Consider the following 71,729-nt stretch of genomic DNA (forward strand, 5'->3'; position numbering starts at 1 on the left):
GAAAGGCTACGGCGTTTGGGCCTCTTCAGCCTAGAAAAGAGACGCTTGAGGGGGGACATGATTGAGACATACAAAATTATGCAGGGGATGGACAGAGTGGATAGGGAGATGCTCTTTACACTCTCACATAATACCAGAACCAGGGGACATCCACTAAAATTGAGTGTTGGGCGGGTTAGGACAGACAAAAGAAAATATTTCTTTACTCAGCGCGTGGTCGGTCTGTGGAACTCCTTGCCACAGGATGTGGTGCTGGCGTCTAGCCTAGACGCCTTTAAAAGGGGATTGGACGAGTTTCTGGAGGAAAAATCCATTATGGGGTACAAGCCATGATGTGTATGCGCAACCTCCTGATTTTAGGAATGGGTTAAGTCAGAATGCCAGATGTAGGGGAGAGCACCAGGATGAGGTCTCTTGTTATCTGGTGTGCTCCCTGGGGCATTTGGTGGGCCGCTGTGAGATACAGGAAGCTGGACTAGATGGGCCTATGGCCTGATCCAGTGGGGCTGTTCTTATGTTCTTATGTTCTTATGTTCTTAAACACAAACTTGTTCTCAGGTCTAATGACTTGCTGTGTGGTTGGCCACTTAACATAGAGTAGATAAGAGAGCTGGAGGTTGAAGCAAAATCAGTTCATCTTTATCAGTATGAGAGCATAATCATTATTTATTTTTCATTTTTATATACTGTCTTTTCTCCAAGAAACTCAAGGCAGTGTTTATAGCCCCTCCTCCTTCTTTTATCCTCACAACAACCCTGTAAGGTAGGTTAGGTTGAGACATAGTGATAAGACCACCCAAACTGCTTCATGTCTGAGTGGGGATTTGATTCTGGGATTTTCTGGTCTAACTCCGATAACCGCTCTACCACACTGGAGAATGTAAATGGAAAACAATATAAATAGTAATTATGAGCTGCTCATTAGAAAGTTTTAGAGAGAAATACCTCACAGAAGAATGAGTAATCTTGAAACTGTGCATTGGAAGCCCTACTTATTTTTCTTCCTTTTTCCTATATAATTCTGTGCCAGATTTGTTCAGTAAGGTTCAACAGAGAAAAATATTTTGACCAAACACAGGGAACAAGGCTATTCCCATGACTTCATACATCCATAGAGTCCAAACAATCTTTCCTACTTTCCTGTGCACGTGTTTTTGAGACTGTACTGGTTCTTCACAAATTGCTTCCATCTGCCTTCAAGTCAGGCAATACAAACAATACCAATAGTTTGGATTGTGTGCTGATAGGACCATGGAAAGGTTCAGTCCCTCAAATCCCAACCCAAAATTCTCAGGATTCAAAACTAGAGGGAATTTACTTTTGAGTAGGCATACATAGTCTTGTGCTTCCAGCCGTGATTAATCTTCTTTTTTAGGAAACAACACACCTTCGATCTACAAGTCTAATAAAAAGAATCCATAAAATTCTGCAGCTATTTCAGGCAGATACCTTCATAACCCATGGAATTGGGCAGAAACTCCTGCAAATTGTTTTAGAACAAAGAGGTAAGTGATTTCAGTAAGGAATAGGAAAGGAAAGAAAGTAAGGAAGAAGGAAAAAGCAAACTGTATTCTACAGAAAGACATTCCAGACAGTGAAACAAGCCAGTTTTACATTGCAAGATGTTTAGATCGTAATGATTGCTGCTGCATAAGTGAGCCATGCCCATAGAGGACACCAAGTTTTCAAGACAAATTATCTGAATAATGCCTTTTTCAAAGTAAGTGCTTGCTTAGAGGTTGATCTCCTTTCAAAAAACATTCAGGAGGGCCTCCATCAGTCTGATAACCTATTGAGACCAATAAATTATGCAAGAAAAAGCAAGCCACTTGCTGTAGTAGAAATGGTAATGCTATCTTGCAGGCCCAGTAAAAATAGATCAAAGAATTTAGCACTTGTACAGACAAACGTTAAGCTGGCAAAAAATGAAACATCAGAAGGGCACTGTAAAAATGTGTAAGAAAACCAGTGACGGGGGATCAGAGGAGCACAGCAGATGTTTCTTTGATCTCCCCATAAGGAGATTTTGGAGCATCATCTGCAATGGGTCTAAAAAAACCTACCCTAAAAAAGGTACAAATAAACTCAAGCTAACTAAGGTACCTGATTTTATATAAATTCTATAAATTTATATAGAATTCACATATATTATCTTAGTAATACCAATAATTAACTTATGGACATAAGAAAAGCCTTGATGGATCAGGATAAGGGCCCATGTTAATCCAGCTTCCTGCATCTCACATTCGCCCACCAGGGACACAATACAACAAGATACCCGTATCGTGTTGCCACTCCCTTGCATCTGTCATTCAGAGACTGGCTACAGCTAAAATCCAAAGGTTGTAGATAGTCATAATGGCTTGTAACCTGTGATGGTCTTTTCCACCGTAAATCTATCCAATCCCTTTTTAAAGATATCTAGGCCAGATGCATTACAATATCCTGTGGCAAGGGGTTCCACAGATTAATTACACCCTGGGTAAAGAAATATTTCCTTTTGTCTGTCCTAACTCTCCCGCCAGTCAATTTTAGTGGATCTTCCCTGTTTCTGGTGTTGTGAAAGAGGGAAAAGAATTTCCCTCTATCTACTCTATCCTGTGAATAATTTTGTATGCCTCAATCATGTCCCTCCTCAGGCACCTTCTTTCTAGACGGAAGAGCCCCAATCATTGTGGCCTTTGCCATTTATTCCATCAGTTTGGAGAGGTCCTTCTGGAGCTCTTCACAATCCATTCTAGATTTCACCACCTGGAAAAGTTTAGTGTCCACTGCAAACCTGGCCACTTGCTGCTTATCCTCAATTCCGAGTTGTTTATGAAAAAAAACATTGAAAAGTTCTGGTCCCAAGACCAATCCTTGGCACACTCTGCTTTTCACTTCGCTCCCCATTACTCATTTACATCTGTTCTCTGTTCCTTGCTCTTCAGCCATTTCCTAATCTGTAAAAGGACCTGGGCTTTTATTCCCTGACTTTTGAGTTTTCTCAGGAGCCTGAGGGTCTGTATAAAACACCTTTTGAAAGTCCATATATATAAAATCAATGGATTTCCCCTCATCCATATGTCTGTTCATCTTTTCAAAGATTTGTGAGGCAAGACTTACCTTACAGAAGCCATGCTGATTCTTCCTCAGCAAATCTTGTTCTTCTATATGTTTGAAGATTTTGTTCTGGATTAGGCTTTCCATCATCTTACATGGAATAGATGATAAGGTGACTGACCTATAGTATTCCAGGTCCCCACTCCCTCCTTTTTAAAGATTGGCATTACTTTAGCTATCCTCTAGTCTTCTGGCAGATTGGCCATCACAACACATACCCAGGTGCCAGATGTAGTGAACATGCCATGAAGGATTCCATCTGGAAGAGAAGGGTCCTACAACCTACATTTGTACGCTACTGTGGAGCTTTGTAAGCCACCTTTGGCATGGGAAAGGTGGGATATAAATAAATAAATGAAAAATTTTTAAGGGACAAGCTGTGAATTTTACAGCCCAATAGCTAAAGGTGGCAGTGCTGCCAGGTACAGCGGTGGTTTCTGCTGCATCCTACAGCACTGGCAGAGGTCTCCTCGGTGGAAGCCCCAAGCCTTCTCAAGTCTGCACTGGCATGGACTTGTGAGGCTTCGCGTTGGGCAGGAAGGCCCAACAAGAAGTTTAGGATCCTGCTGAGCAGAGCTCTGCCAGTTCTGCCCCAGTTCCTCCCCTGCCCCCTCTCCCCACCATGAAATGCCTCCCCCCGCCCCTGAATCCTCACCACCTCCTGGCACTCTTACCAAGCTCCAGGCGGTGTTTGGCTGGTGCTGGGTCAGCACCAACTGGCACTGGGCCAGCGCCAGCACTGTCTCTGCTCAGGGTGTCGCGGGTGTGCCTTACACCCAGTGCTGGCGCTGGAGGTCAGCGCTGGTGCTGGCCCAGTTCAGGATTGGACCCTTAGTCAGAAGGTGAGTAATTTCACATTTCAGTTCCTTAAGAATTCTTTTGGTTGGGGTGGGCAGGAGGTCTGGTCTAGAGGGTAGAGCCTCCATTTGCCTGAAGATTAACATCCACAAGGTCGCCAGTTCGAGGCCACCGGCACCGTGCGACCTTGAAGCAGCTGGCAAGCTGCAGCTGAGCTGTTCCATCTGCTCGGAGCGTGGGAGGATGGAGGCCAGAATGTTAAACCAGATCGGAGCGTAACACCTTGAATGTGGTGGTTCTTGAAAGAGAGAACCTTCTTTCAATTTGTAAAAATCCCTGCGTGGATTTAATAAGCCTGTCTGTGTAAACCGTCTTGAATAAAGACCAAGAAAGGCGGTATATAAATACTGTATATTATTATTATTATTTGGCAACTGTACCTGCCTGAGTTTTGTGCAGTGAATTTAAAGCCCCCAGCCTTTGTTTTTGAGCCCAATCCTAGAGAACAGTTGCTCTAATTTCATGTTTAAATTTAATCAGTTTCTGCATTGGATGTGGTAAAGTACATACAAAGTACTCTTCCGACACTAACAGCTGAAAACTCATGATGAGTGACACCCAGTCTCCTCCTAAAAGCATCATGAACGTTTTCATCCCTGGTTCCAACTTTCTGTTCTCACTCAGGAGAACAACTAGAAGTAATTGCTTTCTAACTGCAATTAGGTACAGTCCTTCCATGCTGAGCTGTTTGTTCCCTTGCTGTTAAATCTTGGGAAGTAACCAGAAATAGCTAATTGGAAGTAATGTACTGTACAACACGTACAGGAAATTCATGAGACTCATAATGAGAACTGGATGTAAAAATAGGAAGTAGTGAGTTGTTGTCAAGCTGAGTAACAGATAAGCTTTCTTGTGAATGTTTGCATTTAAAAAATAAAGTCATCTTCACCTTTCTAGTATCACTAAAACCAATTATCACCCTGCCTTTCATCCTGTCATAGCAGAGTCTAATGGAACACTCTTCATTTTCAGTCAGCTGTAATCATAACTAATTGATTAAGGACTCAATCCTATCCTCCCTCCCGGCCCCCGCCAACACAGCAATGCCAAAATAGATACTACAGCATGCTGCAGGGGGAGGCAGTCGTGGATGCCTCCTCTGAATAAGGGAACATTCATTCCCTTACCGAAGGCTAAGTCTTCATTGTGTGGAGGGGTCTACTTGGACCTGTGCTAGTGGAATCACTGGCCGAAGGATCAGGTCCAGGAAGGGAGTTACGATTCGGCTGTTCCACTCCGTTCCCCCTCTCCCCACATTCTGCCTCTCCCACCTTGCCCCACCTCCCCTGCTGCATAATCTGCAGTGGCAGATCTGCAGTCATCGTCCCCATTGCCCCTGTCCATGAGGACAACTGAAGAAGTCACCTTAGGCAGCTGATTGGTGGAACTGCCCAACTCTGCCAATTTGCCTCCACTGTTCCCCCTTCTCCTTCCACTCCCTGGATTGGAAAAGGAAGGGGGCAGATAGGAAGAGGAAATGTAGAGGAGAGGAGAGTGCTAGAGTGCATGGGAAAGTGGGATGAGCAAAGGCTGGCACGTAAGTGGGTGGATACTTCTGAATAGTGAGGAAGCTGTGTATAGACTCACATCTGCTAACTCTGTTGACTCAATTTTTCACATACCTCTGGGTAATCCTTCTGGCTGCCTATGTCCCTCTTTGGAACCATGCCAGCTATAGTTGGCACTTGTCATATACATATAGCTGGCGTAAGTCCAAGGAGAGGAAGCAGGTGGGGTGACCTCAGAAAGAGGGGGCAAGGACCTGGTGAAAGTTGCTGCCCCCAGGATCCACCCCTTCCCGGGAATGACTCCAAAATCCCCCTTTCTGCTCCTGCTGCCAACTTGCCATCACCAGCAGGGCCTCCTAGAGCTGCTGGCGCATGTGCTGCCCCTCTGCCCATTTGTTCTGGCAACACAAGGCCCAGATAGGATTGGGCCATAAATCACCATAACAGACACCATTGCATCCTTTTACAGTCTAGAACAGTGATTTTCAACCTTTTTTGTCTCACGGCATACTGACAAGGTACTGAAATTGTCAAGGCACACCATCAGTTTTTTTACAATTGACAAGGCACACCAGGCTGCTGATGGGGAGCTCACATCCCCATTGGCCCTGTTAACAAATGACCCTCCCCCCAACTCTCACAGCACACTTGCAGACCATTCATGGCACACCAGTGTGCCACGGCACAGTGGTTGAAAATGGCTGGTCTAGAAAAAGGCACCTGATTGAGACGTAAAAAATCATGCAGGGGATGGATAGAGTGGATAGGAAGATGTTCTTTTCCCTCTCACACAACACCAGAACCACTAAAATTGAATGTTGGGAGAGTTAGAATAGAGAAAAGGAAATATTTCTTTACCCAACATATAATTAGTCTGTGGACTCCTTGCCACAGGATGTATTGATGGCACCTGGCCTAGAAGCCTTTAAAAGCGGATTGGACAGATTTATGGAGGAAAGGTAAATCACAGGTTACAAGTCATGATGGGTATGTGCAGCCTCCTGATTTTAGAAGTAGGCTACCTCAGAATGCCAGATGCAAGAGAGTGGCATCAGGATGGAGGTCTCTTGTTGTCTTGTGTGCCTCCTGAGGCATTGGTGTGCCACTGTGAGATACAGAAAGCTGAACTGAATGGGTCTTTGGCCTGATCCAGCAGGGCTCTTCTTATGTTCTTATCCTTGACACCGCAACTATGGAACTGGGGAGTCATGATTTTTGTAATCATGCATCTTTTACACCATGTGTGAACCCCCTTTTTCTTTTTTACCTAAGAACAGATTTACCATGAGTCACTACTCGACAGTAGACTGTATCCATTTTAAGCATCATTGCTACTGACAACTGTAGAAACAGGGAAAGGCTGCTGTGAGAGAGAATGAGAATGGCAGCAAACTGATTAGCATTCTCATTTGAAATTGCTTGTTTCCTATGAGCACAGAGCAGGAAATAGCAACTGGAAAGGAAGCTAAAGGACAATGGTATTTTTAGAGCTGACCTCTCCCAACAGTCACCTGCAAACAACTGCTTTAAAAAAATGGCACAGCTAACCCAGTTATGAAATGAAATATTAAAAATTATTCAGTGATGCTAAAAGTGTGACCCATCTTCATTTTAAAACCAGGATGCACCTGCCCTGTTATTTTGAGTAGAAATGATACCAGTGGCTTTCAGAGCAAGTTCAAGCTCCAGGTGATGGATTGGAGTGCTCAAACCCTTGTGTGGTTCCCATTCATTTCAATGACACTTGTGCTGGGAATAGCTGCGATACAAGGACATCTGCAAGAGGGATCTGAAGGCCTTAGGAGTGGACCTCAACAAGTGGGAAACCCTGGCCTCTGAGCGGCCCGCCTGGAGGCAGGCTGTGCAGCATGGCCTTTCCCAGTTTGAAGAGACACTTGGCCAACGGTCTGAGGCAAAGAGGCAAAGAAGGAAGGCCCATAGCCAGGGAGACAGGCCAGGGACAGACTGCACTTGCTCCCAGTGTGGAAGGGATTGTCACTCCCGAATTGGCCCTTTCAGCCACACTAGACGCTGTTCCAGAACCACCATTCAGAACATGATACCATAGTCTTTCGGGACTGAAGGTTGCCAATGGTATGTGCTGGGAAACTTCTTGGTAAAGTCCACCTATTTTTACTACTGCATTTTAGCATTTATTTAGAATGAAGAGGGTGCTAAAAGCTATCATATTGACTCATATAGTTGTCATTTGCTATATCTAATTTATTCCAGTGATATGTAATGTGCGTGCAGTGTGTTTCGAATACCTGTGAAAGGATGCTGTGAAAGGATGTATGGAAAAGTCTAAATCTGACCAAAAGCGATAATTTGCAGAAGTGAATTTCTTATTTGCTTAGCCTTTGAATACTGCACAATCCTTTTCACATTTGTAGAAAATATCTTGACATTTGATAACATTTTGTAAGTCTGCTTACAAATTATTACTAATTAATAGTAATTAATTATTATTGTGTTAATTATCTAATTAACTGCTTACTAATTAATACTGTGTTCAGAGAAAACAGGCTTAGTTCTTGGGACTGCAGAGAGGGTGTGATTGAATGCCCTATGTCTTGTGACTGATTTGGTCATCTTGCATGGCTCCAAAAGTTAATTTAGGTGACTGATATTTTTAGTTTTATGAGTCTGTATTTCCTTTTGTGGAAGAAAAGGAGTCAGGAAGTACAATGTATTTTTATCCTGGAACTTTTATGTCTTCTTTGTCCTATTTAGTGAATATGAGAGGCTTAAGAGGCTCTCTCTGTTTTTCAACATTCTCAAGTCCAGAAGGCCTCAGATCTGAGCCAGCTTTCACCATCGGTCAAGCGGAGTTCTCACACTTCATATAACTGCATTTAACACTGGTACAGTCTCCTGTAAGTGTTTGTTATGAATTTCTTCCAGATCTAGACATAGTCCACATGACTGGTCAAAGAATTCAACTGATAAGGCATGCTTAGGCAGCCTTCAAGGAATGCCAGCCAGTAGTGGGAAGATATCATTTCTCAGATGATGATGCGATCATGCCACAATGAAGTGACATATACCGCACTAAAGTTTTGCAAAGAATTGCCTTTGGAAAGATGGGCCTGTTTTTTGGACTAACTGAAAGGTTTCCTATAGTAATTTCAACTAGTGAGAACTTGCAATAAATTAATTCACAGTGGGTGGAGACTGCAGGGCTTTCCAGGCATCTCGTTGCCCTCACCCCACATGACGGCTCCCTGCCAGCAGTCCTGTCTGGAAACTCAATCGAAACAGCAACCAGCACTCACTGCAGGAGCAACAAGCTTGCTCAAGCCAGGAAATCTGTCCAGTGAAATCTTATAAACCACTTTATTGTAGTTTACACCGCCGGCGATAATGTACACTGCTTACATGGGGTTCATAATAATGCCCCTCCTCTTAGGAAAGCTGATTGACAGCCCAGTCCTAACCTGTCCTGAAGCAGGCCGGCCAGTAGGGCCAGTTGCTGCTCAGCCCGAGACAAGGGGAATTCCTTCCCTTAACCCAGGTTAAGCCACAGCAGCCCCAATGGGGCTACTCGGATCTGCGCCACCTCAGGAGCTGGCATAGATCCAAGTAGGCCTATTGGGGATAAGAAAGTGGCAGAGTAAGTAAGTAAAAGCTTTTTTACTTACTTCTCCATTGCTGCCTGGTCTTTAGCCCGCCCATAGCATGCATTGGAGGCTGCACCAGAGTCACTGCATGCTGGCCGGCCCAGGATAGGATTGGGCTGTTAGTCATGACTATCTTTGTTAGGATACAGCGAAGTGGCAGGAATGGGTGAGCTGTCATATCCCACCCCAGTAAGCCCAAAAAAGAGATCAAAAATGTCATGACCATTATATGAGGAAATAGATAGCTGAGGAAAGGCTTTCTGAATTCTGGGTGACATACAGCACAATCCTAACTTGTGCTGGAAACAGGCAGGCCAGGAGGACTGCGCTGTATCCAGAACAAGATTGGGGCCAGTATGGCTCAGCCGGAGGCAAGGGGAAACTCTTCCCCTTACCCCTGGTTAAGCCACCACAGCCCCAGTGGGTCTCCTCAAACCTGTGCCACCTCAGGAGGTGATGCAAGTCCGACGAGAATGGAATGGTTTGGAACCACTCCACACTGCTCGGGAAAAGGGGTTGGGATCTGGTATAACTGCTGGGTCCCAGCCCCGCCTCCTGCTCCGCCCCCGCCTGCCCCCAGGACACCTGCTGCCTGCCCACTTCCCCTTGAAACACCTCCTTCCCACCTCCACCCTTCCCAGACCCCTGTGCTGGCCAAGGTTGGCAGGTGCAAACTCACTGCCCCGGGGCCCGCGATGGCACAGTTAGGCCAGCACAAGTCCCTTGAACCTGCCTAACTACCTCCAGGGTGGTGCAAAAGTGCTTTATGGTACTTTTGTGGTACCTCTGGACTGGCCTAACTCCTACTTAGGATTGCGCCCATAGATGAATAGAGAATAACACTCGAGAATAGCTCTGTTCTAGATGTTTGCCTGCTCCCCACGCTCAATGTATATTCTTGTAAATAGATACCATGAAAACACCACAACTTCTCCATGCTATGTCCTCACAAAGAAAATGACTGTGTGAAAGGGTTCCCCTTGAGCTCCTCACCATTTAAGGAAAGCTGATAGGCTTCAATACTGGTATCACATTTCTTTTCAATATGACTGCTCTCATCGTTTATCAATCCTGTGTGATAAGAAAAAAAAAAATCTGGCTAATCCTTAAGTTCCTTGTCATTCTGAATTACATTCTAGGAAGAAAACCTTATTTGACTCACAGACATCACAGAGCCAAGGAGATTCAGGAATGGTAATCCAATTCATGCTTATGAATGCAAGTGTATTTTTCATAAGACAGAGCACAGAAGAATGTTGGTACCCTGTGGAAAATAACAGCTGCCTTCATGTTGTCACACTTCAAGCCCTGTTTTCACTCTGAAATGCAGGCAGCTGTTCGATATAAAGGGGAACTGAAATTTTGCTTGCAAGCAAGGTTTATCTTCAGGAATGTCTACAATGTGGGCTTTACTATAGATTTTCCTGCAGACAGAAAATCCCATTTTTTCCAGAAAATCCCAAATAAAAAAATACGTTTTATTTGTTCATACATCAGAATTGCAATGGAACAAGGGGAAGACCCAATGGATAACTTATTTAGTTTGTTTCACTGACAATTTTCAACCATTCAAGATAACATTTTAAATCTCAAATTATTCTTATTTCTCATGTTCCTGTTGAGATCTCTGGTGCTGCAATACCACCTAAAGAACCATTTATAAGATACAATTATACCAGGATACAATTAGAGCACAGAAAGCTCTGATCACCACGTTTTCAGAAAAAATAGAAAGCACTGTACATACCATTAATGCCATCCTCTGACTTCTAGGTAGAATCAGATAGCAGGATTCAGTTTCATTCTTGGCTTTGGGGTTTATTTATTTATTTCCCAGGCTTTTTTCCCACCCTTCTTCCCAGGACCTTAGGCAGGTGGTATACATAGTCTTCTCTTGTTTTGTCCTTACAACAACCCTGTGAGGTGGGTTAGGTCGAGAGATAGTGAATGTATTTCCAAGTGACTGTATTACCCAGAAGCACCTTATTCTTTGTTAAAATGTTGCCACTATCCTAAAACGAAAATGCAGACAGGTAAAATCTCTTAAGCACCCTCTCTTAAACACCCTCACACACACATACACATACTTCTACCACCAAAAATGCTCTCTAGGAAGAAAGGAAGTATTAGATCCTATATGTGATTGTTGGGGAATAGACAGCCTAGACAAGAGGAAACTGGTTTGTTGATGAAATCTGTTGACAGGTGCTGATGGCCTGGAAGGGAGCTGCACTTCAGCCAATTCGTTGGCACATCCAGAGCACACCCAACATCTCAGTCACTATGGGGATGCTTCATCTGAGCACCAGAGGGAGCAAGGGTTGGGACCATAGAGAAGACCTCATGCATCATGATGAGGCATAAGAGGCCCATCACTGGCCAGGAATGAGTTGACTTGCAGTGGGTGTTGAGAGCAGAGGGTGAACACCAGGAATTTGCCAAAGCCACAGTGCTGAGACTCGAGTTGAGTTCTGAAACTTTGCCTCCCTTGACTCGAGTCACTCATGAGTCATAAAAGATGGCTGTCACAACTCATCTAGAGCCATTTTTCAAGTCATTTTGATTCGAGTCCGAATCTTTTTGAAAAGCGAGTCAAACCCTGGAAGTGGGGGTGGGGGGTAGCAAGCAAGCAAGCCCACACATAAGACAAAGTCGCAAGCACACACAAACGCGAGTCAACTCTAATCTTTTTTAGGATAAAATCCCCAAGTCAGTACCCAAGTTTTTGACACGCATGACTCAAGTCCATATGAGTCACAAAAAACGTGCTTTTGTGACTTGAGTCTGAGTCATCCAAGTTTCGGCCCATCCCTGGTGAGCACTAAGCACCTACTCCTAAGATAGGGGAACAGGCCTCTAAGCCCACGGATGCCTGCCTGGCATTAAGGAGGTATTGCCTCCCTTGTGGTATTAAGGAGATCTGGGTGCTGATAGAATCCCTTCCATCTGAGGCCTCTGAGGTCCAAATGGGTGGCAGGCAAAGACATAATAGTACTGCGTGTCCTAGGCAGGGCTCCAACTTCTCAAGCCCCCTGAGGCAAGGGGGACAGTACCCCCCTTTTCCAGTCTCCTTTTTCCTTGCCTCACCATCAAGGCGTACCACAATGATCCGCACACTTTTCAAAACCAATCATAGTAACAGTGGTTCTCAAGCTGTGGGTCAGGACCCACTAGGTGGGTTGCAAGCTAATTTCAGGTGGGTTCCCATTCATTTCAATGTGTATTTTATTTTTAATATATTAGACTTGATGCTACCATGGTATGTGACTGCATTTGCAAAAATGCTACAGATTTGTACTTTTAACAGGTTACTATGTATATGCCTTTAACAATGATAGTCAGTGGGGCTTACTCCCATGACATCACTCCCACGACATCTGGCCATGACATCACTTCCAGGTTAATGACATCACTTCTGGCGGGTCCTGGACAGTTTGTCATTCTAAAAAGTGGGTCCCAGTGCTAAAACATTTGAGAACTACTATAGTAACACATCTCAGTGCGCAGAACTTGATTTTTTGGCAAGCACTGAGAAAATGTGTCACACATTCTGAACTCTTGTATATGGTGCTGGGTGCTTATGAACATCTGATGGTGGGCTGAAAATGAGGACAGCATCAGGAGTTGGTATCGCTGGGGAAGTGCGATTCCAAGACCTTCAGAACGACCACTGGTGATCCTTTAGACCACATTTGTGTCCCTAGCCTTTGAGTGGTGGTCGTAATAATGGTACAATGTATCCTTCAGGGTCCATGCAGGTAGGAAGGGACCCATGGACACCACTTGGCTGAGGGCCTTCTGAAACCTGGAGCTGGCCTTGGATAACAATCGCCACACTCAGAACAATCACCACACTCAGGCTGTCCAAGCAGCCACTGCAAGCCCAGATAGCTATGGAAATAATCCTCAGTGCAGTAGAGTTCCCACCAATGTCTCAATGGCTTTTAGAGTATACACAGTATTTTGATCCAAAACATAAGGCACTATTACAGTTCAGTCAAGGCCTGTTTTCTTAAAGATACAGGCTGATTTTTGTAAGGAACGAAGAGGAAACCACACCACAGTTGTAATAATATTCAGTGTTCTTGGCTCTTAAAGAAAACATAGAGGCTTTGGTTTTGAAGGATGAGCTACTTTGACTCTGCTGCTTCCAGGCAGCAGATGTTCACCTTTCTTTGGGGAAAATCATTCTCTTTTTATCCTGGGGGTCGCTCAGTTATGGAGCAGCAAAGAAGGCCCTAGTGATATTTGAGAGCCGGTGTGGTGTAATCAATGGAGGACTGGACTTAGATCAGGGTTATCTGGTTTCAGATTGTTGCCTATCCTTGAAGTTCACCAAGGGTGTTACCATTTATTTTTTTTAAGTATGGTAATATTTTTATTAGTACCCACTAAAGGACACAAAAGATTACTCTTTTCCCTTTATTTTGGATATACAACACAAGAACTTGGATAAGAGGAACTTTTTTATTTGGGAGATAATTAAAATATGTAAACTTCCCACCTACATTCCAACTTTACCAAGAGGGCTGTACCACATGCCAATCCTGAGCATCATCCAGCTCTCTGTTGTAAGTGATATGTGTGTGATTTCATCCCACTTCAAATGCAAAATGCGTATTAAATACCTGAAGAAATAGATTATGCTAAAATATGTCCAAATGGCAAAGACTGCAGAGCATTCTTTTGAAGGCAAAATATAGGACAAAATTACAAGTCTTATGACTAAACAGCTATGTCCAGCAAACAATTCTCACAATCTGTCTTGGGCTGTTGTTTTTAGAGAATTATATTTGACAGTTGTTTGGTTGTTGTTTCTTTAGGTGCCTGTATGTTATAACTGAGGTAACACAGTTACAATGCAAAGCATGAAGAAATACCTTTGCTAAAAATGTAGTACTTATGTGTGTGTTTTAAAATAACAAAAAAAAAAATGTGTTTTTATTTTCCCAGATATAACTGCAGAGATTTTGTTTTAAACCTATTCCTTATAAAACTGAAGTATATTTCACATTAGCAATACATGTGCAATATGCTAACATTGCAAAAATACAGTATATAAAAATCAAAGCACAGAGACAGAATCTTCTACAGCAAAGCAAGTCCATTAGTTACAACAGTACTATCCATGTGACTTTGTATTACTATTCAAATGGGTCTTGTTAATATTCCAAACACAAGCATTTGCACACTCACTATTTAAATTCAACAAGTGGTTTCTTAGACCCTTATACTAATTCCAACAGAGAGACACAATCTGCATCTCTCCAACATCTGCATCTCATCAGTACAGTTTGCCCTTATCACCAGTAGTTTCAGTTGTGTTTAATTATATTTAATTATATTTATGGTATAAGATAGTACCTGGACAACACATTGAATAATTAGGTATTTTAAAAGGACCGTGTGAATTCAAATCAAATCTTGTGTGCACCAATGACCCCAAAGAAAGGTCCCAGAATGTGATGTCACTTCCGGTTGTGACATCACTTCCGGGACATCATTTTAAGTTCTGCACCAGGCTGCACGTTCAATAGCTACGCCACTGAGCTCAGCAATCTAGAAGTTCAGCGATGACATAATGACAACATTGCCAAACATCCAGAGGCATCATCACAATAAATCACTATGCCTTGCAGCTGCCATGACCCCATCAACAGACAGTGGTGTATTTCTGATGAATGTCAATAAGCCATCAATCCAAGAATGATTCCTTTTAGCATGAAACCATACAAAATTATCTCTAATGCACTCAAGGACAGGGCTGGCCCAAGACTTCCAGATGTGGTGTACCAAATGTGCCCCCCTTACTTGATGTTGTGCCAGCCTCTGTGCCTCCCAATCTCCAATGTTCTAAACTAAACACTCTCCTTCCCTCCACATTTCCTGTTCCTCTCTGTCTCCCTGTTCCTTTTCCAATTCAGGGAGTTGCAAGAGATGGAGGAGCAGTAGAGACAAGAAGATGGACAGACATGTTCACCTTCCACCAATCTGCTGCCTGAAACAACTGCTTCAGTTGGCCTCATAAATGGGCCAGCCCTGCACAAGGGCTTCTCCATTTATTTCTATAGAGAGGGAGCACCATGTGTGCAAACAGATCTATACAAAAATTCTTGTTGAACTGAATGAGGAAGCCAGCATGCCCTATGGATGCATTGCTGGTCTCTGAATAGAGGCAGTCTTCTTTAATGTTGAGAAAACATGCATGCGATCTGCTAAATTCATGGACACTAGAATGACCATCCAAACAGAACTATTGCATCTATGACAAAAAATAAAAGAGGAAAAAGGATAGTTTGGCTTGTGAGAAAAGGTCAAGCTAAAGTACTCATATTTATTATTATGAAAATATTCAGCATTGTTTAAATGTTGGCCTTTCACCCAGGAATTTTAACACATGGTTATTTTTCCCACACACAGATCTTGGATTCCTTGGCTACTCCCTTCAGATTAGTCTGGAGCATAAAGATATATCTGGTCCCATTTACCCATAAATGAAAAGAGGCCCAGGCTAAACAATTAATTAAAAGTAAGTGAATGAAACAATTGTATACAGCTCCTGATTTGCCTGGAAGCTAATACAGAGAAAGTCTTTTTCCCCCCACCTAATTCATTTTTCCCCTGCAATGGAATAAAAATCCCTAGTGTTGCTGCTGTTTGAAAATCAAAGAGATCAATTTAGCTGTCACCCTTGCCCCAGAAGTCAAGGCAAAGCGGAACAATTAATGGCACAAAAATGCCCACGGAGAGTGCTTTTTTTTGGCACAAGTCACAGTAAGGGAAATGGATGCTTGAAACACAGAACCAGATTTATGAATGGGGAAAAGAATGTTTCCTCGCCAGGTATAATAGACCACCTTTACATGAGCTGACTGTTAATTCCCATTTGGTGGGAAAGAGGGAGGGTAAAACAAGGTGGTGATGGGGTTGGGGGAGGGCAGAATAGGGAGGCAGCAGGGTGGGGGGAGGGTGGATTGGGTCTGGGAAGTGGGCAGGTTTGGTAGCAGTGCTGGCCACTGAATCCTAACCCCCTTCTCAGTTCTGATCACATGGTGCAGGTCCATGCTGACCTATGCCAGCTAAAGCAGCCACTAGCCAGATAGCTCACACGGGTCCAAGTAGCCTCCCCACGGAGGCTTACCCCCAGGTAAGGGACCCAGAGGAGTCCTCTGTATCAGCCCCCCATAATAGTCATTATTGTGCTGCTGCATCATTGGGTGGGGGGAATTGATTGGGCTAATAAACATGTAGATTGATCCATGTTTTTTACTTATTGAAAAAGAGTCACAGGAAAAGACAATCTGTTTCAGGATTACAGCAAGGGTGAAGAGAGGCTTTAACCATTTTCCTCTCCTACAGTCCCAAATCTGATCCTTGGGTCCTGTGGCAGCTGTTGCCCCAGGAATGAAGTTCTCATTAATACAAAATGAAACTTTCCTTGCAGGGGAAATAGCTACTGAGGGTGGAGGGTGCAGGTCAGAACTATGGCAGGGTCAAAGGGTTATAACCTCACTCTCTCCACCATGGTCCTGATCAGCATCTTATGTTGCACAAATCAAGCATGATAGGCTTCAATCACAGGCCTCATGTAATGCATAGTTTAGTCCTGAAACTACTTAATAGCCATTCCTACTCCCCAGGCAACCCCAGGAATAGCCCTGGAAACTATTGCCCAGTAATAGGGACCAGGGATCTGTAGCAGAATTCTCAGCACTCCGACAAATGAAATAACTTAGGTCAGACATTATGAAAATTAAGCTGGTATTGTGAAGGTACAAAATTACTGATGAATATTGAGGCTGACCCTGTCTTCTCCAGAGCACTGAAGACACATTTGCTTCTCAATGTGGCTAACCTCCATCCCTCTAAAAAACAAGGAACACTAAAAGTTAAAACATCCAGTGCTTTATAGTTTAAGATAAAGCTCCACTGGTGACACAATATTGATCGTCATGACCCTTTTATTAGCTTTTTTGTCAATGTTCTTAAGAATGTGTTAACTGGATGGAATAATTTCATGTCCCTGTAAGTCACTATCACTCAGCCTCACCTACCTCACAGGGTTGTTGTGAGGACAAAGGGAGGGGAGAAACTATGTATACTACCCTGAGCTCCTTGGAGGAAGGGCTTCTTCGAGGAAGTTCACATAAAATGTGAACAATAAATAAAATAAATATATATTGCAGGATGCTGTCACTGATTGTCTGCACTTGTGTGACGGACTAGCATGTTCAGTTTTTTTGGGTAACAAAAGGAATGTGTAGTCTAGTTTTTATGCGAAAAGGATAGTTGTAAATTCAGGTGAGATTAAACCTTCACATGTGAAGACAAAGAAGATAACGCAGGAGGTAGGGAAGCTAAGAAACTGAAAGAGGCACAGAAGGCTAGGTGCAAAATAAGCAATGGACTAAGAAGGGGAAATCTGAAGGAAGGGTTGCTGTGTCATAGAACTTGAAGTAAAGCAAGGAGAAAACAGAGGCTTTCAGGGGCTAATCAGAGGAAAGACTCAGAAAAATTTTTTTTTAAAGCATGTACAATGAAAAGGGCCTGCTTTACTAAAGGAGGGAAGGCATTCTAGGGAAGCTGAGCAAAGGAAAGGTAACTTGTAAGCCAATCCTGTGCACATCTACTCAGAAGAAAGTTCAATTGTGTTCAATGAGGCCTACTCCCAGGTCAGTATGGTTATGATTGCAGCATAAAAGAGGTGGAACAAAGGAGGCCATGGCCTAAAAGAAAATCAGGGAGTTGAGTAAAAAGTTAGTGGGAGAGACATCTAATTACCAGAAGAATGGCTTTGATCTTTCTACTTTCTACACCTACAACAATATCAACCACACCTATGGTCTATCATTGTTGGAAAGAAAAGTCCCTAAATAAATGCTTCCCCCAAGCAAATATTATTTGCAGGTAGTTGAGGTGCTGCAACCTTTGCTATACTTTTAGGATTCCCCTTCCCAGTAACACTACTAAGACTGCAATCCTATACATACTTCCCTGAAACTAAGTTCAGTTAAAATCAATGGGACTTAGGGCCTAATCCTATCCAAATTTCCAGCACCGGTGCAACCGCAATGCAGCCCCAAGGTAAAGGAGCAAATGTTCCCATACCTTGATGAGGCCTCCAAGACTGCCTCCCTACCACAGGATGCAGTGCGCACCCCGTTTGGCATGGCTGCACCGGCACTGGAAAATTGGATAGAATTGGGCCCTTATTCTCAATAGACATGCATAGGTTTTCACTCCAAGTTTACTCCCAATAAAATCAAACAGATGGTGAATATCCCGCCTTGTCTTGTTGATGTCTTGTTGATTTCCAAAGTGGGAACAAAATTGAACTGATATATGCATTACTTTATAAAGCAAATGAACAACCCAAGTAACACAGAATATTCATTTTAAAATGTTAAATTTGATCATTTGTTCCGATGTGCTTTTGGAATTAAAAGTAGGAATGGAGAGAATCAGTGTTCATAAGATTTGTGTACATGTGTTTATTTAATGATTCAACTCTGTGACCTTTCATTAGAATGAGGCTGTTTTACTCATTCCTTCAATCTCATCAATATCATTGGTTCATTCATTCATTGGTAGTACTTTTGCCCCATGTGCATTAATATAGGTAAGAAGAATTTTGGCCCTCCGTTCTATCACATCAATTAATTTTTCAATTCCTTGGCGACCTCCTTGGCTGTCCCAAAAGATTCTGTCCAGGAACAAAGACTGAAGAAGTTTTTCCCGCAGATGCTGGCTTTTCAGCATCAAGACTGCAGATTCAGGGAACCTAAAAGTGAACATACAAATGAATCCGTTTTGCTATTTTATTAGTCATTTAATAAATTCAAGTTTTAAAACTTTTTTTCATAACATTCTTGCATTCAGCTAAATTATTTGTAGTAGTGAAGTAATTCTGGCCCTAAGTCAGACAGGCTAGCAGAAGTCAGCTTCCCAAAGCAGTTAACCATGCAATCCTCTATATGTCTACTCAAAGGTAAGTTCTATTATATTCCATGAGACTTACTCCCAGGTATGTGTGTATAGGATTGCTGTTGAAGTCAGGTACAGAGTGAAATTGGTAAGGCAAGGGACATTGGAAAGATTTGCAGCAGGTTCAAGAAAGTCTGCTAATAGGAAATCATAGAAAAAAGTAAAGGGCAGGGATCAAACACAGCACAGAGAGATGAAGGTGAAGATTTAGCAAGGCCATTTGGACATTTGACTTTCCAAGGTGCAGATAATCCTGATTCTCTATGAACATACAAAGCCACATTATATTAGACCAGTGTTTCCCAAACTGTGTGTCGGGACCCACTAGGTGGATAGTGAGCCAATTTCAGGTGGGCCTCCATTCATTTCAATATTTGATTTTTAATATATTGGACTTGATGCTACCATGGTATGTGACTGCATTCAGGGAAAGGTTACACATCTATACTTTTAACAGGATACTATGTATATGCTTTTAACGATGATAATAAATGGGATTTACACCTGGGTAAGTGTGGGTAGGATTGCAGTCTAGGATTGTTAAAAATTTTCCTGCTTGATGATGTCACTTCCATCATGACATCACTTCCAGTGGGTCTTGACAGATTCTCATTATAAAAAGTGGGTCCTGATGCGAAATGTTTGAGAACCACTATATTAGGCCAATGGTCCATCAAGGTTAGTATTGCCTTGAAGGTTTCCAAGAGGGAGATGTTCCAGTCCTACCTGAAAATCATAAGAATTAACCTGGGACCTTTTGTATACAAAGCATGTGCTAAAGCACTTTCTTCTCAAAGAGGGATCCAACTCATTTTTTTGTGTACACATATGGCTCATAACCCTGACACCAACATATGAAATAACCCTTAATGTTTCCCAGCTTGAAACATGTCTTATTTATATTCCCATTGTAAAATAACTGAGAAAAGAAGTGGGGATCTGAAAGACAGAATGAAGGAGAAATTACAGGCAGCTCTAAATTAACATGGTCTTAATTTGCATGTTTTTGAAACTGCATGATTTGCAAATTAATACCGGAAGTCTAATTTAAAAATTAGTGTCAACTAGCAGCAAATTAGTTGCTAATGAGCAACTATGGTAGATGCTGGCATCTTCCTAAGGGGGGGTGGGTCAACCCAATCCTATCCACATTTTCTGGGAGAAAGCCTCATTGATTCTAATGAGACTTACTTCTCAGTAGACATGCATAGGATTGTGCCTGTAGTCTCCTCTAAAGCCAGAAGCTAAAAAAGAGACAAAGAAAATGCATTTACAGAGCTTCTGCTTACCACTTTCTCAGTTTCTTACCAGCATCTTTATTCTCCTTATTGCTCTCTCAGCCATTTACATAACCTGAAACATCAGTAGTCACTTCCACTCCCAAAACCTCCCTCTTTAACTTTCCTTCTGTGCCACCTTGGGCAAGCAGAAGTCCACTCATCAGTTTGAGTATTAAATGACTTTTTGCCTGACAAGGACTTATCTCAGCCATTGACATCAGCGGCCTCATTGTCCTAGTAGCTTCGCCCTGTAACTGCCAGTCATAAATACACGTGGGTGTTCAAAGACTATTCTCCTAATCTCTACCAATCACATTGGTTCCTATGGGAAACGTAGTTTCAATTTTCATTTTCAGTATATGTGCTAATTTCCGAAAATGTAACCCCTAAGCAAATCAGGAACTGCCTATATATGGAACTGTGCTTTTTCCAGTATATTGAAAAACTTACTCATTTATGCCTTGCAATATTTTGAAATCTAGATTGTCTTCACTTCTGTCGAAGAAACCTTTATTATCTATAAAAACCAAATGTCTTGGGTCATCCTTTCTCTGAACAATGTGTGTCAAATCAATGTTATCTTGGTCACTGCATTTCAGGCTCAGTTTGTTTTGAACACAGGAATCTTCCTTGCGTGGTTTGAACCCACAACAGTTCTGATCCAAGCGGTGGTAGATCTAGAAAATAAAACACAGATTGGTTACAAAAGTGAAAACATACTGAGATAAGAAAATGACTGCCTTTTAGGATTAGGGAATGAAATCCATGCTATTCAGTCCCATCAGTAAGATCAAATTATGAATAATAATTAACTTATCCTTAGAGATTTAGAGCGCAATCCAAACTGCACTCTATGCCAGCCCAAGTCCCTTGGGCCAGCCTAGGAGGGTCACAAATGTGCCATAAAGCACGTTTGTGCCTCCTCGAGAGGAAGCCAGGCCGGCACTCCTAGAAGTGCCAGCCTGCGGAGGTTGACATAAGCTTCCACGCCAGCTTCCCCTCAGCCGTGTGTGTTGGCCCGTTTGCGCCGACACAAGCGGAAAAGGTGGGGGTGGAGAGGAGGAGAGAGGGAGGCGTTCCTGGGGGGGGGAAGGTGGGTGATGGGTGACCCTGGGGGCGGACGGGCGGTAAGCGGGAGGCAGGGTTGGGATCCAGCAGTTATCCAGCAGGATCCAACTTCAAGCTGCTCCACTCTCCTTGGACTTGTGCCACCTCCAGAGGTGGCACAAGTCAGAATGTGGCATGCACTGCATCCTGCAGTGGGGGGGCAGTCAAGGGGGCTTCCTCAAGGTCAGGTTATGTTTGTTACCTTACCTTGGGGCTGCATTGCAGCTAAGTCAGTGCTGGAAAGTTGGTTAGGATTGTGCTCTAATTCATTACCAATTCATTCCAGACACTATTTCTAAAAAACAGCAATGTATCATGTTTACTGTAAAACTACTACTATGTTTACTCTAGAGGACCCTAAATTTCAAAGGGCGCAATCCAAACCTGCACTGGAGCAGGCAAGCCAGAAGGCTTGTGCTGCATCCAACGCAGGTACGTTGGGTGCAGCAGCTCAGCCATGGGCAAGGGGAAGCTCTTCCCCTTACCTGTGGGTAAGGGCTGCGTGCCCCAATGGGTCTCCTCAGACCTGCGCCACCTCTGGAGGTGGCACAAGTCTGAGGAGAGCGGAACAGCACGAAGTCGCTCCACTCTCCCTGGGGACGGGGGTTGGGATCCGGTATAACTGCTGGGTCCCAGCCCCGCCCCCAGCTCCCCGCATGCCCGCCCCTGGGGCCAGCATAAGGGACTTGGGCCGGCATAAGGCGCACCTTGGATTGTGCCCAAAGTTAATCTATGCAATTGCCCAGAGGAGATTTTTTTTTAATGTGCATTCCACAACAGGGGGAACAAAATCACTGTTTTCACATTAGCACATCAGAAATCATTTAAAGGCTGTTACATTATCATATTAATGCTATTCTGATATGGCTGTTGCTATGTTTAGGATCAATATACATGACTCTCTGCCAAGTATTAAATACTCAGAGGCATACTGAGAATTATTCATCCAGTGACTTTTTTAGGTAAGAAACTAACATTCTGCAATTGTTATATGTTCAATGTGTATAAATAAATTGACCTTATCAACTTGCTCTTGAAAAGAAATGACATAGGGAATGGCATGATTTCCACAGTTTTAAAAATACAGGGAAACTTGAACTGTATTGGAAGTAAATAACATATGCAGAACATATGCAGATGATCTGCTTTTAGGAATGGGTGTAAATTGACCTCACAAACTGTCAGTCTATTCCCCTTAGACACAATTTTCTTACCTGTAAAAGAAAATCAAAGAGTGCCATCTTGGACCATTCATGGTGATGGACATCTGTGCACCCCCACTCAGCTTTGGGCACTCTGCCATTTTGCCAACACTTCTGTTTTAGTTGCTGCTTGTACGCTCCCCAGGTTAATTTCAATGAAGAGTGTGTCTCATTGTCTGTTTCAGCCAATGCAGGATCCCAAAGAATAACAGGGCATGGTTGATCATCTAACATGAAAGGAAAAAATAAAATAAAAAACACCAGACAAAAACATTTGCATCCTTGGGCCATGCACTTAGTTTTTCAATTTAATTTATCTACCTGGGACATTAGATTGGATGTTCTTCAATCCAAGGAATTACAAGTGGAATTCCTGGCCATTCTTAGGCCATTCTACCTCAGTATGCCAGATGTGAAGGAGGGCACCAGGATGCAGGTCTCCTGTTGTCTTGCGTGCTCCCTGAGGCATCTGGTGAGATACAAGAGGCTGGACTAGATGGGCTTTTGGCCTGATCCAGCTGGGCTTTTCTTACGTTCTTAGACATTGTCTAAAATCATAATTCATTTGAAAGATGAAGCTGAAGCTTAAATGCTTTGGTCATCTCATGAGAAGGGAGGACTCTTTAGAAAAGACTCTGATGCTGGGAAAAATTGAAGGCAAAAGGAGAAGGGGATGGCAGAGGATGAGATGGTTAGAGAGTGTCAGAGAGGCAATGAACATGAATTTCATTGAATTCCGACACACACTGGAAGTTAATAGACGGGGGGCCTGGTGTGCTGTGGTCCATGGGGTCATGAAGAGTCGGACATGACTTAACGACTGAACAACAAAATCATAGAGTCAAAGCCATGCATATCTAAACACAACACATGTTTATGAAAAGACCATTGAAAGATTAAAGAATCCAAAACCAGAAATAATTTTACTTCCTTTGGTTCATGTGGTCAAACACCACATCTAAAGCAAACCACCAAAGTCAAGGAAGAATGATGGACACTGTAATCATCTCCAATGTCTGAGAACAACAGCTGCCTTTTTTGCTACAAAAGCAGTATGCTTCAAAGGAACCCCACCACATGAGAAGATTTATTAAAGAGATTAGAAGTGGTTTGGCAGATCAGCACCTGATGTAAATCACTGTAGCTCATTCCATTTCAGTAAAGCAATATTCATTTATGAAACTGTCATCATTTAATGATATACGCATGACTGAGCAGTGAAATCGAGCATCTAAAACCAGATGTATATCCTCATCTTTATTGCTGAAGTTTTTAACAATGTATGATTTTCCAACTATAAGGAAATGCCCTAATGTTTCATAGAATGACTGCATAAAAAGTGTGCGTCTGTATGACTCCCAAAAAGTGAACACACAGCAAGATGGCGCAGGCCATCCCATAGAAAAGCTGACCAAGTTTTTATATGTGGCATGCAGTTGATACATGTGTGTAACATCTGTGCATGGTGTACATTACAGTACTGCTGGTGCTAGGTTACTGGAGACCCTAAAGCAAAGCCCTGTAACCCTTCCCCTGGTGTGTTGAGAGAAAACTTATTGGCTAGAGGAGAGACTGAGAGGAGGGCACTTTTGACCAAGGACTTATGTGGCAGTTCCTCCCTCCACCTCCTCAATGGTCAATGGGAGCGTCTCCTAGGTTCCTCAGTGATGCAGGGTCTTTGGAAGATGTACAGGGGTGCTGGGCATAGCAGAAGCTAAGTCTCTGGAAGCTCAAAAAAGCAGGCGGCAGAGGGAATCCTCAGGCATTCTCTTCTTCTCTCTCTTCTCCATTCCCCAGACATTACAGTAAAGTAAAAAGAGTAGAGCTACAAAGCAGGTCCAGAATAAGGAAGCTAGGAGAAACGCAGCCATAGCTTCCTTGTTTGAGTCCTGCTCTGCTGTTCTACTTCTTCACATAGGAGGTAGACAAAGGTAGACTGTCACAAAAACCCTTGACTTCCGACGAGCGGACTTCCCTCAAATGAGGAGGCTGGTTAGAAGGAGGTTGAAAGGGAAGGTAAAAAGAGTCCAGTCTCTACAGAGAGCATGGAGGTTGCTCAAATCAACAGTAATAGAGGCCCAGTGAAAGTGTATACCGCAGAAGGGCTCGACTTAGTTCAGGAGGGTGCCCGCATGGCTAACCAGCCAAGTTAGAGAGGCCGTAAAGGGCAAGGAAGCTTCCTTCTGTAAATGGAAGTCTTGCCCTAATGAGGAGAATAAAAAGGAACATAAACTGTGGCAAAAGAAATGTAAGAAGATGATACGGGAGGCCAAGAGAGACTATGAAGAACGCATGGCCAGCAGCATTAAGGGGAATAATAAAAACTTCTTCAAATATGTTAGAAGCAGGAAACCCGCCAGAGAAGCGGTTGGCCCTCTGGATGGTGAGGGAGGGAAAGGGGAAATAAAAGGAGACTTAGAGATGGCCAAGAAATTGAATGAGTTTTTTGCATCTGTCTTCACGGCAGAAGACCTCGGGCAGATACCGCTGCCCAAACGACCCCTCCTGACCAAGGAATTAAGTCAGATAGAGGTTAAAAGATAAGATGTTTCAGACCACATTGATAAATTAAAGATCAATAAGCCACCCTGATGGCATCCACCCTAGAGTTATTAAGGAATTGAAGAATGAAGTTGCTGATCTCTTGACTAAAATATGCAACTAGTCCCTCAAAACAGCCACAGTGCCAGAGGATTGGAGGACAGCAAATGCCACACCGATCTTTAAAAAGGGAAAGAGGGGGGACCCAGGAAACTATAGGCCAGTCAGCCTAACATCTATACCAGGTAAGATGGTGGAATGCCTCATCAAAGATAGAATCTCAAAACACATAGACGAACAAGCCTTGCTGAGGGAGAATCAGTATGGCTTCTGTAAGGGTAGGTCTTGCCTCACAAACCTTTTAGAATTCTTTGAAAAGGTCAACAGGAATGTGGATGTGGAGAAGCCATGGACATTATATATCTGGACTTTCAGAAGGCGTTCGACATGGTCCCTCACCAAAGGCTACTGAAAAAACTCCAGTCAGAGAATTAGAGGACAGGTCCTCTCCTGGATTGAGACCTGGTTGAAGACCAGGAAACAGAGAGTGAGTGTCAATGGGCAATTTTCACAATGGAGAGAGGTGAACAGTGGTGTGCCCCAAGGATCTGTCCTGGGAATGGTGCTTTTCAACCTCTTCATAAATACCTGGAGATAGGGTTGAGCAGTGAGGTGGCTAAGTTTGCAGACGACACCAAACTTTTCCGAGTGGTGAAGACCAGAAGTGATTGTGAAGAGCTCCAGAAGGATCTCTCCAAACTGGCAGAATGGGCAGCAAAATGGCAGATGCGTTTCAATGTAAGTAAGTTTAAAGTCATGCACATTGGGGCAAAAAATCAAAACTTCACATATAGGCTGATGGGTTCTGAGCTGTCTGTGACAGATCAAAAGAGAGATCTTGGGGTGGTGGAGGACAAGTTGATGAAAGTGTTGACCCAATGTGCGGCGGCAGTAAAGAAGGCCAATTCTATGTTTGGGATCATTAGGAAGGGTATTGAGAACACAACGGCTAATATTATAATGCCGTTGTACAAATTGATGGTAAGGCCACACCTGGAGTATTGTGTCCAGTTCTGGTTGCTGCATCTCAAAAAGGATAGAGTGGAAATGGAAAAGGTGCAAAAGAGGGCAACTAAGATGATTGCTGGGCTGGGGCAACTTCCTTTTGAGGAAAGGCTACAGCGTTTGGGCTTCTTCAGCCTAAAAAAGAGATGCCTGAGGGGGGACATAATTGAGACATACAAAATTATGCAGGAGATGGACAGAGTGGATAGGGAGATGCTTTTTACGCTCTCACAAAACACCAGAACCAGGGGACATCCACTAAAATTGAGTGTTGGGAGAGTTAGGACAGACAAAAGAAAATATTTCTTTACTCAGCATGTGGTTGGTCTGTGGAACTCCTTGCCACAGGATGTGGTGACAGCATCTGGCCTGGATGCCTTATTTCTGGAGGAAAAATCCATTATGGGTTACAAGCCATGATGTGTATGCGCAACCTCCTGATTTTAGAAATGGGTTATGTCAGAATGCCAGATGCAAGGGAGGGCACCAGGATGAGGTCTCTTGTTATCTGGTGTGCTCCCTGGGGCATTTGGTGGGCCGCTGTGAGATACAGGAAGCTGAACTAGATGGGCCTATGGCCTGATCCAGTGGGGCTGTTCTTATGTTCTTATGTTCTTAAAGGAGGAAGAAGAGGTACAGAGACAAATGAAGACAGTAGCATTGCTCCAATGGGGGTGGCATGGTAAGTACAGCAGGTGCTGCAACACACTGTGCAAGCTGCCCCTCCCACTTGCTATTGGAGCCATTGGGGCAGTAAAGGCAATGTACATGTGCTCAGAGAGCCAGCCCCCCCGGCTATGCTACTGCATGGAGATAAGGTGAGGCAGCCATGGGGTGGCCAGTCGGTTCAGGCCTATGCCCAACCACCACTTGTAGTAGGGGCTTCACCTTTCCTCGTGGGTAGGCCAATCCTGTGTCTCACTGCACAGTGTCATGTGTCTGTGCTTCTAGAAATTAAGTACAGTTGTGATAAAGGCCTGCTTGGATTCTCGTTTTTTCCCTGCAACTAGACACAACGTGAAGCTTTTCCCACTGCTGTACTGTATCTTCATGCTATGATAAGGTGACCCTTTGGAATATCTGAATACCAGAGCATGGAAATGGTGGCAACTTTAGTGACTGCTCATTCTGTTTTTCCCCTTTTCCTATCAGTTACAGGCATGTGACTTTCTGATTCCTGTCCCCAACAAAACGTGTCCATTTTTGTTCTATAAAGGCAGGGACCATATGTGAAGCCCTTCCTGTTTGCTTTACTTCCAGCTTCCTCCCATGAGTGCATGATTAAGAGAGTGATAGATAGAGAAGAAGAGAACTCTTGTTTTTAACAGATATGAAAATTTGCTGTTAGGAAAGAACAAAATAGAATTAAACACAGGAAATGTGTTTGATTCACAGGAAACAGATACTGTATAGGGAAAAAAAAATCAATCTAAATCAGTGCTCCACCAAAACAGACTTCATTGAAATGAATAAACCTTGTCCAGAGAAAAGCCGCAAGGATTGTGCTGGAAAGTGTTTAGTATCACATTGTGATATAAATGGAAAGGGCTTGAGAGTTATCTCTTCTAACCTCCTGCCCTAAGGGACGGTCTATCCCTAAATTAATCTCCAGCCACACTGCACATTAATTTCCTACTGATAACTCACATCTAAATTACAGAATGCCTCAAATAAATGGCTAGAGTGAAAAAAAAAAATCTCACATTAGAAATAGTTAAAGGAGATGTCTAGTAAAATGATAGTCGCCATCATCAACACAAACACACATACACACACACCAGGGCCAAGGTGAATAAGACCCACAACAACAAAATTGAGTAAATATTATAATCAGTTCCATCCTGAGTTCAAAACTAAACACATTCAAACGATCTCCCCAAGAAGACATTTTCCTGGCTTGCAAGCATAAGCCGCCGCCGCCACCCCATTATGACCCCCTCTCCTAGTCAAGAAATCATTCTCCCAGATTCTTAAAGCAGCCAACATTGCAAATGGAGGACAGAGGGAAGAGTTTGCTCAACTGTTTGGTTTCTGGAGATAAAGGAGAGTAAGAGGAAAGCCTGTTGCTGCAGTCATGAGAGTGATGCAACCTGGAAACGTAGCCCAGCGGTTCCCAAATAGCATCCTGATGCCCTGGGGCATTGTGGGATGGCTGCCGCCCAGTAGGAAAACTGTGCCGTGCTGCTCCAAACAGTGGTTGGAAGCTTTGCGCAGTGGATAGAGCTCCAGCTCATGTTTTTCGTGTTCTAGGAAAAGCCCTTCCACCTGCTGTGGCCCCCTTACTACTGTTTGAAGCGGCATTTCAGGCCTCCAAACCCAGAAGTAATTGGCAATGATGCCACCACCAGTCACTTCCAGGAGCCGCACACTGCATTCAAAGTGCAAGGAGGCATCATGGGACCCAACAGTTTGGAAACCGCTGCCTTAGCCCCATCTTTTCATGAATGCTATACATCATCAATCAGTGGCCAAATTATGCCACTGATTTAGCACAGGGAGGCCTGTCCTATAGTTCCATCCTTTCAACCAGGCATCAGGGATTGGTGAAATTGGGTATTGCTGAAGACCCCACCTGGCCAGGCCATCTCCTGAACACACATTACCAGAGACAACAGTAACACCCAATGTCACGGCACCTAATCCAGAGTTTTGCTCCAAAGCCCCAACAATCTGATGACAATATTGCTTTTCACACCCCATCAGTAATACTAAGCCGCTTATTCATCAGAAGGAAGCCTTCCTCTGCCCTTGTTGGGCCCTAGATTGGGTGAGATTGTTGGGTGAGATAAAACTAAGCCCTGAAATTTCTGAGGTGGGATCTGGTGAAGTCACAACACTGCCAACCTGTGAAAAATTGGGGGGAGCAAATCTTCTACCAGGAAAGTCAAAGCCCCTTCAAAGCCCAGCTGTGAAGGGTGGAGCCTAATGGTAAGAAGGCAAAGCTGAACAGCAGCCTCCAAATAGCCTGAGATTGACCTTTACGTCTGTTGACCTGAGAAAAGCAAAAGTTGCAGAAATAAGGTCATTTTCAACAAACTAGCAACCCTAAGGCCTTGTCCTACAGGTTGCTAAGTAGGGCATGTTCTCTTTCAGCTAATCTCAGCAGTGGCGGTCCCAATGCTGCCTGGGGCCATGACCACAAATTGCCACACCCCCACTAGCTGGGCAGCTGCCCCCTCACCAGTCGCGCCAACCGCCTCCCTTCTGAGAGCCAGAGAGGCCACATGCGGCCTCCCTGACCAGTAGTGGACTTCCTCGGCCCCATGCCCCAGGGCAACAATTTGTGATGGCGCCCTCCACAGGATGCTGCCACCCCTTGCATGCAAATCCACTCCCCCCCCCCACTTACCTGGCGCACACACTGCCTCGCACAATTCCAGGACGTGTCGGGGAAACCTCCTGAAGGTTCCCCAACGCTTTAAACTGTGTTTCTGGCAAACTGGAAGAACAGTTTCCAATCCTGTCAGGAGCCTCAGAGAGGTTTCTGCGGGGTCCTAAAGGTGCGCATGGCACTGCACCCAGGGCATATGCCCCATCAAATGAATGGGTCCGCTACTGTCCCTGACCCTGAGAAGGCCTTCTAAGGCCTTCGGAGAGCCTAAAAATGTCACTTCCAGTTTCTCAGGGAAGGCCTCCGGGCAGGAGACAGCCAGCGTGACCATGGGGGGGGGGCAGCATAGCTGGGAGGCTCTGCCTTCCAGATATGCCATCTGGGATCACTTGACCCCCTGGAACCCCCCCCCCAGGTATGCCATTGAATCTCAGTGGTAGCTTAGGAACCATGGAGCCAAGGAAAGGTCCTTGAGAGGCAGTATTATTATTATTATTATTATTATTATTATTATTATTATTATTATTAATTTGTACCCCGCCTTTTTGCCCAACAGGCATTTTCATCATTATTATCATTAACATAAAAAGAAGCACATAAAACAGACAACAAAAGCAGAGTCAGCAGATAATTGCTTTTTGTCTCAGTCATTGGTCTGGTGATGAACAACATCATCAGTAAAATCCAAGCTATTTTTACTTATATGGTTCCCATCTCCATAGCAACATAGAACCTCGCCTACACTAATGTACCCTCCAGATTGTTAATATTAGAATTGCAGGTTTAGAAGATTTGTCTAGCTGGAAATTGTTGGGGAAAAATAACTTTAGAGAATTCTCGGCTGGTTTTCATAACTGCCCTAATGATTGGGTTCTCAGAGTCATGCTCTCATCCATGGGTTGAGTCACCTGAATTAAAACACAGAACTTATTAAACATAGATAATAAGATCTCCAAGGAATTTAGAACTAAAGCTGCTTTCTCAGAAGATTAATGTATGCACCTGCAAAGAGTGGCAATATACCCAGGACAAGGCAAGGTAAAGAGGCAGGATCAACAGAAGCCCTATTCTGTTTCCAAAATTCCCACTGAAGAGTTGTTTTCTCAAAGTTGCTTGTCTGAGACTATAAGGATTGCTATGCTGGATCAGAGTAAGGGCCAAATCCTATCCAATTTTCTAGTGCTGGTATAGCTGTGCCAATGGGGCGTGCACTGCATCCTCTGGTGGGGAGGCAGTCACAGAGGCCTCCCCAAGGTATGGGAACATTTGTTCCCTTACCCTGGGGCTGCATTGTGGCTGCGCCAATGCTGGAAAGTTGGATAGGATTGGACCCTAAAACTCCATCTAGTTCAGACTTTGTATCCATCAGTGATCTGTTAGATGCTCCCTAGGAATATCATGAGGAGCGCATTGTGCTATACAATAACTGCAGTAGTTCTCAGTCCTCCCTGTCAAGCTCATCCCTTGAAAAACTGTGAAACAAATTGCTTGCCCCTTGCTTGTCAAGCTGTACCTTCTGAAATTACCTGTTCTCTCCAACCATTAAAGAATCCTGTTCTCCATTGCATGTGGTCATTTTATGAGAAACTTAGTAGAACATAGAAAGTCACTTTCTACTGAGACAATCAGGGCCCACCCAGACCTCACAGTGCCTGAATCCGCATGCTCATGCACCACCTCAAGCCCCCAGTGCTACCTCTGAGCATGCCTGCACGCGCTCCATTTTTTTATTTACCTGAAGCATGATCTGCAGCCTGCCTGGTCCACTCAGCTTCTGTCTGAAAGTGATGCAGTTTCCCCGCATGCACTGGACCCAGACAGCTGCAGATAGTGCTCCTGGTAAGTTAACTAAAGGGAAGTGTGTGTGTGGGGGGGTGGGGGAGGTGTATGCTTCAAATTGCTGGTCCCTGCCTACTCAGTGCTTCATAGCTCTGCTACTGAGCTACCATCCCATCTCCATTCCCATCTCCTGTGCAGACAACTAAGCTACCTCTAGGATGATAGTGCTTGAACCACTGTGAGTTAAATGCTCCAAAGGCAAAACAGGATATGAATCCAGTTCTCTAGCCACTGAAGAGTTAATACCACTTGAGAGAAAATCATAAGCTACTGGAGTGTGTGACTCATATTCTGGAAGCAGCAAAAGGAAAGAAGAAATTTTTGCATAGTGAAGGAAAAAAGGCAGCCGAAATTGGTACTATAAATCAAGACTCCAAAATTAGAGAGGTAAATACATGAGGATATCTTGAACTAGTCGTACACAGAATGTGAGCCAGTGTGATGAAAAGAGTCCACTGTCTATGTCAGGGGTGTCAAACTTAAGGCCCGGTGGCCTGATGCGGCCAGGGGAAGCTTTTTATCTGGCCCTCAGGCTCTCAGCTGCTGAGCAGTGCTGAGGTATTACTGCTATAAGGGCAGCCCACATAAAAATTGGGCTCTCCGATATCTTGGAATATTTGTGTATTTTCTTTTGTCATTTGCAGCTAATGAGTTCCTAAGTGAGAAAAAGTGCTTATTTTTTGTTATGACCTGTTTAATGACATCATTTCCTGCCTAATGACATCACTTCCGGCCCTCAGCAGGCACTGTGAATGCTGTTTGGCTCTTGGTATGAGACGAGTTTGACACCCGGTCTATGTATAATTGAGGTTAATTAAGCTTGATTTGTCACAATACATGGCTGGAGGTTGGTAAGAGGTACAGTCCTGGCTTAAACAGAACAGCACAGGCTCAAATTCTTGACAACAGAATTGCTCTTATTTATTTCTGCTTCACTTTAAAAGCAATACCAAATCAGAAGGGAAGTTCGAGCAGGGAAGAAAGCATAATTTTTCTATGTGTGTGTGAATGTCAATATCAGGACATGTAGGAGGACATCCATAACTGTAGATGTCACCTTGAGATTGCACTGCCTCATAAACAAACTAGGCTCTCCAGTGGATTTGTATCTACAACAATATTACTTTGCCTTCCGGTCATTTTGTCAAATACTAGGATACGGGAGCAAGCTGTGAACAAAACTGCGGAATCTGATAAAGGGACCACAATAAAGCCAAACGAATCTATTTTCTCATTGTACTCTAACCAAACATTAATCATTTGGATGAGGTGCAATTTTAAGTGTTCTGGAAAGAGCAGCATAAATGCGCTGCTTGCCTTTTTATTTTTTTAAAAGTTTATCAGCATGTGGAGACCGCTAGAGTAACACAGTCAAGGGAATCAGTGGAGCTTCCTTTTCTGTCTGTGCCAAGTTCCCAGTCTCTGTTGGTACAAGGCCAATTATGGAGTTAGCAAACACAATGAGATGCAAAATCAAGCACTCTTTTACATTGCATATTCCAGATGAAAGCAACTCTGAATTGGAGCTTGGTCCTCCACTAGTGCCGTAGACTGAATACAAGTCAAGGGCAAATACAAGGGCTCAAATTCTGCTTTTTATGGAAGATTCACAGACCGATTCAACCAAAATCCCCATGTGGTGATTCAGCAACACCAGCATAGGCTATGCCGCATCCTGCAGGGGATTTTTGGCTGCTCCAAGTTCTCAGGGTAAGAGGGCATTTGTCCCCTTGCACGAAGGTAAGCCCCAACAGCCATAATGGGTCAATATTGCTGACACAAGTCTATGTTGATCTCTTTTTTTGAATCAGGCCTGGGAGGCTTTGGGATTCAACATGCACCAGTGCTGCTGATCCTGCCGCTCTACCTGATGAGTGAATGAGTGAGAGCCCAATCCTACCCCACCCCAGTCCAAGCAGCCGCGCCAGAAAGGCTCATGCTGTATCCAGTGGGGGGGGGGGGATTAACAGAGGGGAAAGGAGATTATTTCCCCTTACCCCTCCATAAGCCTCTGATGCTGCAATGGGTCTCCACAAAACCATGTCAGCTCTATAACAGGTGCAAGCCCAAGGAGAAGACGGGGTGGAAAGGTTTGAAAAAGAGGGGATAGGATCCGACGCAGGCCATTGCCACCAGATCTAACCCCCTCCTGCCACCTCCCAGCCCCCTGTTTTTCCCCCTCCCTATCCCATTCTGCCCTTCTCCTACCTCCCATCTCCATCTCCTACCAAGCCATGTTATATGTTATTTTAATATATATATATATATATATATATATATATATATATATATATATATATATATATATATATATATATATAATATAAATATATTAAAATAATATATTTTAGTATGTATTAAAATGTGGGCCCAGAGCTGGGCTTTCCCCCACAGCCTCCAGTAGCCTGGAGCTAGCAGAGGCAGTCTTTCTTGCCCATACCACATGGCAAACTTCTTTAAATTTAGGGGAGCTTAAAAGCAGATTGTAAATTGGCTTGGTGGCCTATCATTTCAACAAAACATGTTTCATTTAAGCAAAAATGAAAAATCCCACTGGGCATGGGACTAGAGCCAGATTTAAGAGTTGTGTTTTAAACACGTTTTGTAGTAGTACATATTCCTTCTAAGGGCACAGTCCTATCATGCACTGGAACAGGCAAGCTAAGAGGCTTGCACTGTATCCAGCACAGGATAGGGAGCAGAAGCAGCTCAGCCAGAGGCAAGGGGAAACATTTCCCCTTAACTCCGGATAAGAGCCGCTGGCCCCTATGGGTCTTCTTGGACATGCTCCACCTCTTGAAATGGCGCAAGACCAATGAGAGCAGAGCGACTTGAAGCCACTCTCTTCTCCCCAGGAAAGTGAGTTGGAATCCGGCATAACTGCTGGATCCCAGCCCCATCTCCGGCTCCCCATCCACCTACCCCCAGGGCTGCCCACCGTCCACTCTCCCCCCACCCAGGAACACCTCCCTCCCACCTCCTCCCCACCTCCCCCTACCTACCTTTGCTGCTTGCATTGGCGAGGAAGCCGCCATGGAGACTGGATTCAGCCTCCGTGTGTCAGCGCATCTCCATGCGCCAATGCAGCTTCCTCCTGAGGAGGTGCAAATGTGTCTTATGGCACCTTTGCAATACTCCTGGGCTGGTACAAGGGACTTGCGCCGGTTCAACTCATTTTCAGGATTGCGCCCTAAATTACTCATGGTTGTCTTGGTTTAGTCCTTGCAAACACAGCAAGGTGAGGATTTATACACTTAAGGCAGGTTTATCTCCCTCCTGGTTTGTTCATTTTCCAGCCCCCCTCATACTTTGAATGAAGAGTCTTCCGCTCAGTCAGCATCACATGTGATCCCACAGACAAAAGCAGCACTGATGTTACAAATTATGTGTTATTTGTTTTGCATATCAGAACTACGGAAGGCATCCCTCTTGCAGTTCCCATGCTTTTCTGAATTCTGATCTGTCAACAGTCATGAATTTTAAGACAAAAACTGTCAGGAAACGGCTTTCCTTTCTAATCATGAAGCCCCTGTCACTGAACAATGTGAATTAATTCTGTGATTTAAAAAGTTTCCTCCACTCACTTAGGCCATGGCAAATGGAGAGCATTTTGTTCACATGTCATCTGTGAAAGGACGCCAGACAGGAGGGAGGGGAAAGGCAGCACAAGCTAAAGTTGTTTTAAATTAGGTTCTTAGTGCATCTCTGCAAAAGGTTGCCACAAAATGAATGACAGCTTTGAGAAGCTTATTTTGTGAGATGTTAACATGGCAGTACATTTGTCTTTTTACATCACATCAGTACTGAAGGGTACTAAAAGGAAAGCTTCATGCTGAGATGTCAGCCCCAAAGTCATATTTCAAATTCATTTTGGGTAAGAGTGTGGTGGGGGGCATATCTGGATGAAAAGATGTTAATAAGCACAGTACATTCACCAGAGTCCAGTTGTGGATGCAATTATTGACTAATGAATGTTTCTCTTGGAGGTTAATTTTCAGAATATTTGCTTCCCGGTCTATCTTTAAAATGTTTATACTGCTTTTCCATCACAGACATATGAGTCTGATATCCAGAGGTGAATGAATGCGAATTTTAGTTTGCTTGTAATACAATATTTTCCAGCCCATTTTCACCACCATGGTCTTTATCATACCAATCTGTGTAGTCAATGACAGATCAGAGATGTACAGGGAAGTTCTCCTGCAAAAGCCCCAGTGGAAATGGTAAGAGCATTGTAAGGGCTCCGAAACATTACAGTGAGGCTAGTTCTGGATGGATTATACCCAAAGCGACTATGATTATTAGTGGCTAAAATTGGAGATTTGATCCAGAACATTTCCAGGGAAAGCCATGTGCTATGACTGTCCCACATTCTGAACTCTTCCGTAGCTAAGAAACAGCCTGACAGAAAGAATCAAAATGAAAGCTGGTTATTTTTTTCGCATCACCTAGCAACAATTCCCCATCTTTGGGAAGACACCAATTACAGGGAAGGAGAAAACAAGGATGGCTGGATTTCTCATACATCTTTTCTGACTATCTGAAATAATACGCAGGCTGAAAGCAACTATTGCTAAGGTTAGGCTAAGAGCAATCCAGAAGGGGGCCTGTGGTCTATATCTGTGCAGCCACAACACTCTGGGTCTCTGATGCTGAACTACCTCATGTCTTCTGACAGCTCTGCTGCAATAAACTCCTTTCCCTAAAAATAACATATGTATAACATGTTTTCCATACTTTGGTAGCCTGAATAACTCTCTAAAGCAAACAAGGAATCGCATTACTACTTCTGGAGATCTGTTCACATTGTCATACTCAGGGAAGACTTACAAAGCGTTGAGAAACTGGCGACTACTGCTCTATCTATAGCTACATCTATATCTATCTATATCTTTATATATATTCTGCAGTCTGCTGCTCACAGATTTTTTTGCTTCACAGTTCCTTAATTTTTTTTTTAAGTATATATAATCCAGTAGATTTTGTGCTAGGAATTGCACAAAATTGCTATGACAGGAATAAATCACTAACAGAAATAGCAAACTATTTCTGTAGTGGTTCATTAAAATGCACAGCAACCATTTCTGACTATGATTTGTGACTAATATTTCTGCTGAAGCCACAGTTTAACACAACCATGATGTCTGAGAGGTATATAGCAAACTGCATTTATCTGAGTCTAATTTTAATTTCATTCTGGGATTTAGAAAAGTGCATAATTTAGAGTGTGCATAATTTAAGGACGCTCGAAGATCAATGCATAGCAGCCATAGCATGTTTTGTTGCACTAGGGCAAGAAGCCTGTTGATTCCTATGTTTCATTGTTCACATTCAGGGGATTTTGCCAGAATAACGTTTAAAGCTCTCTGATTATTGATAGTGGGAGTCCTGGCTAGATTTTTAAAAAAATGACTGATTATTCTTTAATCTAACTATGGGAGAAAATTCCAGCACTATGTAGCCGTGATAACATTTTAAAATAGAATAAAAACTAGCCACCTCAAAAGAGGAGGGGGAAAAAATAACATATGAAGTGCCTGTTAAATCAGCCTAAAAGGTCTGAAATAGACTCACCCAGCGCAACTGGAATTAGGATGCAAATAAGCAGGTACTACTGGGCCACAACCACCATTAATTTTACTGGCTTGTAGCCCTGACCCCTTGAAAAAGCTGAATGGAGACAATAGAAGATTGCACCCGTGGCGTAGTTAATGAGCGTGTAGCCCAGTGCCAAGCTCAAAATGTTGCCCTGGGGGTGATGTCACAACCAGAAGTGACGTTACACCCAGGCTTTTAAAAAAGTGAAAATTGGGACGAACCCACCTCCTCCCCCCAGCAGCTTGCCGCCCACTTGCTCTGCTGTCTCCCCTCAGTCAGTGGCATAACTACGGCATCTATCTGCTACCTGGAGTCAAAGAAGATTTGTAGCCCCCCCCCCACCAGACACAATCAAATTTAAATAAATAAATAAATAAAAAGTGTGCCCCTGATTGGTTCAAGACACTGCTGTGGTGAAGAGGGATGGGGCACCACTTGAAAAAGTGCCTTTTTACCCAATTAGCAGGGGTAACTATATTATGATACATGGAAATGAGAACTGATTCATATTAACACCTTATTGGTTTCGTGATGTATCATGATAACAAATCATTGCAGTATGTCAATAACATAATAACATGTCAATGGCTCTTAGAACAGTCCCATGGGTCAGATTGGAGTTAAGAAAATCTGCTTTTTGTTCCATAAGGCAGTTGTGTTTTCATTTTCTGGTTAATTGGCCATAACTTTTGACAGAATACAGATATTCCAGCATAGTTTGTTTCATTGCATTCTGCATTAACTTACCTTTCCAATGTTATATAACATGATGGTATTATTCATACATACCAAGATTTTCACAATTTTGGTCACTAGTGTCAAGCTCAGCTTGTTGCCCCCCTAAAGCTTGATACCCAGTGCAACTGCTACCCCCTGCACCTCCTTAGCTATGCCACAGCTGTAGCCTCTGGTGGCACATACCCACTGATGGCAGCAGGGATGTGTGGTGGGTAGGGAGGCATGTGAAGCAGAGCCGCCCCACTAGAGTCCTTTGAAAAGTGCCACTGCCATGTGAGGTGTGCAAGCACTCACAATCCACACTCTGGACAGCAGTCATTCTCTGGCGCATAACATTTCATGGTAGAGAAAAGCCAACAGGGTCACTTGTGCAAAGCTTTGCATGACCTGTTAAGTCTAGGCTGCAATCCTAACCACACTTTCCTGAGAGTAAGCCCCATTGAACAAAATAGGACTTACTTCTGAGTAAACCTGGTTAGGATTGTGCCCTTAGTCTCATAATGACAATTTCCAAGAGCTGCCACACAAGTTTGTGTCTGTCATAAATTTGTGCAGCTTTACATTCTCTGTAAATAATACTTAAGCAAATTATTGTCTCTGCTCCATAGAAATCAGCCTACAATCACCAGTGCAGTCTCTTCTACTCTTAGGTTTTCCTAACAATACATGGTTATTGATAAGTTCTGAAGAAACTATATCCTTCAGAACAGACAAATTGAGCCAGTAACCTGAAATCATTTGTATGCTAAGGAATTTTTTTACAACTCTACTCTGGAGCATATTGACACTGCATTTATTTCCAGTCATGTGGAAAAATTACAGAACTCACTACAGGTGGTGAAAACACCCTAGTTATACTGTGCATTGTGTGAATCAATTACCTTGGACAAATTCTGATTTTCTGCTTATTGCGGGTAAGGTCCGGTTGAGCCCCAGGATCCTATCCATATGGAAGGCAAACACTTCACTCATGTCAAGAGGTCTCTTCATGAGGCCACAGTGCCCTTGGCTACAAACAGCTTCTTTGGTTGACCTCTTAATGGCTGTAGTCCTCCCAAATACCAGAAGTACACCATGTTGAGAAGGTGCCTCTTGGATGTTGTCTATCTCAGAATCTGCCAGAAGACGCATACTTAAGACATCCTCTCTGCTCAGCCAAGATGGTGGATGCTCACTGTACATCCTGATATTGCTCTCCTGAGTACTGGGTTGAACTTTTGCATCTCTAACAGCCACTGCAGATCTCCAGCGCCTCTTACCCTTTGAGGGCACTGCTTGCTCTTTGAACTGGTACTGATTTGATTTCCCAGGAACTGCTGCTGCCCATCTCGTACTCATGAAGTTGCTAGTCCTATGAAATGACTTCTGAACCAAGAGCTTCTCCTGGCCAGTGACAACTGCTGGATTGTTATTTCCATAGCGTAAGGGATCTGCTTGTTTCTTCCTTCTCTTGGGTTTCACAGTGCCTCGAATGTTGGCCGGTTTGCTGCGCTTAGACCGCAAGGTGATGTACACCACGTTGGGCAGTGCCGAGGTGCCATTCATTCCCATCTGGGGTCTTTCTGAGTCAGGAAAAGACAAGGTGCCATCCAATGGGATTTCAAGGAATGGGGTCTGGATAGCATCTTGGAGGTTCCTGGAATTTGCTTTTGGAAGTCCCACTCTGTGCTGTGGTAGAACATGACCTACTTGGCTAACAAGAAACCCCAGGTAAATCACACAGGCTGCACCCACTAGCAAATTTCTTCTGTTCCTTAGGCACCTTCCACTCCAGAGTCTCAGCAAACGGGGTGTACACAAAGAGCAAATGAACCAGTTTATAATTTGGCATGTCTGATCCAGGAAGCTCATTTCTCCAGTGAATCAACATGATGAAAGCAGTTTAAAGAATTCAGTGGTTGCCAGTTAGGATGATGATGCATGCCTTCTAGATTGCCAGATTTCTCCTCCTCCTTTGCCACTTCTCTGTGTGTGTGTGTGTGTGTGTGTGGCTGTGTGTGTGTGTGTGTGTGTGGCTGTGTGTGTGACTGTGAAAGTATGAACACACACACACACACACACACACACAGGAAATGCCCTAGGAATATGAATGCTTAGCCCTACGGAATCTGACAGGCTACCCCAGCAAGCAGTGACAATCTTATCAGCCACCTCAGAGGGTGTGATTTTGTTTCAGAGAATGAATGATGTCGGCTGTGTAAACAAAACACAAAAAAGTTAACTCAGTCGGAGTATGAAAAGTCTGGAAGTCCCTTTTGGACGGGTGCACTGTTACCGGGGAAGAGAATTATGAATACTATTATAAGGTCATCATCCACACAGTTATTTTTAAACCATGTGAACCTCTGTGTTTAAGAAGTACAGCTAGTGACTATATAGCACACCCAAAGCGAAAGAAGAACCAGACAGTTCATATTATGTATAACAGAATAATAGAAAACATGTTAAGAAATACATTTATGATCCAAAATAAAATACATGTAACAACTGTGAGAAAAATTTTCAGAATTTTGTGAAATCAGAGTTTCCTCTTAAGCTAATGTCAAGGATGATGTTCTTAAAAAACCACATGTTTTACTGTTTCCTGTTAGGAGAGACAAGACACATTATATTAACTAGTCCAAGAAGGCACTAATGCAAACAGGCATGTTAATATTATTAGAGAACAATTGTGGGCCTGGACTGAGCTAAATATAGCAGGAAATTATTAAATATGTGTTCTGATCCTGCATTCAAAATACATTGGTACGGTATTTAGATCTGTAGCCCAAAGATATCTTCAGTGGTTGGCTGCGATTTTTACACAGAAATGTAATAATGCAAATGTACAAACATAAGGGATTCTGTGTTGCAGCAGAAGGGGTGTATATGTGTGTGCAGTTATAAGTTACACACACACTCCTTCTCTGGGAACAAGGCATAACATACAGTTGCTTATAGTAAGTTGATTATAAAAAATAATCTTACCTACACAGCTTGCATCCGTCTTTGCTCTCATAAGTCTCTGACATTCATTGCTGTACACGCCTAGTGAAACCTGTAGTTTGCAACGTACAAGAATACACAATTCATGTTGTTCATGTTTTAGAGATTTCTCAATCTCCAAGCATTATATTCCCTCTAAACAGTCTGACTACACAGCACGATTGTCTCCAGACAACTGCTACAAACTTTCATGAACTTTTCATCATTATTATGGGGGGTAAAAAACAAAAACAAAACAGTGATTTTGAATTTTGTAATGGAAAACCCCAGAGTAATAATGTCTTGTCTCCCAAAAGAACAGCCCCATCTGTTTCTAACTCCAGAGGGCCCCCTACTGTATAACCATGAATAATGTTTAAGAAAAGAACAACTTCCTGAAAAGAAAGCTCAGGTGCTTTTGATAATTTAAGGATGCAAACCTAAGCACATTAACATTTACTAAAGAATAAGTCCCACTGAATCATTACTATTATTTATAAAAATAATAGTGCATTTTGATAGCACTTTTCTTCACATACATAGGAAGTTGCCTTTTACTGAATAAGGCTGTACTCCTATGCACATTTTCCTGAAAGCAAGCCCACTGAAGACAATGGAACTTACTTCTGAGTAGACAAAAATAGGCTTGTGCTCTCAAGCTATTAATCCTTCTGGTCACTATGCTAAGTGAGATCATCTTTGCTGATTAATTGCATGGGTGCATCAATGTCCTAAGAAATTTATAATCTAAAATTAAACACCAAAGGACAGGACTGGTTCCAGGTTTTGGGGGTGGGACTCCAATCTGGGCAGACCCTGAGAGTGTTGCTCCACCCTATTGCGGTACAAAGGCTATGGACACAGAAATGGTCATAGGAATCAGCAATGGGCACTTTTTAGGTCAGCAGCCCTACAGAGGGAAGTAGTAGAGGGAATGGGAGGAAAATGGAGGGGAGGCTCACAAGAGAACAAAATGTGTTTTTATTACATCTACCTAAGCTTTATTTCAGTAGGTAATAGGGCCTAAGCAAACAGCTTAGGCACTGCTCATAAGCACTACGGAGTCCAAGCAGCACAGCCTTCTGCTTGTGACAATGCAAAGCTTTAGTCAATTTAGTTCTAGCATAATTCTACTATCCACACTATTTTTTCCGCAGCACCCAAGATGGATGGATAAAGGATCATGGAAGTGAGCAGAAGGCACAAACAATGTTGCTAGGGCAAGTCCCTTGCCTGGGGGTCCCAAGAACCCTGACACTCAAGGGCAGCCTATGGGGTTGGCCAGGTCAACCACAAGCAAAGGGCACACCCAGCTGGATTGACCCCCCTGAACTCCCCAGAGCCAGTAGCAGCAGTGGCAAGAGCTGGATGAGAACTTCACTTTACTGTTGCGTCTGGTACCATTATCAGCCAATGGGAGCATCTCCCAGATGCTCCTATACCACCTAGAGGGCCTGCAATGGCATAGGACTTATGCAGATATCAGAAACCTTTATTGGCATCACAGACAACAAATAAAACATGCAAGCATAAAAAGTCAATAAAATAACCTAAAAATACCAAACATATTTTGGTTCATACAAGCCTATCCAAATGCCATTACAGGCCCTCTAGGTGGTATTCCCATTGGCTGTCATGCAAGTCTCTTAGAGAGTCAGAAAGCTGCTCATTGGTTGGTGGGAAAGATAGGAGACAGAGGAGCTGCTGTCATGGAAATTGACTTCAGTGGTACTTCCTCTTGTTTTCTGAAATTATAAGAACATAAGAACAGCCCCACTGGATCAGGCCATAGGCCCATCTAGTCCAGCTTCCTGTATCTCACAGCGGCCCACCAAATGCCCCAGGGAGCACACCAGATAACAAGAGACCTCATCCTGGTGCCCTCCCCTACATCTGGCATTCTGACTTAACCCATTCCTAAAATCAGGAGGTTGCGCATACTCATCATGGCTTGTACCCCATAATGGATTTTTCCTCCAGAAACTCATCCAATCCCCTTTTAAAGGCGTCTAGGCTAGACGCCAGCACCACATCCTGTGGCAAGGAGTTCCACAGACCGACCACACGCTGAGTAAAGAAATATTTTCTTTAATAAGAAAAGTGCCTAGTAGGTATTCAATTTCAATGACCCCTTAGCCTCATGCCAGTCAGTCAGTTCAGATTCTCCCCCAACCCCACTCCCCATTTGCTGATGGGGAGGGACAGAAAACCTGCTGCTGTTGCCAGGAAGCTGGCAGAAGGTTAGTGGATCACTGCAGGGCTTTGCTCAGGTCTCCAGCAACCTGGCTCCAACACAGGTTTCTCTGTCCTTCAGCCATGCAATTAAGCCTCAAGCAAAATTCTACTTGGCAACCATTTTGCTTCTCCCAGGCTTCTAGAAAATCATAGAGGTGTGTGGTCATACCAGGCTGCCAGGTTATTTGCGACCTGGTTCGTATACTAGGGACATGTGGAGGTGGGGAGACAGGTGAGGCAGAGCCTCCCCACCTGAGTCCTTCGAAAAGCACAGCTGCCATGTGAGAGCCCAAGCACCCACAACCCAAACACTGAGCAAGGAGGGAAGGAATGGAGAGTTCGTGGGTTGTGGGTGCTTGGGCGCCTTAGGACTCAGGTGGGGAGGCTCTGCCTCACCTGCCTCCACACCCACCGCACGTCCCTGATGTATACAGACATGACAGGGTTCTTAACCAACCACATCCACTCTTACACATTTTCAACAAAGTGAGGTTGGGTGAAAGGGGGGGGAAGGCTTTTGGAATGTTTAAAGAGCTCCTCTAAAAGCAGAAGCCTGGCTATGTAGCAGTTGGTCAACCAGGAGGAGTCAGTTATTGGGTCCTGGGCAGGAGGAGAAGGTTGATTGCTGTGAAGGAAGGGGCTTACCTATGCACTTACCTGTCTATCCTCCATATCTACTTTACCCAGGCTTCACGCACTGGAGAGGACACTCTGTTCCAGAACCACCATTCAGAGCGCGATACCATAGTCTTCCGAGACTGAAGGATGCCAACATATCACCTGTCTGACCCTTTCCATTTTTCCTTTCTCCTAGTTCCTTGTTTTGGTTAGCTTAATAAAAATTGTTTTAGCTGCTTATTTGACGTTCCTTTTTCTTTCTGGTCATGCTGGATGAGAGCCCAAAGCTACTCAGAAGTAAGTCCCATTATAGTCAATGGGACTTACTCCCAGGAAAGTATGGATAGGACTCTCTCTCTCTCTCTCTCTCTCTCTCTCTCTCTCTCTCTCTCTCTCTCTCTCTAGCACAGCAACAAAATTCCTGCTAGGCCTTAGGAATTTTTGTACCTGTGAGGTATGGTAATAGAAAGCACTCACTGGTCTTACAAATATGCCTCAAGTTTACAGAGTGCAAGCCTGCTGAAACCGGCAAACACTTTTTATAAAGAGGAGGAATAACATCATTTGTTCTGGGTCTCATTGAGGAAAGAAGTGGCCATACAGGTTTTCCACAGCTCATCATGCTTAATTCACTGGCAGCACAAGCCTATGCATGTCTACTCAGAAATAAGTCCTCTTGCATTCAGTGGGTCTTAATCCCAGGAAAGCATGCACAGGATTGCAACCTGATTGTATTTGGTTGCCTGCCTTGTAGACCAGAGTCTGTGCTTCGGCAGAGCCACCAGAGGGCAGGCAAGGCATTTAATTATGATCTAGTTCAGTGTTTCTCAATGCTTGTCCTCCGCCATACAGCTTCACATGGTCCACCTATTCAAAGTACCACCAAATGTAAATGGCGATGGCATCATTGGCAGTGACTTCTCGGTTGGGCGGCCAGAAGCAATGCGACAAACACCAATAAGAGGCTCAGGGTGGACAGGAGAGCTTTTTGAGCGTGAAAAAGCATCCTTTGGAGCTCTGCCAGCTGAGCTGAGCCTCCTGCTGCTGTTGTGTTGCATTCCTGGTCTCCATGCTGGGCGACAGGTGCCCAGGGGTGCTATCTATGTGTACCACCAGACACCACCTCAAGTACCACTGGTGGTACCCGTACCACTGGTTGAGAAACACTGATCTAGTTCTTCACAGACACACACACGCAGCACTAAAGCTAAATACATCACTGTGTAAGACCAGCCGTGCTCCTCCACGGGAGGGGCGGGCAGAACGTGTGCACATCATGCTGTATGTTAGTCTGTATGTTCCTTGGACAAAGTCACCCTTCTAGAATTGTGCTTCTCCTGTATTCCGAATCAGAGAGGACACGTGAAGGCGCCTCCTTAAGAAGGCTTGCAGCGCAAGGCCACCTTAAGCGAGACCGACGTCCTTCCTGTTCCCCTCTGCCTGGATTCAGAAGTCTGCCTGTTCCCCTCTGCCCTGATCCAACGCAGACACGCGCTGGATGCTCTTTGCAGGTGATGCTGCCTGCAAAGGGGGTGCATCGCAGGCGGTCCTGCCTAATTCGGACTCCTCGTGTCGTTTTTGTCCACAGAAGGGACTGGCAAAGGGACGCACAAGACCAGGAAGAAGCCCCAATGAATGTGCAAACATCCCTAGAGGGGAGGGGAGGAGGGGAGGGGAGATGCATCACATGAGGATGGGGCGGAGTTCCTTGCTCCAGCCTCGGTCGTGGAGTTTTGGAAAGGAAAACAAAAATCAAAGCAGGAAACTGGCAGCTCAATCCTATGCATGTCTACTCAGAAGTAAGTCCCATTAGAGTCAATGTGGCTTACTCCCAGGTAAGTGTGCATAGGATTGCAGCCCCAGTTGGCAGGAAAGCCTTGGAAGTTCAGTATGCAATGGGGAAAGAATTGCGTGCCTGCTGAGAGCAGATGGGGTGGGGAGCCCAAGGAAACAAGTGACTGGAGCTGGTGCAGGGACCTGCGGTGGATGGGGAGGAAGGGGAGGCAGTGCCTCCCCCCCGTCCTTCAAAAAGCGACACCACAGTGGGAGGTGTTCAAACACTCACAACCCGCGTGGGTTCTGACTGCTTGAACACCTCCCACTGCAGTGGCGCTTTCCGAAGGACTAGGGTGGGGAGGCACTGCCTCACCTGCCTCCCCACCCACCGCACATCCTGAGCTGGAGATCCCCAAAAAGCCCAGTTGAAAACAAACATCAGAAGCAGTATTTGGAGAAGTGTCGGAGCTTGTTCCATCCATCTTACTGGATGGTAATAAATCAAGCCTTTCAAAATAGAAGGTTGAATGTGGTATTGGACAAAGAGGAAATTCCTACAGAGAACCTGTTCAACAGGTTTCCTCTCTGGTTAAGCCATTATAGTCTGGAGTTAGCAACATCGCTCTCATGTGATGCTGTTTCTCCCATGAAAACCATGTCACTCTTTTCAGATGTTGCACCATGCAGGGAAGAGCTCCCATGTGTAGGGAACCCTGCCAGGGCACTCCTTGCAAACACCTTTGGTGATGATTAGAAAAATCAGCCAGCATTTATTATGTTAGTATAAACAATGTTTGAATTAGCATTGTTATCCAGTTTTCTTGATAATCAGCCTGATTGGATTGTTTATTAGCACCTGGAACTCCTAGCAATATTTTTGCTTATAGATATGATCTGATCAATTCATTTCTTCACTTCTAGGAGCCACTAAAAAGGGACAGACTCTAAATCACTGCTTAAAGACACCAAAGCCGCCCCTGAGATGGAGAGCTGGCAAGAAAACCACAGCTCTGTCAGCAGCAATGCAACAGAGCTAGCCATTGGTTTCACGTCCTCCGCAGTAGCTGTGTTCTTATTTGGAACAAACTTTGTGCCAGTTAAGAAATTTGAAACTGGCGATGGTAAACATTTCTTGTTAAACTGCTATATAGAAACATGTGCATGCCATGTAGTGTTCACATTTTTTAAAAAAACACCTTTTGCAATAATTATATTAATTTAATAAGTGTCACTATTAATTACCTGTCTTTTAAGACCCATGGAAAAGATGATTTATAAATGGTTTGATTAACCTTCTCCACAAATTAGGTAGTCCATATTCCTATGTCATCACATGACACAAAGTGTCCTTGCAAAGACAAGAGGCTGATGCCTTCTGCTTTCCATCATATGCAACATTTCTGAACCCAGCAAAACAGTCCCTTGAATTTTGTTTTTTAGCACTGTACCAAGTAGCCAGAAAAATATAGAAACGTTCTCTAAGGTTACATTCCCATACCCACTTCAGTGCCTAATTTCACTTGTCTAATTCTAGTCTATGAATAATGCACTATCACTCTTCTCTGAATTTTTCCTCCCAGCTCCCCTGTCTGCAGCTAGTTTCCTTAGATATATACATTTCACTCCATTGCCTACTTCATCTTCTTCATCCCTTCTCTCAGATAGTCTCCAATCTGTTCAGTACCCTTATCTCTTTATCTTGTCTTTTTCCATGAAGTCTTTCCCGTCCCTTTTTTCTATTAGCTCTTCTTTCACCTATCCTTCCCTCTGGTTCCATTTTTTAAATTCATTCCCTACTCTGCCTCTCATCAGACTCACTATCAGTTACTTTCCCTACTTCCAGGGGCCTCAGTTTGGGTTTGTTTTTTTACTTTGAGTTATTTTCCAAATTCGTTTTGCCCTTAAGGACCTGACAGAGGTTTACCATCAGCCCAACTTCTGCCCCATAATTCTGTTTTTGACATCTTTGTTCTGCAGGCAGTTTTTAAACATTCTGTGACATCACACCCACTCAACCAATCACTACAAGAAGCTTTGTCTCTATTATTATTATTATTATTATTATTATTATTATTATTATTATTATTATTATTATTATTATTATTATTTTATTAACATTTATATACTGTTTTCCACAAAAAGTAGTTTACAAAGCAAAATAAATGGTTCCCCCAAAGGGCTCACAGTCTAAACAGAGATGCAGAAGAGATACCTGCAACAGTCACTGGAAAAGATGCCATGCTGGGGTAAAGAGGGACAGTTGCTCTCTCCCTGATAAATATGAGAGGAAACCACTTACAAAATATAGGTTAAATATAATATATAGATTAAAATTAAAAGAGATTCTGGACCCACTAATGCAGACTGATGTATTCAGTTTGATTATTATAGAAATGATCTGATATGATAGCTATGATCTCTCAGTGATACTGACCTGCTCTTCGGTTTGTGTTCTAGGAATGTTCTTCCAGTGGATCCTCTGTGCAACTATCTGGATAGTTGCTTTGATTGTTAACCTTATTCAGAACTGCCCTAAATTTTGGTCCCTTGCTATGGTTGGGGGCTTTTTATGGGCTACAGGTAATGCTTAATTAATACTACTGTGTCAGTATTAACACGTTGTGACAAGTCACGTAACAAGTCATGATGACTGTATGCAACTTCCAGGTTTAGAGGTAGCCTATCTCTGAATGCCAGATGCAAGGGAGTAGCAATAAGATAGGTATCTTAAGAACATAAAAACATAAGAAGAACCCTACTGGATCAGGCCAAAGGCCCTTCTAGTCCAGCTTCCTGTATCTCACAGCAGCCACCAGATGCCTCAGGGAACACACAAAATAACATGACACCGGCATCTTGTTGCCACTTCCTTGCATCTGGCATTCTGAGGTAACCTATTTCTAAAATCAGGAGGTATACCCATCATGGTTTGTAACTTGTGATTGACTTTTCTTCTAGAAATCTGTCCAATCCCCTTTTAAAAGCATCTAGGCCAGATACCATCACCATATCTTGTGGAAAGGAGTTCCACAGACTAATTACATGCTGGGTAAAAAAAATTTTTTTCTTTTCTCTGTTCTAACTCTCTTGACACTTAATTTTAGTGAATGTTCTCTTGTTCTGGTGTTGTGTGAGAGGGAAATCCTTCTATTCATTCTATCCACCCCTTGCATAATTTTGTATGTCTCAATTATATCCCCCCTCTAGACCAAGGGTCTCCAAACCCCAGCCCCAGGGGACAGATGCAGCCCGCAGGAAGCCTCTTTCCGGCCCACAGCCAACCTCTTGTCCCCTGAAAGCCTCTGGCCCCCTCAACTGAACATGACCAGAACTGTGCTCCGATTATGTCTGGAGGGTGTTCTGAGGGCCAGAGAAGTTGAATGAATGAGCCCATTCACAGCCCAATCCTGAGCTGCCCGCAGCGCCCAGGCTCGGTGGCTCTGTAGAGGGCTGCCACTGGATCCTTCGCCTCCTGCACAACTGTGGGAGGCATCTCAGGAGAAGGGGACATTCATCCCTTTTCCCCAAGTAAGGGAAGCAGCCCCGCAATGGGGCTACTCTCTTTATCGCTGACCCAAAGGTCGGCGCTAAAGTAAAGGCGCTTGTGTAGGGCACGCAGCTCCGCAGATCCGCCTCTCTCTCTCCCTCCACCCGACACACCTTCCGCCCGCCCCCTGGCACACCTCCCCCCTCCCCGGAATGCCTCCCTCATGCCCTCGGCCACACCCCCGCCTCCCATTCCACAGCCCGGCGGTCTGAGAGACCGCTGAGACGCGGAACCCGGGCGACCACTGCGCGCTAGCCCAGCTCCAACAGGCGTTCGGCTAGCTCTGGTAGGACTGTGATCTGCGGCATGGAGCCATGCCGCGGACCACAGGATTGGGCACTCATTCATTTATTCACTCATCTAAATTCCATCATTTATTTATTTATTTAAATTTTCTATTTAAATTGTTTTTCCGGCCCTCCACACCACGCCAAATATTTGATGTGGCCCTCTGGCCAAAAAGTGTGGAGACCCCTGCTCTAGACTAAAGAGCCCCCAAACGCTGTAGCCTTTCCTTATAAGGGAGGTGCCCGCACCCAGTAATCATTTTGGTTGCTCTCTTCTGTATCTTTTCTAGTTATTCTTGTTCCATCTTGTTGTCTTGTGTGCTCTCAGAGTCAGTGGACCACTGTAAGATACATGAAGCTGGACTAGATGAATCCTTGGCCTAATCCAGCAGGGCTCTTCCTATGTTCTTAATACCCATATGCATGTGAATGTAGGCATAATTTGCTGACTGCAGCAATGGCATAATAGCACAGGGTGAGAAATAGTAATAGATAAACCTGAGACAATTGTAATGTGTGTTGCTGATGCTGTCTCCTAATCTTGTGTCTTATGTCACCGTTGCATGATGAGTTTTTTTTAAATTGGAAAATTGAAACTGCAGTCTTAAGCATTCTTACTATGGAGTAAGTCCTGTTGAATTTAGCGGGACTTCTGACTTTGATTACACTATAATTGCATGATGGAGGTGCATCAGAAGTCCCCATTGCTTGACACTGTGAGTGCTTAGCATTTTTTGTTTTGCTTCTAAAAACATTTTTTCTAAATGCAAGTAGTCCCAAACTTACAGACTTCTGATTACAGATATTCCAATCTACATGCAGCTGTGTTGGCGCTTTCACACCAGCACAGTCTGTCTGGACTTGTACTTTTGCTTAGGAGCAATAGCGCTGAACTGGCAAGAGTCAGCTAGATGGCCAAATCAGCACTTTCATGCAGGTGCAGTACATCTGGTATTGTGCACAATACACAGGCACGATAACACTGTTCCAATGTATATCAGTTCCGACTTCTGGACAAACCTCCAGAATAGAACCAGGTCGTAAGTTGGGATCTACCTGTACCAACAGCAGTGCGTGTTGAGCGTCACTGAATGAAAACTGTGACAAATCTACTGCTGATGATTTGATTCAAAATACTGTATTTTTAATGTGTTTATATCTAAAAAAGGAGCAATACTTATAATAGTATGTATGTATGCATATAAATTGTTATTCTCCAGCCTGCTATGTGCACTACAATCAATGACACGAATTGTGGTGATTGTGTTCTTTAGTTATGAATATTAAACATTGTCATAATAATGATTTTTTTTTTTCATATCGTACAGGTAACATAACAGTTGTCCCAATTGTTAAAACCATTGGGTTAGGTCTTGGGCTCCTAATTTGGGCATCTTTTAATTTGCTAACTGGCTGGGCAAGCTCAAGGTAAACAGGCTGCAAGTTTAATATTTATTGTGGGTAATCATTGATATATTTCTGCTATTTAATTTTAAAATGTACCACAAATAAGCTCAACATTAGGAAAGAATACATGGCTGTGATAAATTGTGCCACAGGAATATAGGATTATACATATAAGATTAGGCGCACAGAAATATTAAGTAGACAATCCATTTGCTGTTATATTTCCATCTTTCTGGTGTGATGTAGTAGCTAAGAGACCAAGCAATAAACCAGCAGTTCCATGGTTTGGATCCCATCTCTGCTATGAACTTCCACGAGTGGCCTTAGGCATGCTACACCCTCTCAGCCCCAGCAGCAATATGGGGATAATAATACTTATCTTGCAGGATTGTAATCTGCTAATTTAACTCGACGTGGATTGCAAGCCCATGTGGACCTCAGAGGACCTCCTGGACATGACCTCAGTAGCTGAATTAAAAGCCCTTTTTCTCTAGACAACTGAGGGTTCAATCCTGTCCAAATTTCCAGTACTAATGCAGCTGTGCCAACTGTGCATGTGCTGTATCCTGGGGGGGGGGAGCAGTCACAAAAGCCTCCTCAACGTAAGGGACTACAGGTGTACCCCCATATCTGTGGGGGTTCAGTTCTAGAACCCCCACAGTTAAGCGAAACCATTGATACAAAGGAACGTCATCATCCCCCCATCCTCCAGAGACGAGGGGAAGTTTTATTTTATTTTTTTAACTTCACTGGTTAAGGATTGTTCCTTCTATCTGTTTAACTCCCCCCTACCACAGGATGCCAGCGGAAAAACACCTTCTTGACTTTGTAAAGACAAATGTTCAGGGGCCTGATATTCCCAAAAAAAAAAAAAATTCCATACAAAAAAAGATTCTAGTTGTTGAAAAGAAATACTACAGGGTGACCCAAAAAAAAACAGAACCCACAAATCTTGAATAAAACTGTTGATTTTAATTTTTCTTTGGAAAGAACATGACTTTTATGCAAAGCGACCAAGATAACTGAAACTTTGGGGAATAATCGTACACAGATTGAAGTTTGAGTCCAGTAAGTTTCTTGAAATTTACTGGACCTTTGTAGGATTTAATAAAATTTTTATGGGTTCTGTTTTTTTGGGGTCACCCTGGTAGTATTGCATTAACGTTAGTGGAGAAACATACAAAATCTTTAGGTTTCATGTAATTGTGTCTCAGATGTTTTTCAAGCCATTTATAAGATTTGTTCTAAGATTATTTTTTGGAGATTTATTTGTGATAAACAATGATGAATGATAAAATGAAAGGAAACTGAACTTCCCTGGTGATTACATATGATTTCCTTCCCCTTCTGTCTTTGCCTATTTCATTATGAGAAATTTAATGCAGTTTTAAACTTTTGGGTTGACAGATTTGGTTGGTTTGGGATTGACCCTGAAGAAGTAGCTAAGCCTATCTTAAACTACGTTGGAGCTGGACTTTCAGTAGTGAGGTACTGTTAAAAAATACTTCCCTTTCCTGGGCTGTAATCTTGGGAATAAGTCCTACCAAACACAGTGGGACTTAAGTCAAAGAAGGCATACATATGTATGAGCACACTGTTGAATACTATTTTATTTTTAAAACATCCACAAGTGAAATAAAAACAGATGTAACAAAGTATTTTATTCTGTGGAAATAAAATTTAAATTATTTGTGACCCAATCCTACTCTAACCTTAAACCATCCTCCACGGACATGCTGTCGCAAAAGTGCCATAAACTGCTTTGCAACAGTGAACCTACAGGCAGCGCTGGTGGGAAGGCCAGAGCCTTTCCATCAGCACAAGCAAGCCACCAGAGCAGGTGAATCTGGTACAAAGGTGGGGGAAGGTGAGAAGAGTGGAAGGTGGGAAGGGTGGTGACAGGAGCGGGGATGGGTGGATCAGAGCAAGGAGGGAGGCAAGATCGACTGCACTGACACACTCCATATCCTATCCCCCTTCCTGGTGTAATCCACCAACATGGGTCAATGCTGACTTGCACCAGCAATATCACTGGCACAGGTCCAAGTTGAGCCTTTCCCTGAGGAGACCTCCAGCAGCCCAAATTGCCCCACAGATCCAGTGGAAGCCATGTGGGAACCGCTGCATCAGTGTGGGGGAATTTAGGTCGGATTAGGCTGCCTGTAATGTTGTTGGGGAATCAAGTAATGTTACTGATGTTAAAGAATTGTGGTTTACAAATGGTGAAAAAGTGGCAAATTATAAACAACCAAATGGCTAAAATGTATACTGTATAAATATATTAGTGTGCTTATGTAGCATAGTGGCTAAAGGAACTGAGCTGCAAATCAGGAAGTCTCGAGCTGGAATCTCATCTCTGCCATAAGAAGGAAGCCATAGGCAAGCCTCTCAACCTCAGTCTTTCCCATCTGCAATATGGGGATGATACTACTTGCTTTACAGGGCTATTGTAAAGTTTTCGACAAGGTAATTAGTATATGCGAGAGTGCTTTGAGCCATCAACAGCATTATAAAATATTAAGTACAGGTGTGCGCCACTTAACGACGGGGATATACGTTCTCCAATTCCTGTTGTCATGTGATTAGGTTGTTAAGTGAACATTCAGCCCAATCTAGTCCTTTGTTGTGTAAACGGACACTCCTGCCAGAAACTAGCTGGCTGTACAGGCTTCTGGAGATAGATTGCCTCTTCTTTGCATTAAGGGCCTCTTTGTTGTGTAAACAAGACATTCTACTGCAGGCTATGGGAGTCCTGACTGCCTCATTAAGAGCCTCTTGGTTGTGCTTTGACCACCATCATATATGTGGTCCGTTGTTAAGTGGAAGGTTGTTAAGTGGCGGGCACCTGTATTATTAAATACATATAGGCTTATAGTGCTATATCATCATGAGTTTAGTGTTTACAATTATTTCCTTTGCAGCACTATCCTTTTTCTTTTTGTCAAAACTGATGTTCAGAACTCTTCATCTTCATCAGAGAGTGAGCCTTTATTAAGAGAACATGTAAGTATTACATCCTTATGTAGTAAGTATTGTATGTACATTATTGTTTTAATGCAGTGAATATATGTCCACACTGGAAGAGAAAGCTTTAATGAAGGGCTTACTCCAACCTCATGCCACCCTCTGAAATATAGAATTCAGTGGTCATTCCCATAGTTTAAGCCAGCAGTCTCTGAACTGGACACAGACAGCCTACCTGGCACGACCGGTGCTTACTGTTCAGCCAGGGAGGCTTCCATTATCGCTGCCTGTTGCCCCCCATGTCTGCTCCACCCCACTGCGTGTGCCAGGAAATCCTGGAACAGAGCCTACTGGGGCAGCAGAATGCAGAAGCAGCGGGCGGAGTGAACATGGGGTGTGATCAACAGCAACAATGGAAGCCTCCCTCTGTAAGCTCCATTCACGCAGAGATTAGCAGGGACGCCTGATTTGGCTTGCGGCTGGAGTCTGAAGAGCCCTGGATTAAGCACTATGTTGCAACAGAGAATACTTCAGAGAATTGTAGGGAGAAAAAGTGAGGAAGATGAAGAGTGAAAGAAGTTCTATATTGGAAACTAGTGTGTTCTCCAGACTGCTGCTCTAGGCCTGCTCCAGGACTGATGATGTATTTTGGGCCCCATTCTATCCAACTTTCCAGCACTGATGTAGCTGTGCCCGTAGGGCAGGCCCTGTATCAGGCAGTTGGGGGGCAGTCATTTAGGCTTCCTCAAGGTAAGGAAATGTTTGTTCCCTTACCCCAGTGCTGAATTGTGACTGCATTGGCACTGGAAAGTTGGATAGGATTGGGCCCTTTGACACACACATGGATGGACTTCCAAAAAGGGTATCTAGGAAATTTGTCAGCAAGGTCCACATCTTATGAAGGGTATGAAAAAAAGGAGGAGAGTATTATTCTTCATGTCCACAGAGAGATCAGAAACAATGCGTTTAAATTGCAGGAAGATACTTTTAGGTTAAACATCAGGAAAAACTTCCTTGTTAGGAAATCAGATCATTAATGAAGCAAATTCTGGGAGGAAGTTGAGGAATCTCAACTTTGAATTTTGATTAACAGGCAATCAACACTTCAGAACGCAGGGCTGAAACCAGGAGTGATGTGTCATGGGTGGACAATCTTTCTCCGTTGGGAAAGAGAGTGATGTAAGTTTTTCCGCACTTTTTTTGGTATGGTTTCTCTACCCTACCTTACTTCCTTTGTTGTACAGTGCATTTGTCCCATAAGGCAGCCGAAGCAGCAAAAGGTAACCATACCATTACAGCTCTTTCGCATCTCTTCCCAGGCTGCAGTTTCTGGACTGCTATAGGTAAGTCTGGTATTGACAATTTTCAATTCTCACATTTTCTGCAACAGTGCTGCAAATCTGCTGTGAATATTGTAACGCAAGAGATGACTCTGAATTCGAGAGATGACTAACCCCTGCTAACTGAGCAAAAAGGCACCTTTTAAAGCGGTGTCCTCTTATATTTAGCAGGAAGAGAGCAGCTGTCCCTCTTCATCTCAGTATGGCATCTTTTCCAGTAGCTGTTGCTAGTGTCTTTTCTGCATCTCTCTTTAGACTGTGCGCCCTTTGGGGGACAGGGAACCACTTACAGATAAAATGAAATTATCCATGGATTTTTCACCCATGGTTTTATCTTAACGCAATAACAAAGGCCCTTTAAATTAAAGGAAAAATGATCCTTTATTCAGTCTCACTTACCATTGCAATGCGGGACAGAAGCAGCAGGGAGGCAGCCAGCCAGCCAGTCAGTCAGTCAACAGTTTCAGTTCAGTAGGAGGCAAGTGACCCCTCCTTTCCCCCTGGAGCACATGAAAGAATGTAAAGTGGAAGTGTTTATCACCTCCGCTTTGCATTCTCTTCGAATTCTTTCATGCACTCCAGAGGAAAGAAGAGGTTACTTGCTTTGGAGTGAACTGAAACTAATCTGCTGATTGATTGATTGATTGCCTGCTGCCACTCTTTCACATTGCAATAGTAAGCGAAACTAATTTTAAACCGCTGCATAAAGGGAGGTTGTTTTTTAAAATTGATTTCATTTAACACGATTTTCAGCATCAGCAGGGGTTCTGGGAATGAAACCCCCGTGGATGCCAAGACACAACCTGTACTATTTATTTTACTATGTAAACCCCTTTGTGAACTAACTTTGTTGAAAAACAGTTTTCTTAATAAAAATAATTTGTAAAATTTTTGTCTTTTCTTTTTTTTGTAAGAGGCTGCTCTCTGGCAGTGATAGCGGGAATATTATATGGTTCTAGTTTTGTGCCTGTGCTTTACATCAAGGACCATGGCAGAAGAAATGGGACTATGTACACAGGAGCAAGTCAGTTTGGTAAGACATTCTAACATCCATGTATACCAGTGGAGAACTGTGATTGTTTGTGGTGGGTGGGAAGGGCAGGAAGACTCTCCTCTGTATGACTCTGCTGCTAGGTCCTACTGCATGGTTCGTAACACATCCAAGGATGTAGGAGTTGCTACCAAAACTACCTTGGTCCAGAATTGTTTCCATGGCAGCAGACCCCTCCTCAAGCTTCTTCCGAAGAGGTCATTCACTTGGTCCTGCCAACACATGTCTTTGAGGTCTAGGAGTGCTCTAGATTTTCCTGGTTCACACATTGCACTGCAGATCAAGCAATCATATTATTTACCTGCCTTATCTGACCTTGAGGCCTGGACTAGAGTTCAGTGCTATTTCCTACAATTTAAAAAGAGTGTTGTAATAGAGAAGAATTATAGACGGTTTAGAAGAAAATTCTTATGTGAAAAGAACTGGGTGTGGCCATTTCTGTATTGAGAACCACGCCATTCTCCAGAAAAAAAGGTGTCTCAAGGCTGGTTGTGTATTTTGAAGCACAAACTCAACTTCCTTAAGATTAAGAGGATTTATGTTAGCAAGTATCACATCTGTAAAGGGTATCAGAATGGAGAGGGAAAGTTGCTATCACCATTGCCTAGTTAAAGAGATGGTCAGCTCAATCCTAACCTGCCCAGTGCCAGCAGAGCAAGCATGTGCACTACTGTAAATGTGCTGTAAGTCACATTGCGACAGCTCAGAGGCTCATGGCACTGGCCAAAAGGCCTGCACCAGCCTGTCTGCAACAGTCAAAGACCTGCACCTGCCAGAACAGGTAGGCTCTCTGTGAGTTGGCGGAAGATCAGGAAAAGGGCAGTACAGAAGCAGGGAAGGGATGTAATGGGGCACATGGGACCCAGGAGGGAGTGGGAATGACGGCAGTGACTACTGCCATATCCTATGCCCCTGCCCAGTCCTGATTTTCTAACACAGGTCTGCTCAGACTTGCACCAATGATTTTGCTGGTGCAAGCCTGTGTAACCCCATAGCAGCTGCTGGGTCTTACTCCAGGGGAAGGGGATGAATGTCCCCTTCCCTCAGAGAGATCTCCAGCAGCATCTATTCCGACACTGAATATAGCTGAAGCTGTTTTGGCGCCACTGCATCACAGTGCAGGAATCTGTATAGGACTGTGCTGATAGTCAACTCCATAAGAACATAAGAAAAGCCCTGCTGAATCAGGCCAAAGGCCCATCTAGTCCAGCTTCCTGTATCTCACAGTGGTCCACCAGGTGCCTCAGGAAGCACACAAGACAACAAGGGACCTGCATCCTGGTGCCATCACTTGCATCTGGCATTCTGAGGTAAATTCTCGCTAAATTTCCCTGAGGTAAATTCTCCCAAATTCAACAAAAACAGGACAAAATGCAGGAGGCTTAAATAAAAAAAAAAAATCAATAATTGGGTGCCTATGATATGAGAATAGGCTTGTCTGAAGTAATTGCCTGTTTTCTAGAATACTTTGAAATGTTCTATGGTACATATATGTCAGTTTTAAATATATATATTACATGTGTCCTATTTTTGTGTCAGATTTAGATTATGTCTTCGCACACTTCAGTGGCATCTTCCTTACGAGTACCACCTACTTTCTGATCTACTGTGCTGTAATGAAAAATAGGCCTAAAATTTATCCTCAAGTAATACTCCCAGGTAAAATGCCGATATACTTCTGCAGTTGCTTGAATGACAGGTTCCAAACTCCTATCAAGTGTACTCTGTTTTGCTACACTTTGACAAAACCGTAATGGGGATGAATTACCCAAATCTTGCAAGGACCTACCCAGGAATCTGAACAAGACAGCAAAGACTGCCATCTTGCGCATGGGAGCAATGCATAGATCCCTTTTATGTTCAAATCCCTTTTGAAGTCTTGGAGATCCCATTGAAACTGGTGACATTTTTAGGTGCTAGATATATTTATTGGTTGGCAACCTTCAGTCTTGAAACACTTAGTGTTTTGTTCAGAGGATGCAAAAAAAGAGAAACACATTGGACCTGGAGGATGTCTTAGGGCGCTATCCTAACCAACTTTCCAGCACTGACATAGCTGTGCCAATGTGGTGTGCACTGCATCCTGCAGTGGGAAGGTAGTCAAGGGGGTCTCCTCAAGCTTAGGGCATGTTTGTTCCCTTACTTTGGGGGCTGCATTGCAGCTTAGTCAGTGCTGGAAAGTTGGTTAGGATTGCGCCCTTATTCACTTGTTCAACCCAGAATGCATTCATATTTTCAAGACTGCTTGTATATGCAAACAGGAGTAAATGTGGGTCTTTCTGCTATGGGGTGAGTTCAGCTTCCCTCTAACTTTGCTCCTTGAAAGACATACATACCATCTCCAAATCAAATACTGATTGCCCTGCCCTCCCCCCAAGCTTCAGATGGACTGTGTGAGTTTTCTCTTCAAGCACATTCCATATTTATCTCCTCGTATTCGTTCAGCTTGTTTTTCCCCATTTGTTGCGTGCTTCTTAACACAAATGTTTATGTCTGAAAAACTTCCCCAGTGTTTTGATGGGAGAGATGGTATGTTAACTGAGAAGAATGTCCCATTGATTTAAAAATTTAAATATGCTCACGACTGTTGCCTTAGGTGTGCATAACTTCGCATTGGATTGCACTCTAATCTCCTGATTCTGAAAATGATTTTTAGTACTAAGCCACATTTGATTAAGTGATGTTTCTTCTCCTGAATGGCTGGTTTCTTGAGTGCCATGTAGCAAGCCCAGGCTCTTATTTACAGCAGTGACAAAATGAGCAGGAAGGTGTGCAATGCACTCCGCTGTGGTAGAAGAGCTCCACTTCTGCATTTGATACATGCATTGCTAGTTCACAGCCAGTGTGTTTAGAAGCAAGATAGTAAAGCCAGACTTGGTCAATGGGCATGCAATCAGCTTCAATCCCAAACTTCCAACTTAACTGTTTCGTGGAGTTCCCTATCTGCCTTGGTCCTCAAACGATTTCTTGACAAAGTCTCTTGGGCTGCAGCTTTGATTTACATGCAATTGCATCCAGAGGTTCTGTGCCTGCAAGGGAAGGGTCCATAGCACATGCTTCACATGCAGAAGGTGGCAGGTAGGGCTAGGAAAAACTCCTGCCTGACAGTGACATGGGGTGAGGTCCTGGGCCTGAGGAGGCACAGCCACATGAATACACAGTCACTCACTCACTCTCTCTCTCTCTCTCTCTCTCTCTCCCTCCCTCCCCCTTATACTTTTCTCTCTCAGTGGATCTTACCTTCCTTAAACCAAACTCTCTCTCCCTCCCCTAGAAATAAATTAAATAAACTCACCTCCCCACCCCCCACCCCCCAGACATAGGGAGAGCTCAACACAGACCTGTGAGGCAACTCAGTAGCTGCCTCTCTTGGTGCTTTAGAGAACCAGTCCCTTCATGCAGGCTCCCTGATGTTTTCATGGCTTTCTTAAAAACAGAGCTGAGACAGTTGTGCCTGCTACCGCCCCAGCAACTGCTGATGCAGGCACCCTGATGCCTTTTTTATCATTGGAAGCCAGCCATGATTGCAGCAAATCAGCTGCTAGCTACTTCCCTGTGTACTGTAGTGTGCATACTGCTTAACTAACTGACTGTGCTAGAGAAAAAAGAAGCAGTGTGGAAAGACAAGGTACTTTTTTACTTTACTTGTTGGGACGGGTGAGGTTCTGCCTCCCTAGACTACCTGTACAGGTACCTACCTGTACAGGTAGACTGTACAGCCCTTCTGCCTGAAGCCTTGGAGAGCCATTGCCAGTTGATGTAGACAATTTTGCGTTAGATGGACCAGGAGTGTAAGGCAGTGTCCTGTGTTTCTCTTGATGAAGGAACTTGGATTACAACATTTTATTTTTCTGTAGATTTGGGGGCTGGTCAATGGGAGGGCTTTGCTAATTTGGTGTAGGATACCAAATGATTCTCTCAAATAAACTCCTATGGAGTATACCAAATATGTATTTAGGGTCTGAGGTTTGTGAGAGCCAAACTCTTTGGTTCTATGCTTTGGTTAACTCACTGAAACCTATCTGCAAAAGTAGCATTTGTGTTATTAAACCACATGTTTATTCATGACATGGTGTACGTAGCCAAAACATTGACTGTGATGTATGATATATTTATATCTGTTGTCAGGATTTGTTTCTGGTGTATTATGGGCAATTGCCAGTTGCTGCTGGTTCCTAGCAAATCGTTACCTCAGTGCCGTGGTCAGCTTTCCAATTATCACTGCTGTGAGTACCAAGGAAATAATTAGTTTGTGCAATAACCTATATGACTGGGTTCTCTGCATACTGAACTGTGCATGTGATTCGTTTCTGCCCTGATTTTGAAGATTTTGCATACAGTCTGGAGTAAGAAAAAGGATGTGTTATGTTCTGATCTTCTTCTAGCCTGATATTTTTAGAGATTCATTCATTTCACTATGGAAAGCAGGTGATGCATAGTCTATGCAGGAGCCCCAGCATGTGGACATGTTGGGAACCTCAATAAGAGAGGAGACAACAACTGCCCCAAATGGTCCTCCTTTCCTTTCCAAACAACCATGGAGGTGGTGACAGAGAATTGGGTTCAGAGGGGTGTATGCTATCTCAGAGCCTTGTTGCCATCTTGGGGGTTAAGGGAAACTAAACCTGCTTTTATTTTCTGAACAAATATGTGTGATGGGGGAGGAAGAAATAAATTAAATCCTATCCTCCTCACTAGTCCAATGGCACCACACTAATGAATGTTTTGGAGACGAAGGGAGAGCCTCACACAGTCATTGGTAGGAGCAATTCAGAGATTGTGTATGGGGGAAGAGAAATGGATGTTCACTATTTCTTTCCTCTTGCCTTTTGCCAACTGAGACAAAGAATCTCAGTTGATGAAAGCAGCAACGGACTAGAGCAGTGGTTTTCAAACTGGGGTGTTTCAACACTCCAGCCTGAGAGCCCTGTGCTGCTTTCCCTTAAGGGGTGGAGAGAAGGGGAAGGCAGAGACGCGATGCCCAGCATTGTGCCTCTGATCGGGGCACAGGGGCACGCTGCCACTCACTGCCGCCTGCAGCAGCCTCCCAGAGATCGGGGGAGCTCGGCGCCAGCCTCGGCAGGGCTCCCCACACAGTGCAGAGCCCTCCAGCAGATTATTGCGACCACTTCCGGTTTTGCAATTGAGAAACAGGACGTGGTTGCGATCGCCTTCTGGAGCGCTCTTCGCTGCATGGGGAGCCCTGCTGAGGTTGGCGCAGGGCTCCCCCAACCCCCAGGAGGCTACTGCAGGTGGAAGTGAGTGGCTGCGTGCCCCTGTGCCCCCATTAGAGGTGTGATGCTGAGCATCGCATCTCTGCCTTCCCCCTGCCTTCTGAGGCAAAGGTTCAGTAGCTCTCAAACTCTCCCAGAGTTTGAGAACCACTGAACTAGCGACTCTCCCACCCTTTCCTATAGCGTACATGTCCTATTGACATATAAATTATAGTAAGTGTCAGAACTGCAGAGATGGGCATCATCCATCAGGGATATCTTATCCTTCTCCAGACAGAAGAAAATTTAATTTGAAATTAAAAATTGAAAGTATCACTGGGAAATAAATGTGCAGGTCCATTTGAGGTGAAAACCGGCAATAGAAAAGAAATAACAATTGGTATTCCGGCTATTTGGCTGCAGGGTACTAAACATGGGAACCTTTATGGCCACAGTTATGGAAATGAATGTATGGGATACATAGTGAGAATTGTTTTAAGCTGGAGTAACTTAAAAAGGGGAAAAGCACCTCAACAAACTGTGCCATAGAAAAATTTGGCAGGGAGAGAAAGTTGGAGAATGGAGAATGAGTGAATCAAGCTATTTTCATAATATATGCAGTAGATTACAACTGCAAAACTTGGGCACTTCCCAAAATGTCTGGAGGCTCAATCCTATCCAATTTTCCAGTGCTGATGCAGCCTCAAGGCAGCTCTGAGGTAAGCGAACAAATGTTCCCATACCTTGAGGAGGTCTGTACTGTACCCCCAGGGCAGAATGCAGCAGCCACCCCATTGGCACAGCTACATCAGTGCTGGACAGTTGGATAGGATATGGCCCTGGGATGGCTATTCCACTGAAGGCTCCCAGAAGCTGATTCAGTGATATGTGTAAGCAGTAATCAGGATTTAGGAGCTGAAAACTGGAATGGTCAAGAGTCTTGAGCTGTGGATTAGTTCCTTTCAGTTCAAGCCTGATGCAAGGGCTAGGGTGTGAGTGGCCTTTTTAGGATCAAAAATAATACCAAATATAGACAGGTCCCAGGTCTACTCTGCATAGGTCATTCTGCATAGATAGGCATTAAGATTCGTTTCAAACTGGCAGATTCCAATCAATTACACTTTTGCAGATGCAACGTTAAATTTAGATCAGATAGTTAGTTCTTTGCAAAGGACAAATGAAATGAATTTTCATTATATATTAAATTTGCTCTCTAGGGTCCTGGCTTTATAGCTGCAATGTGGGGAGTGCTGGTGTTTAAAGAAATAAAGGTAAGGACTGTGACATCCTAAATATGTTTCTCAAATCACGGTTGTATCCAGTGCTCTCAGTGCTTCCGCATCTGGAAGAGCAGAGCGTATGATTTCTGGAAGAAAGGGGAGAAAGGGGCATGTGAGTGAGTTGTATTTCGTTCTCTGTGCATTCTTAGAACTTCAGAAAGTCACCTGGGGAGATCAGCAATCATAGATTTGATTGCCTTGAGAGAGGAAGCACAAGTGATTTGTGCTTGTGCTTCTCATAGGACTTATAGTGAGTTAGGCCAGTGGTTCCCAAACAGGGAAGCTGGGAACCACTTAAGTGGGGTGAAGGCAGTGATGCAATCGCCAGGATCATGCCACTGCCAGGGACAAAGGGGGGGTTAGGACTTACCAGGAGCTGCACTGTCCTTTTGGGGTGCCCACCTCCACAGGGCTTCCCAAACCTCTAGATCAGGGGTGCTCAATAGGTGGATCGCGATCTACCGGTAGATCGCGAGGCAAAATGAGTAGATCGCGGAGTGCCGACCCCCCCCCCCTTAGGTGCCTCTGGGAGGAAACGCCGGGTTTAAGGCCCATTGTACTCAATGGGGCTTACTCCCAGGTAAGTGTGGCTAGGATTGCAGCCTCACAGCCTAATCCTAGGCATGTCTACTCAGGAGTAAGTCCTGTTATACTCAGTGGGGCTCAAGGTACACCAACATACATTGTACACATAAATGTTATATGTTATGATGGCGCGAACATTGTAAAAAAAACTCTGGTAGATCTCCGGGCCTTGCTGGGTTTCAAAGTAGCTCTCGAGCCAAAAAAGTGTGAGCACCCCTGCTCTAGATTGTGACCCACTTTGAGTTTCACAACCGCAAACCAGAAGTGGGTTGCCATCTCTATTTTTGGCCATGCAGAGGCTTGGGGAGCCTTGCAGAGCCATCTGCAGGCTCCCTGTACCTCCAAGACGCCAGTGCTGTCCCCCAGGTAGGTCAAAATCCACATGGTTGTGGCAGTGTTGCAATCGCTGTGGTGCTGTCGCTGCCATTCCTGCAGGGCCACTCCTCTTAAGGGAGAACGCCCTGCTTCCAGTTCCCCTGGTGGGTTTCGACCCACCAGTTTGAGAACCACTGAGTTAGGCTATCAGTTCACATTTAGTCCACTTGGATAGGCAACAGATCTCCAGGGTTATAGGCAGAGAAGTCTTCTCCCAATTGTTCCTGAGACAGCAGAGATTGAACATGGTCCCTTCTTCATACATAGCAAATGCTCTGTCTCCAGAGCTGTGGCAACTCCTCCAACTTGTGTTGAATTTCTGAAGCTTCTAATGAAACTACCTTTTAGCAGCACAATCTTATGCCTGTTTACTCAGAAGTAAGTCCCACTTATTTCAGTAGTGCTTAGTCCCAGGTAAGTATGCATAGGATTGCAGCATAAATGTACAAAATATATTATTGCTAGAACTCCTAGGAGAAAACAGCTTTGGGTACAACCAATTTGGAGTGAAAATGGGGGGAGGGATGCTTAACCCTTGCTACTCGTCACGTTTCCCATGAAACCCCACCCTCACTCTGCTATTCCCCTTATTGTGCAGTTCCAGGAGCCTGATCATGAGAGTGAATGGGTCATGTGGAACCTTGCAGGAGGAGCAACTGTGGGTGGGAGTTGGAGAAACAAAGCAGCATGTAGGGGAAGAGCTCAGCTTCTCTTCCACCCCTTTTCTTTGCTCTTTTCAGAATGGCTTTTTGAGACCTGGTGTAGCACAGTGGTGAAGGTACTGGGCTGCAAATCAGGACTTCTGTGGTCCAAGACTTGCTCCTGTCACTTACTAAAGACTTCAGACCAGTAGTTCCCAACCTTTAGGAGCCTGCAGAATCGTTGTAAACCACATGCGGCTGCGGGTGGCCTGGCCTCTGCCCTCTCTGGTGGTCTGTCTCTCAAGAGCTCCTGTATAGATTATCAGAGAATGGACCACACACAACCACAGCTGACACTTGGTTGTGACTGCAAGCAGGCTGCACCCACTTTGATGGTTCATGGGAGATTGCTTGCTTGGCAAGACACTGGAAGTGATTAAAGATGATTGTTTTTCCCCGAGACCTCGCAGACCACTTCTCAGGGTCTTGCAGGTGGGGATCCAGTGCTTTTAGACCAACCACTACCTTTCAGCTTCAGCTGCAAGATAGGGTTTTAATATTTACATTCCTTACAGAGTTGTTGTAAGGACTTCCCCAAAAAAATAAATGTGAAGCTTTTTGCACACTCAGAAAGTGCTGTGCAAATATTAAACTATTATTAGTAGCATTAGTATTTTCCTATAAGAAGCAATTGCCAGAATCTGTTACCCATATTCATGTTTATTCTGCCCTTAGTTGTTGTACTGAACTAGTTGTTGTGGGTATCTACCCCACTTTCCACTTGAATATGTACCATGAGCTGGTATGTTGGAATGAACCTTTAGAATCTATTTAGTTGGCCCAGCCATTATTGTATTCCATCTATATGCAATAAACATTAGCTGGTCACTAATACCTGCAATAAAATGTGTTCCTTCCAAAGCCAACCTTTGTTAATCTGCAAAAGCCAATACATTTGTTAATCTGCAAAAGAAAAAAAGTGTTTATTTTCAATTGTTCTGTAAATAACCCAATGTCACAGTTGATCTGTAGAAACTGATGCTACTTCTCTTCCCATTCACCTTTTATGCAGGGGCTGAAAAACTATGTATTACTCTTACTCGCCTTTTGTGTTATTCTGGCTGGGTCGCTCTCAACAGCTTTTTCGAAAGTCTGAGAAGACATCTTTTCTACCAGCAGATGGCCACACTCCTTAACACATTTCTGGTGTGTGAGATTGTCATATATTTTCTGGTTTTGTGGATGTCATCGCTCTGGCCAAGGAGACCAAAGACAGTTTGTAGATCAAGAACTCTTTGAACTTCATGTGAAGCATCCTTTTTGTTCTCAACATGTCGAAAAATAAGGGGAAAAAGAATTAATATTTAATATCTCAGGGCATGGTGATTATGGGATGAAATTGTAAGTCAGTTGTTTTTATTGTTACTGCTATGTTTTGAGTGCCATTATTGTCAGGAAGGGTGAACTATAAGACAAGTAATCAAAGTATAATTATTGTTCACTGTGTGGGGAGATTAATGTTACTGTTGGGTATTGTGTTTTTATTTTATTGCTCAGTGGTTATATAGGAACTGTTAACAAAGGCCATCAGCCACAATATCTCTCAGGTGCATGTCAATGTTTGTTTCTGTGCATAGTGATATATATAGTGCATTTTTTCTTGACCTCTGCTTAACAGCCTATTCCAAAAGTTCCCCTGAGTTTGAGGATCTGTCCTTCAGGTGCTCTTTGCAAGGGCGGGGCAGTCCCTCAGACCCTTGACCTGCCTCATGCACACAATGTTCAACATGTGGCCCTTGAACCATGGGCATCAGCTGCAGTTCATGTGAAACCAGACTTCTGGAATTTACACTAGCAAGGAGGACCAATAATATTAGAGAAGATTTAGTATTCTGCCTCCACTGCAGTTTTGATCCTGATTACAGTGTGTGTGTGTCTCCCAACCCAGTGCTATTTTTAATGGAAGAAAACTGCCATTGGAAATCAGGATCAGAACCATGGCAAGGACAAAGTACTGTAGGCCCCTCTATCCACTCCACTGTGGTTTCAGACCATCTCATCCTTCCCATGAACTATTTCCTTTAAAAAAAACTACAAACCACAAAGGCTCATATCTAGTTTAACCTTAGGCTAGTTGGCAACCTTCAGTCTCAAGAGACTATGGTATAAGCCTACAGCACCAGGTATTCTCAGGCGGTCTCCCATCCAAGTACTAACCAGGCCTGACCCTGCTTAGCTTCCGATATCAGACGAGATCAGGCATGTGCAGGGTAACCTAGAATGTTCATGTTATAGACTCTGGGGTAACAGGGCTGAAAACATCTTGGAGAGCATCTTGACCTAACTGACTAAGAACAAGACAGTTTCATATGTCTATTTGAAATGAACAATCACTGTTATTTGCTCCTTTTACCAGCAAATCCCTGTGCAATATAACCCCAGCATACGCAGTGCTGATGGACTGACCCCCTAAGGCACCAAGGTCAACTGGAACAAGTAATTACTTAATTTTAGGACAAAGTCCACTTAAATGTTTCATTTATACTAGGTTTTCCATGTGTAATACAACTTTTAGTGTGAAATCTGTTTCTTCTTAAAATAGTCACTATTGAGCATGGGTGTCTTCAGGTCAGGATAACATGTAGTTCTTACAAATATTTGTATCTATTTTTCTTTTAAATCTAGTGCATTATTTTTAGGAATTTTAAACAGTTTTCTCATTTAAGAGGAATTTTTTCAATGAATATTTAAAATAGCCTCATGCCAAGAAGTAACTGAGGGGCCTGCATTTGTATTTGTTGTGTAACCTAGAATGAAAAAAAAAATCTGTAAATATTATTGCTAGCAAATTCTTATGAGTTGTTTGACTATGTAAATTGAAGACGTGATGAGCAAACTAGTTTTGGGGGTCTTATAATGAATTTCCTAAGTGAATAGCAAATTTATTTATTTATGCCTACATTGCAAATGAGAGTAGAATTGCAGTATGGTCTTTAAAAGATCAAAGACATGCTAGAGAAACAATAACATAAAGAACTGGTGGAAATCAGTTTGCACTGATATCTAATTTACCTAATTTGAAATCTACAGTCCTATGCGCAATTACTTGGAAGTAATTCCCATTGAGCCCAGTGGAACTTAATTCCAAGTAAACGTGTATAGCATCAGACTGTGCAGTCCCTAGGCTGGAGCCATTTTTATAGTTTGCACCAACATATAGCAACATATAGATGTTTGCCCTGAAACAGTATGTAAACAGTTTACTGCATAGTATGTGAATAGAGATGCACATTTGAACTATTGATTCAAATAAGTATGTGATACATTATTGTTCTTTATGGTTTTTAAGCAGCCGTCACACAAGCATTTGCCTGCACAGTTCAAAATGGAGCCTTTTAGAAAGCTTTGAGAGATTAGTAGCACTGTCCCCACCACATTCCAATGCACAGTAGCATCCCATGCATAAGGTGTCAGGAGAGAACTTGCAGCTTTCCACTTAGTTCCTTTTTGCGCAAAGAGCAAAAGCAGCATGGGCTCTCATTAAAAAGCTCTGAGAGCTATAATGTGTGCTCCATTGGCACCGCTGTATTGCATAAACAGATGGGGATAGCATTGGGGCCTTGGTATAGCTGTGCAGACATGAGATAGCTGTCAAAGGTTACAAAATTATGCAGGCATAAACACTGTGGTGTGAATGAGAGCACAGTCACTTCAGCTTGGTTTATGGTCCCTCAACAGGTGATTGCTCTGTCACTGGTTCTGACCAGTAGACCTAAAGGCCAGAGTGGGTAACTTGTTTTCTCTGATCCAGACCATGAAGCAGAATAGTGGCACTTGAAGGCAAAAGACAGACATCACAGGGACACCTCTCTTCCCTCTGTGTACCTGTTCTGTTTCCAATTCTAATCCATCTGCTGCCTTTCATTATTATGTTTGAGGCAATTTCTAGGTAGTAAAAATGCCATCTGCTACATCTGTCACCCTGCTGACTTTGTTCATTAGTGCTTTGACTGACAGAGGTCCCTCTGTAATTAATGTTGGCTCTCTGAGGCAGAAAGATGCATTTTTATTGAATCCAACCTCTCTTTGGTTAGCTTTAGAACCATGCCCAATCTGACCTTATTATGAGATTGAGATGGCTTTGGTAGCACTGATGGGTGATCCATGCTTAGCATTTGTAAGGAGAAATATCTCCTAGTTCAGCTGTTCTCAAACTACCAGTGGTTTGCAAGCTAATTTGGGTCATGGACAATTCTGGCAGTGGCACTGCAAGGCATTCTGGGGCACCACCCAGATGCCGCAACTGATTATGTACGAAATTAAAATTGTAGGCCAGCACTGGCAGTGCTAAAAATAAAGCTTCAGCACTAAAAATAAAGTTGCAGGCTGGCACAGGCTGTGGCACTGCAAGGCATTCTGGGGTGCTACCAGGAAGCCACAAGGCATGGGGTGTTACCCAGAAGTTGCAAGTCCCTTCCTCCTTTGTGGTACACACTTCTGCTGGGCCTCTATTACTGTTGTTTTAAACAGCTTCCACACTCTCTGGAGAGATTGGACCCTCTTTACCTTCCCTTTCAACTTCTTCCTAACTAATCTCCTTCGCCTTTCAGAAGTCAAGGGTTTTTGTGTCAGATTTGTTTGGCGCTCTTCCCCTGACAAGCAGGGTGAAACTAATTGCAGCATGGTCGCTGTTCCCCAATGGCTCAGTAACATTTACATCTCTAACCAGGTCCTGAGTATCACACAATATTAAATCCAGGGTCACCTGTCCTCTGGAGGGCTCCATGACTAGTTGTTCCAAAGCACAGTCATTTAGCATGTCAAGAAATCCAGTCTCTCTTTCAGCACAAATTGACCCAGTCAATGTGAGGATATTTGAAGTCCCCCATGATTACATCCTCGACACATCCTTGGTCTGTTTCCTCATTTCAAGGTCCTCTTCAGGTTTCTGGTCCGGAGGACGATAGCATGCCCCTAGTATAACATTGTTCCTCGAACCGGGTAATTTAACCCACAGTGATCTTATGGTGGAGTTGGGCCCACATTCATTCTATACTTTGCTGGATTCCACCCCTTCTTTAACATACATGGTCACCCCTCTCTGTCAGGTTAGAGTTTATAACCTGGGTTGCGGTATTCCATTGGTTCCACCATGTTTCCATTATGTCCACTGTATCAGTGTTTTCTGGAATCAGAATATTCCAGATCTCCCATATTTGCTTGGAGACTTCAGGCATTAGCATAAAAGCACGTGTATAAGAAGTCCCCCAAGATGAGCTGCTTATTCTCTCCTTTATCCTTACAGTCTCTCGTTTTGCTGGATGGGCTATCGCATCCCATCATGTTTCCACTCCCAATTCCTACTATTACTCTGTCCCTGCCTTGTTGTTCTCTGACCTCCTCGTCCTCATTCCATAGGGATGAGTTCGGTTCAAGTGAAGCCCATCTCTCTCTGGCTCTTGTGCAGCTGGTCTGCACTTCCTCATTCCTTCTCCCAGCTTCACAGCATGGGAGGCAGCATGCTAGACAGATTCCCTTTGCTGCTCAAAACGCATCCTTAGACTATAACATTCCACCTCGATGTAGACACCACACTGTCTGATTTCCAGGATCATCATGTCTGTGAAAGAGTGCCTGCCAACACTGCTCCCTCGACTTGTCATTCAAGCGGATTCCTGATCCACAACCCATATGGTGTCTTTCACATTCTCTGAACTTAAATCATTGGCACAAATGGCTTTTGCCGACACATGAATTCTAAATATGGTTTTCTGAACAACAATTATGCCGTGTATTTTGCTGTTGAAGTCATCCTGTGTCAAAGGAATGTCACATATAGTTTCACTTATTTTTTATATATTGCTTCTTTCAATGGTGCTCATGCGCCTGCAACCACATTAAATAACTAGGTGAATTGAACCTTACTGACCAGTCATGGCAACATACCTCACAAGCCTAATGAGAAGTCCCATTTTGTTCCATAAGGATTACTGTCTGCAAAGTATGCATAGGATTGCAGCCTTATGCTATTTTTGTGTGTTTTCTCTGTCCCCAGAATAAGAATAATTGTTCTTCTTCTCTACATTGGGCAGCCTTCAAAATAGCCATATGAGGGCTTAGCCCTCATTTTAAGACACAGTTTTCTAAATAATGGTCAGGTTGTGTATTTTGCTATTAAAGCAATTCTTTGCAAATGGAATGTCGTTTTATATAGTTTTTCTTATTGTAGATAATTGCTTCTCTTAATGGTGCTCATGTGAATAACGAAGGAATCATTTAGAAAGAAAAATGCTAATGGGGAATAGAATTGAACCACCAAAGTTACTGTGACAGAAATAAGCAAAGCAGAACTGCAGTCCCCTTATCTTTGAATGTGCAGGATTCTGATAACAGCAGAAACGAAAATGGTTTAAAATATTCAGCTATATTTTATATTATATTCAGTATAGAGGTTTATCAGGAAAGATAAACTCATATGTGAAATGACACGTGACCAGAAAACATGGGTTTCTACCAGCATGATTTTATGGACCTAGAGCAAAAGCATATTTATTCCCATTTTTTTTTCCTCTGCTGAGCAAAACATTCCATCTGTATAAAACATTGAAGAGCTACGGGCTTATTTCACATAATTCATCACACACCAATAAAATATTTATGAATGGTTCCAAGAAATCTTGCTACAATCTTTGCTTGGACCTACAGAAGTGGGAGGCAAAAAGATATTAGTACTTGTTGAAGTGTTTGTGGAAGGCATCTTGGGGCAGCGATGCAGCTCCACACTGTGTTGGGCGATGTCTTACTGTATGAAAAACACGGTGAATAATGCAGGTGTTGCATATCACCTTTAGGGTTCCATACAATCTTGAAAGAATTGGCCTAGAGTTAGGGTGGCCAAAGGTCCTCTTTTCCCAGGACATCCTCCTTTTTAGCCTTGTGTCCTGGAAAAAAACTTAAATCTCCTTTTCCCTGTGAGTGGGCCCCTGCAGGCAGCACATAGCATTTTTGTAATTAATAAATTATATGTAATATGGTTTTAAATTTAATAATAATATAGTGTTTAAAATAAACACATGAAATCGATATGCAAGTGTTTTTAGCTTTTATTTTACCATGTCCTACATTTTTATTATATGACCTACATTTTGGGGTGCCTTGTCCTCCTTTGTGGTTATGACATCTGGTCACCCTGCCCAGAGTCTTACAGACTAATGTGCAGAAACAGAAGAACGTTTCCAGATTTGAGGTCACTTTCTTGCACAACATTTTTTTGCTAGGTCAGAAACAATCTTTTCGTGAATGGAAGAGTTTGCCACTAGCAGAAGAACATCTTTAGATCCAGTTGAATGGAACAGCTTTACTTCATTTCGATGAGAGCTGCGAAGCAAAACCTACCCAGCCATGGTGCATCACCCAGCCTCTGATAGTGCACTGTGCACTACCACTAGTCCTGAGGTTCACCTCTGATGAGCATGGACACTCAGCCAGTACCCGACATGGTCAACCTCTGATCATTGTTATTTACGCAGTACCATCTATGTATATGGTGAAGTTCTACATAAGCTGGAAACTGGGAGTGGGTCCTGGAGCTATAGAAGGCAATTGCTGCTGTAATGTTGATTAGGTTTTCACAAAACATCCTTCTTGCTTCTGTTTGTTAAAGCTACAAGAGG

The 71,729-nt window shown here is 43.6% G+C and overlaps 2 protein-coding genes and 1 pseudogene across 3 annotated transcripts; 1 reads left to right on the forward strand and 2 right to left on the reverse strand.

The window, feature by feature from the left end:
- Positions 1–13,541: 13,541 nt before the first annotated feature.
- GASK1B (golgi associated kinase 1B) lies at positions 13,542–39,776 on the reverse strand. The gene is made up of 4 exons (XM_066632806.1): positions 38,655–39,776; positions 22,674–22,888; positions 20,803–21,029; positions 13,542–18,869 (listed from the first exon to the last, which is right to left on the reverse strand). Exons 1-4 carry the CDS (start codon positions 39,622–39,624, stop codon positions 18,662–18,664), a joined length of 1,620 nt encoding a protein of 539 aa, XP_066488903.1. The 5' UTR covers positions 39,625–39,776; the 3' UTR covers positions 13,542–18,661.
- Positions 39,777–45,056: 5,280 nt separating this feature from the next.
- TMEM144 (transmembrane protein 144) lies at positions 45,057–65,776 on the forward strand. Of its 2 annotated transcripts, none has more exons than XM_066632808.1 (12): positions 45,057–45,101; positions 46,288–46,487; positions 47,824–47,946; positions 50,529–50,628; positions 52,015–52,095; positions 53,529–53,610; positions 54,665–54,750; positions 55,826–55,944; positions 57,502–57,621; positions 60,091–60,188; positions 62,393–62,446; positions 65,129–65,776. In XM_066632808.1, the coding sequence occupies exons 2-12, from the start codon at positions 46,349–46,351 to the stop codon at positions 65,210–65,212; spliced, it is 1,086 nt and encodes a 361-aa protein (XP_066488905.1). In that variant the 5' UTR covers positions 45,057–45,101; positions 46,288–46,348; the 3' UTR covers positions 65,213–65,776. The 2 variants fall into 2 exon arrangements, with proteins under 2 accessions (XP_066488905.1, XP_066488904.1); XM_066632807.1 differs by lacking the exon at positions 45,057–45,101 and adding an exon at positions 45,312–45,389.
- A 448-nt stretch (positions 65,777–66,224) lies between these two features.
- Positions 66,225–66,337, reverse strand: LOC136656167 (5S ribosomal RNA; annotated as a pseudogene).
- Positions 66,338–71,729: the final 5,392 nt, after the last annotated feature.

Source organism: Tiliqua scincoides, chromosome 6, assembly GCF_035046505.1.
Source record: "Tiliqua scincoides isolate rTilSci1 chromosome 6, rTilSci1.hap2, whole genome shotgun sequence".
NCBI lineage: Eukaryota > Metazoa > Chordata > Lepidosauria > Squamata > Scincidae > Tiliqua > Tiliqua scincoides.

What these genes read in the sequence shown, in the direction of transcription:
- GASK1B (XM_066632806.1), bottom strand. Translation starts at nt 39,624, where the DNA reads ATGAGCTTCCTGGATCAGACATGCCAAATTATAAACTGGTTCATTTGC. An exon ending in TCTTTGATTTTCTTTTACAG is followed by an intron (nt 21,030 to 22,673) that starts GTAAGAAAATTG and finishes TTTATTTTCTAG; the next exon opens with ATCTACCACCGCTTGGATCA. An exon ending in ATATTGCAAGGCATAAATGA is followed by an intron (nt 18,870 to 20,802) that starts GTAAGTTTTTCA and finishes GTTCACTTTTAG; the next exon opens with GTTCCCTGAATCTGCAGTCT.
- TMEM144 (XM_066632808.1), top strand. Translation starts at nt 46,349, where the DNA reads ATGGAGAGCTGGCAAGAAAACCACAGCTCTGTCAGCAGCAATGCAACA. An exon ending in TCCTCAAGTAATACTCCCAG is followed by an intron (nt 57,622 to 60,090) that starts GTAAAATGCCGA and finishes ATCTGTTGTCAG; the next exon opens with GATTTGTTTCTGGTGTATTA. An exon ending in GCTTTCCAATTATCACTGCT is followed by an intron (nt 60,189 to 62,392) that starts GTGAGTACCAAG and finishes TTTGCTCTCTAG; the next exon opens with GGTCCTGGCTTTATAGCTGC.